The sequence below is a fragment of the Medicago sativa genome, chromosome 5, assembly GCF_051527215.1.
Source record: "Medicago sativa cultivar Bolivia chromosome 5, Bolivia_mono, whole genome shotgun sequence".
Taxonomy (NCBI): Eukaryota; Viridiplantae; Streptophyta; class Magnoliopsida; order Fabales; family Fabaceae; genus Medicago; species Medicago sativa.
The window spans coordinates 50,554,042-50,626,130 of record NC_140753.1 but is presented as its reverse complement, the minus strand read 5'-3'; the positions used below and the strand labels follow the sequence as shown (position 1 = coordinate 50,626,130).

General features: G+C 33.3%; 2 protein-coding genes and 4 long non-coding RNA genes across 6 annotated transcripts; 4 read left to right on the top strand and 2 right to left on the bottom strand.

Annotated features, from left to right (window-relative positions):
* Nucleotides 1-1,520: 1,520 nt before the first annotated feature.
* LOC146922760 (transcription factor bHLH96-like) lies at nt 1,521-4,621 on the top strand. Its single transcript, XM_085715544.1, has 3 exons — nt 1,521-2,153; nt 2,467-2,877; nt 4,260-4,621. Exons 1-3 carry the CDS (start codon nt 1,737-1,739, stop codon nt 4,359-4,361), a joined length of 930 nt encoding a protein of 309 aa, XP_085571670.1. The 5' UTR covers nt 1,521-1,736; the 3' UTR covers nt 4,362-4,621.
* Nucleotides 4,622-30,781: 26,160 nt separating this feature from the next.
* Nucleotides 30,782-31,305, top strand: LOC146922759 (uncharacterized). The gene is made up of 2 exons (XR_015010870.1): nt 30,782-30,966; nt 31,060-31,305. It is a non-coding gene; the product is annotated as an uncharacterized LOC146922759 (long non-coding RNA).
* A 2,982-nt stretch (nt 31,306-34,287) lies between these two features.
* LOC146922758 (uncharacterized) lies at nt 34,288-38,760 on the top strand. Its single transcript, XR_015010869.1, has 6 exons — nt 34,288-34,833; nt 35,030-35,132; nt 35,939-35,974; nt 36,793-37,372; nt 37,845-37,949; nt 38,050-38,760. It is a non-coding gene; the product is annotated as an uncharacterized LOC146922758 (long non-coding RNA).
* A 4,397-nt stretch (nt 38,761-43,157) lies between these two features.
* Nucleotides 43,158-43,751, bottom strand: LOC146922757 (uncharacterized). Its single transcript, XR_015012573.1, has 2 exons — nt 43,575-43,751; nt 43,158-43,469 (listed from the first exon to the last, which is right to left on the bottom strand). It is a non-coding gene; the product is annotated as an uncharacterized LOC146922757 (long non-coding RNA).
* Nucleotides 43,752-53,153: 9,402 nt separating this feature from the next.
* Nucleotides 53,154-54,626, bottom strand: LOC146922756 (RING-H2 finger protein ATL54-like). Its single transcript, XM_085715543.1, has one exon. The coding sequence runs from the start codon at nt 54,455-54,457 to the stop codon at nt 53,399-53,401; it is 1,059 nt and encodes a 352-aa protein (XP_085571669.1). The 5' UTR covers nt 54,458-54,626; the 3' UTR covers nt 53,154-53,398.
* A 16,029-nt stretch (nt 54,627-70,655) lies between these two features.
* Nucleotides 70,656-71,637, top strand: LOC146922755 (uncharacterized). The gene is made up of 2 exons (XR_015012572.1): nt 70,656-71,024; nt 71,235-71,637. It is a non-coding gene; the product is annotated as an uncharacterized LOC146922755 (long non-coding RNA).
* Nucleotides 71,638-72,089: the final 452 nt, after the last annotated feature.

Below are 72,089 nucleotides of genomic sequence, written 5' to 3'. Positions count from 1 at the left end.
AATAGTAAATCAGATGAACGTTGATCAGATCAAAAGGGGTAGAGGAAGATATAGAAAAAAAATATAAGAGAAACTATTATAAAAGATTTAGAGATTAATGATTTGGTTCCAAATATGATTTATGTATGATATAGCATTATGACGTTATTTAATCCATGTAGCCGACCCCACTTAATAGAATAAAGTTTGATCGTTGTCGTTGATTGTATGAGCATCTCTTGATTGTACAATCTCTTTGAGATTTGTTCATAAGGTGATCATAAAAGAGTTACTAGTACCTTTTTATTTTATTTTATCTTAGAAAATTTCTATAATTTCTTTTTCCCCATTATAAAAGATTTAAGGCTAAAATATGGTTTTAGTCCCTGCAAATATGCCTCGTTTTGGTTTTAGTCCCTGTAAAAAAAATTGTTTTTGGCCCCTGCAAAATTTTTTGTTTTTTAGAATAGTCCCTCGGACTATTCTAAAAAACAAAAAATTTTGCAGGGACCAAAAACTACAAAATGGGTTCAGTCATCATGTGTCACGTATGCAAATCATCACAAAAATGGGGTCAGGGACTATTTTAAAAAACAAAAAATTTTGCAGGGACCAAAAACAATTTTTTTTACAGGGACTAAAACTAAAACAAGGCATATTTGCAGGGACTAAAACCATATTTTAGCCAAGATTTAAATATCCTTTTACCAATATAGATTTAAATATCCTTTTGCCCCATTATAAAAGTGTAGCGGATAGTGAGTTTAACTTAGTTGACAGAGATATTGTATATTATATGAATGGGTCAGAATTTGAACCCTGAACACCTAACTTATTCATCTTTAGGAGGTGAATTTATAGTTACTAGGCTATTAGAAAAGAAAAGAAACAATAGACAACAACTGATAAAATAGGGTTAAATATGTTTTTGGTCTCTATAAATATGTTAACTTTTTGTTTTAGTCCCTCTAAAATTTTCCTTCAACTTTTAGTCCCTATAAAATTTTCAATCACTACTTTTGGTCCCTATTTTTAATTTAATTTTTGTATTTTTTATTGAAATTGTGCAAAAATGTGTAAAATATTCTAAAAAAATTCCTAAGAAGAATTAGAATTTTTTAACAAAACACAAATTAAATATGAATTTTTAACCGTAAACAATATAAAAATTCATATTAAATTCATGTTTTGTTCAAAAATTCTGAACCTTTTTTAGAGTGATTCTTATAATATTTTGAATTTTTCTGAAAAATTTTATTAAATAATATAAATTCTACAGATGAGTTTACTTTAAAAGAGGGACCAAAAGTGAAGATTGAAAATTTTATAGGGACTAAAAGTTGAAGGAAAATTTTAGAGGAACTAAAACGAAAAATTGACATATTTATAGGGATCAAAAACATATTTAACCCAATAAAATATCATATAGTATTGTGAGGAATACACAAATCAAAATCAAAAAATATTAAAAAATAGTAAATAAGTTGTTGGGTCCACATATCATTCCTCTCAATAAAAAGGTTACTTTGTTTGCTCTTTTTAGAAACATACCGGTTCTTCATTTCTTCCCCAAAACATACCCTTTCTAGTATTTTATGATCATTAACTTTCTTCTTTCTTTAGCCAATACTGTTATTTATACAGTTTCTAATCATTAGCATCTCTCTCTATCCTTTCTCCTATTCCTATTTATCTTATGCTCAATTTATTCTCTTATATAAATAGTGTTTTCTTTTGTGAGATAAAAAGGTCAAGTAATGGCCTTAGAGGCTATAGTTTTTCCACAATATCCATTGATTTACAGTTGCAAAGACTACTTGTACTCCTTAGTTGAAACCACTCCAAGTGAAGGATCTTGGAGCCACAACTACGGTTGCCAAACAAAAGACGAAGAAGATCTTTTTAAAATCAGCAATATCTTCGATCATAATCTCCTTTCAAATTGGGATTCTTCCCCAGAAACTACCACTCTTCCCACTTCCACTTTTGCATCCACCACAACAACCACAGCCCCTCGTCAGAGCAAACGACGACGCACTGTGAATGCAAAAAATGAGGAGGAAATCGAGAGCCAGAGGATGACTCACATTGCAGTTGAGCGCAATCGAAGAAAACAGATGAATGAGTACCTCGATGTCCTCAAATCCTTGATGCCTCCTTCTTATGCAAAAAGGGTAATTTTATACTTTGTTTATGTGTCAAAATGTTCATGTTTAATGTCTTTGTATCATTGTTTCATAAACACAATTGTTGGAAATCAAGTGCAAGTGATTATGTCCCAGATCGACTAAAAATTGAGGAAACTTTGATGCCTTATAGTTTTGGGTACGAGTGTGGTGTCTCCTAGACTTTTAACGCATCCGGGCTCCCCAGACTCCCCAACAACAATTTTATAACACATGATGTCAATTTTGTACTTTGTAATAGTTAGAACCAAAAAAAATCAAAATTTTCAACCCTAAATTCTACATGTGGTTTAAAAAACAGGGTGATCAAGCGTCAATAGTTGGCGGTGCAATTAACTTCTTGAAGGAGCTAGAACATAATCTACAACTCATGAAGGGACAAAAGAAAATAAACAAAGAAGCTCATGAAAATAGTTTCATTACTTGTTCTTGTTCATCACCACCTTTTACTGAGTTTTTCATGTTTCCTCAATACTCTATGGGTGCACCTCAGAACATCACGTGCTACCCTACCAACCATAATCAGTCACGTGCCATGGCAGATATAGAAGTGACTTTGGTTGATAGTCATACAAATATAAATATAATGTTGAAAAAACGACAAGGACAGGTTATGAAGATGGTTGTTGGGATTCAAAATCTTGGCTTCAACATTCTACACCTTAATGTTTCAAGTGTGGATGATAATGTCCTTGTCTCGGTTAGTGCTAAGGTAAATTGGTTTACATTTTGTTTGATGCTAATTTATGTCTTATTCGCATTCTAAAATATAAAATTCACTGTCAACAAGGGTTAAATCAAGTGATAAAAAGACTTGGACTCGTTAAATAAAGAGAAATGATATTTTGACAACCACTTTTTAACAACTTTTGGACAACTTTCTCTCTCATACTCACATGATGTTGTTATCCTCTCTCTTCCTTTTTCTCTCTCCATTGTTTTTGACCAATAAGAAATGAGAAAGACAAGGTTGTCAACAAAGTTGTCATCAAATGGATGTCAAAATATCATTACTCTTAAATAAATGATGAGTGGTTGTTTAAACTCATGTGCATAGAGAAATATTCGATTGAGAGGGGAAACCTACCATGTCTCCAACAATTTTCTCAACAAAAATTAATCACTATTAAACCGTAGTGAAAACTTCATAAATATAGTATGTGGTAAAAAAAAAAACAGCTGTGCTATACATCCCGACACAATTATTCCCGAAAGCTTCCCGAACAACTAGCAGCCGTTGGATTATTTTTTTTTATAGGAATACATGGGTGGTTGAATAAAGGAAGTGGTGCCCACATATTAATTTCCACCATCGTGAAATGTCGGGACAGCTTTGTATCGGGAACTCTAGCATTTTTCAAAAAAAAATCACTACTATTACTATATAAAATTCAATACTATGCCATTTGGTAAATATTACACGAGTTAAATTCATGTTAACATCAATGTTGATATTTCAATATGATATTAAATAATGAGTTTAATTTTTGTACATTATTAATGTAAAAATATTTATTTACACTGTGAAGAGATCAAAACTATCCATCTGTGATTTTAAAGTAGATAAAAATATAAAAGTCAAATATTCTAAATGATTTTGCAGATAATTGATTGATAGTACTACCTCCGTCCCGGTATAATTGACCTACTTTGGTTTTTCACACAGATTAAGAAAAGTGTATAAATAAAAGGAAAAGTGGAATATATTGTATTGGGAATGATAAAAGTAGTATTATTTAGTGTTATATTGTATTGGGAATGATGAAAGTTGTATTGAAAATTGAAATGAGTCAGTTATTTTGGGACACTTTTTTTTAGAAAATGGGTCAGTTATTCCAGGACGGAGGGAGTATAAAACTTTGATTAGTATTATATTATATGCAGCAAACGATTTGCTGTTTGCATCATGACGGTCGCGTACTTAACAGAGAATAAGGTGAACTAGGGTGACTTTCAAAAAATCAAAACCTCCACGTCAATTTTTAAACCATATTACTTAATTAAATTATATTCAAAATAGTGAAAAACATTTTGGTTACTAATTTATTTTTTTTGACAAATGGTTACTAATTTATATATTGGAATTAATAATAGGTAGAAGAAGGGTGTCAACTACTGAACACAGTGGATGGAATTGCAGCTGCAGTGAATGAGCTATCACGTAGAATTCAGGTGGAAGATGCTGCTTTGACCTGAATTAAACTTGGAAATATTATTATATTACAAGGCTTTGTACACCAAAAAATAGGATCAACAATTGTGTGAAAAGTGAAAACCAAAAAATAGGAAGCTGCTGCTTTGACATGTAATATATCATAATTGGAAACAATTGGGAGCTAGAAACAATTGGGAGGAAAAATAGTTGGAAGGGACAACCACTTTATGTCGTGGAGGCTCCCTACTCTAAATATGTATTTTCTTAATAACAATAAATGTTTATATTGTATTTTTTTTAACATAATAGTCACATCACATAACCTTCTCATACAATAATGGTTAGCACTTAGCAATGCGTTTCGATTTGTGCTCACGTGAACTGATGAGACATGTTGTCGTTAATGCAGTGTTCATGATTCGTTTTTCATTATTTTACGAGCCCTAACTACCTACACTCTCTTACCTACCCATAAACCCTTAAAATACTCAAAAAGAAAAACCATACCACGAGGGAACACTAGGTCTCACAAATTCTCTCCAGTTGACACCCCAGATAAAAATCATATCTCTCACTCCCTCGAGGCAACACAACCCTACACCTAAGAAGGTTTTGCTACGAAATCACACGATCCTGAAAAAGTTGCCAAGAAAAGACAACCGCTTTCAAAAGCACCCACGACCTCCACACATTGGCTAACTTTGCAACCACCTCAGTCTCAGACCATCAAGAACCTCAAAGCCTTGTTTTAGTCAGCTTTTTAATCCCTCCATCCGATCTCCTGTCCAAGTGAATTCATCACTTTCACTTTTTTCAAGTGATGGAAATTCTTCTTGGTTTAAATTTGCATGACTCTCTATCATACTTTTTAGTTTGTCTTTTCCATTGAAACTAATTCTTCGCACAATGTAGAATCGTAAAGTTCTATTGGCCTCTTGGTACATAACTCAAAATATTTTCATGCAAAATCACATTTAAATAAAAAGTATTGTGAGTGTGTAATTTAATTTGAAGAGAACTTTTTCTAACATACCTAAGGATCCAAAAACGCATGGATTACAAATAAATAAACCAATAAAAAATATTGACAACATATACAGCCAAAAATCCTACATGATTGGTGGCTCCAAACAATTATGGAAAACCGTTGTGACCCCAACACACCAATGGAAGTCACCGTCAAGTGTACATGGCCATATAATTTTTCCACAACTTACAAGTATGCAACACAAACACGAACATTACAATCATAATAATAATAATAATCATATCGATAATGTCTTGCATACTTGGGACTTGTTTGAATTGATTTATTTGAGCTTATCTACTTGTATAATTTTGTGAGATTGTTTGGGAGAACTTAAGAAAACAACTTACGTCAATTATCATACGTTTTTTTCAACTTGTTTTCATAAGTTCTCCAATATATCTTATAAAAACAACTTATATCATATAAAAAATAATTAAACATTATTATTTTTTATTTTTTTAAATTATCTTATTCTAACTTGTACATAAGCACTTCTCATTATAAGCGTTTGTGCTATAAGCCGCAAAAAAGTTGTTTATCCAAATAGGCCCTTGTTCATATATAATCATACCATGTTTCACTTCAAATATTTACAAATTTCTGTAGATATATCAATTATACAAAACACTACATACATATAATATTTAAAACCATGTACATACATCAAGTCATGTACACAACACACTCAAATAATTCATAAAGACAAAATCGTACAAAAGACAACTCCGAAACAAAGCACTACATAATGAGGTTAGAAATTACCCTTACCTCGTCAGCCCTCCACTTACAAGAATTTGTCACTCCTTCAAATTTTTCTCATACCTTAAGTCAAGCAATCAACTTAAATAAAATACTGAAGGTGAGAAAAACACAAGAAGGGGGGTTGAATTGTGTTTTGAAAAATTCTTCGTTTCTCCTAAACAACTGAACACACTGATCAGAAGCTAAGTGAGACAGCTTCTGAAGTGATGATCAGAATCTAAATGCAGCGGAATAAAACAGAGAGAGAGAGAAGAAGAACGACACAAAGCAATTATACTGGTTCCTTCCACAATCCGGAAGTAGTCCAGTCCCCCTTGCACTTCCAAGGAGATTTCACTAAGAGTAATATCTGATTACAATTGCTCAAGCACACAAGCAAGAGACTTCCTTTGCTCAAGCACACAAGCTAGAGACTTCCTTTGCTCAAGAACACAATCAAGAGACTTCCTGCTCAAGCACAACTGCTAGAGACTTCCTAACTAAACAAAATTACACAGAAAATTGTTTAAGGTTGAACACTTGATATACAATCAGAGGTGCTCACAATACAAATCAGATACAGACTCAATGGACTTAAGAATTTCTAAGATATGACTTTGAGACACAGAAATTCTAAGTGAATGCAGAACAATTTCAGCAGAGGTTTGGCACTTGTAAAAATGTTGTGAGTCTTTTGTTCAGCATTCTTGCATTACCAAAACTCTAAGTCTTCACTCCTTTATATAGAGGTGTGAAAGAGACGTTGTGAAATTGTCAGCACACCAAAGAGTCGTTGTTGAAGCTTGATCTTTCACCAATGATCTTTTGCCTGATTTGGTTGTTGTCCTATGAAGAACCAATTTGAAATCCATTCCTTATCCAAAGGAACATCTTTGCAGGCGAAGCCGTATCCTGAAGCTGTTTTCTTGTCTTGTAGTGTGGACACAAACAGAGTAGTGGAGAACGTGGTTGTACAATTCGTACAAAGTACAATGTCAACGCTTTCGTCCAAATTGCAAGCACATGCCTTCAAACACCTTTGAAATGACCGTTGCAATGTTTCACTAATTTTCTGCTGTGTTTTCGAATCCAATAGACAGCTTTTGCAATGCAGATTCTTCAATCTTTGAATCTTCTGCAAATCCAGTTGATCTTCAGCTTCTGGTGAAATGACTTCTGATGAGGCAGCTTCTGATGAAGCAACTTCTGCAGCTTCTGATGGTGCAGCTTCTTCAGCTTCTGATGATGCAGCTTCTGATAATGTGGCTTCTGGACCTCTTGTCTTCAGGAGCAGCTTGACTTCAGGAGCGCTTTTACCTTCAGGAGCGCTTTTACTTTCAGGAGCGTATTGCCTTCAGAATCACTTAAGCTTCATTTTCTTTTGCTCTTTATTTGCTCATTCAGAACCAATTAATGATGTAACTTTTTTAACTGTGGTCCTGTACACTTGAACAAATATTAGCTAGTCCAATTTTACAATTTTTAATACCTTGTTATCATCAAAACTCTTTAAGGTTCATTGTTAAACACATTTTGTTCCAACAATCTCCCCCTTTTTGATGATGACAAACAATATTATTTAAAAATTGATCAATTGTTGTTAATCTAATTAACAAGTTGACCTTGGGGTTCTGAGGTTTGTAAGCTCAGAGTCTGAGGTTTGTAAGCTCTAACTCCCCCTGAGTCTGATAGTCTTTAAGGTGAGGTTTGTAAGCTCCCCCTAAGTTCTATCCAGGTTAATTAAATTCATTTTTCGCATAATAATATCAGAGCTAAAAAAAATTGAAAGAATTGACTTATAGATAAGAAGAATGGTTCAATTAATTTTTATTTGAAATTTGATACTCCCCCTTTTTTGATACACCAATAAAAAAGATAGAGATTTTCAAAATTTTCAAATATTAATTAATGGGGCTCAGAGCCTTTAAATACTATCACATATACTCCCCCTTTTGTCATTAGCAAAAAGACATAAACAAAAAGAAGAGATGAGAAAAACATAAGATTAAAGGTTCAGAGCATAATTTAAAGCATTTTAACCATTTTCAAAGATTAAATAAACAGTCATAGCAAGCAAATAATAACACACAAGGTATAATCAGTTAATGATAATCAGAAGCAAGAAGAATTCAGAAGCATATAATATCAGAAGCGAAAGACTAAGTCAGAAGCAGAAATGAACAAGGAATATTAAAAGCCTAAAAGAAACAGAAAAATAAGCTAAAAGTGTGCAACTATGGGTTTGGCTTATTTCTCTAAAACCTTCTTCAGAAGCTCTTGAACATCAGCATACTTCTTGTCCATATCTTTTCTGTAGTTGTCTTCTCTGATCTTGGCTTCTTGCATGTCAGCTTCCAACTTTGATATCTTCAGCTTCTGCTCTATTAGCTCTGTTTCCAGCCTCTCATTTTCTTCTTTGAGCACCTTGTTCTCCTGAGCTAGAGCCAGGTTAGGTGCATCAAACTTTTCCAGAATCTCAGAAGGAATGATCAGATGCAGCTCCTTAGGCAGGAATTCATCAGGTTCTCTGCCTCTGATACTGAGTGGATTCTTCACCCAAGTACCAAGAATTTCCACATCTCCAGCATTCTCTTCAATTCCATTCAACCAATCTTCCAGCTTCTGCTTGGCTTGCTCTTGAGCCTCAATGCAGGAATCATGCAGAGCTGAAATCAGGTTGATGACCCTTTCCTTGATCCTTCTCCATTGCTTCTGATAGCTTATTGTATGACCCAAGTCATTTCTACCTGCTATCAGTCAGAGAACTTCAGAAGCAATATCTTCCCACACATCCTTTAGTACTTGAGAATCCAGGTAAATGGTGGGAGGTGAAGGTTGTTTAGAGGGTTTTGGAGGGGCTAGGGGAACAATTGGTAGGTTTGATGATGATTGGTCATTTGTAGTTGATGATTGGCTGGTTGATGGTTGGTCAGGAGTGGGGTCAACTACCATATCAGAGGCATGATCATATTGATCATCCTCTGAGTCTGTGTCCATATCACATACACCAGTATGGTGGATGATCTTGATGACTTGAACTGGTGAGAAAGATGTGGAAACAGAGGTTAGCTCAGGAACAATGTGTTCAGGAGCGGCAGTTTCAGGTTCAGGTTCAGGAGTGGGTTTAGTAACTGGTTGTTCAGGAACAGAATGTTCAGGAACGGTCTTTTGAGGAGTTGGTTGTTCAGGAACAGATGGTTCAGGAATGATTGGGGGTGATGAAGTTGTAGGTGGTGAAGAGTGAGGGGGTGATGAAGTTGTAGGTGGTGAAGAGGCTTTTTCTGGTGAAGGTGTTTGTTGTGGGGGGTCTTCTGAAACAACTTTATCAGAAGCAGCTGCTTCTGGAGTTGTCTCAGAGGCTTTCTCTGAGGTTGTGTTAAAGCCAGATTGGGGTAGTTCACCTAGATAATGACTTTCTAGGTGATCTAAAAGAGATGTGTCTTCAGAAGGAATAGAAGATGTGGTACAGGATGTGTGAGAAACTTGAGGTACCTTAGATAACATTGTAGAGTTATCTACTGCTTCTGAAGTTTTAGGATTCTGAACTTGCTCTACATTTTCAGCAACAGCTTCATCCACTATTAGAGTCCTCTCTCCTTCCTATTCTTTTTCAAGTTCTTTCATGGCTTTCAGTTCTTGCCTATTTGCCAAATAGTCATCAGAAAGTTCCTTAGCCATTCTCTTCATGGCTGGAGTCATTTCAACCATGGAACTTTTCTTGTCAACAGGAGCCTTCTTCCTTTTCAGCTTTGGCTCAGCCTCTTCTTCTTCTATTTCTTCAAGAGCTTCCTCCAACCTTTCTTTATGAAAAACGGTTTCAGCTTTCCCTCTCTTTCTCTTAGCAACCTTCTGTTGCTTGCCCTTAACAGTAGTTGCTTCTGATGCAGTAGCACTCTTAACCTTCTTCACTTTAGCAGGCACAGCTTCCTCCTGAGTGCTTGTAACTCCCTCCAAGACATACTTAGCAACTGATTGAACTAGGAAATCAGAGTCACTTTCCTTAAAGATGGGAGGAAAGTCCCTGATTATCTCAGTTTCAGCAGTTGTCATCTCTAACCACTTCTCATCTTTAGGGGTTGTCTTGAATATGTGCATAGAATGCAATGTCTTGCTACTGATAGTCTTCTCTGTAGTAGAAACTACGAAGCATTTATCAGAAGCATCCCTTGTCTTTCTCAATAAATCCAGCACTTTCCCTTGATAAAAGATCTCAGAGAGCAATCTTCCATAGGGCACTTGTTTCCTTCCTTTGATTGTGCCTTCATTAATAGCCCAAAAGAGATGATCCATTACATATCTTGGGAAGTTTATCTTTTCCAGATTGGTCATGAAGTAAATTGCTAGCTTCTGTTGGTTGTTGGGTTGATCAGACCCACCTGCTCTTTGAAAGAAGCAATCGTTACTGAATTTCACCAACATTCTGTTGTGAATCTCCATTTCAGAAGGCTTAGCATCTTTGTTACCACCCAGAAGAGTGTTGTAGTAGTTTTGCAGCAGGACATCATCCTTCTTAACTATTTCTTGAAACCTTCCTTCTGCATTCATTCTACAAGCTTTAGCAATTATCTCCTCTGTGATGATTACGGGAATACCCATCACTTCAGACCTTATCTCAAGGCTACTGAAGGAAGTGGGATTCAACTCAATCTCCTTCTTTCTTTTCTTCGACCCAGCTTGTTTACCTGCTACCTTCACAGGCTTTCCATTGACGATTTCAGCCCTTAACCAGAAATCTTTGACCAAGTTCACATACGTTGGCCCATTTAGCATCTTGAAGTATCCGGACAGCTTCTGAGTTTCTACATAACCTTCCATGTCCACTTCGTACTTCTTAAGTGAAGTGAAGTCCACTGGCGATTCTACTTGGACGATTAAGGATTTCCATGGAATATCCATAGTCTTTTCTTTGTAGACTGACCCAGATTCTGTTGCGCCTTGCTTGCTTGAAGTAGATTCTGAAACTTTAGAGCTTGATGATGCCATTTGATAATGATTGAAGAAGATTTAGAGAATTTAGGGTTCTAAGGTATTTGCGCTTACTTCGCAAGAGGTTTGAGAGCAAAATGTGTTTGTTGTGAGTGAGTAGTGTGTGAATTGACAAAGTGTTAAAAGTAAAACGATTGCAATTCAAAAGAGACAAACAAACATAACATTAATGACAAAATTGGGGGCGCGTGAAAAGTACTTTCAAAGCTATTAAATCATCATTGCCCTTTTTGTTATACACCAACACATACAGGCCACGTAAGTAGTTCACAGAGTAACTACCAAGTTAGTGGGTCAGAAGTTACTTTAAAAAATAACTCCCAACGTTTCCACTAATTCAACTATTCAGAAGCAATAAATCCAGCTTCTGGACTTCAGATGCTGACGTCATCATCAGAAGCGAGTTTTCCTCAGAACCTCAATAAAGAGCTTCTGATGGACTACTGCTTCTGAACTAACTTCAGAACCTAAAATCCTATTCAGGAGCAAGCAAACATCTAATCAGACACGTAGTGAATGTTCAAATTTTTCTTTATAAAATCAAATCTTTCAACAGTTAAAGGCTTAGTAAATATATCAGCCCATTGATTTTCAGTATCAATGAATTGTATATCTAAAATTCCTTTTTGAACATAATCTCTGATAAAATGGTGTTTGATTTCAATGTGCTTAGCTCTTGAATGCAAAATTGGATTTTTAGACAAACAAATAGCAGCAGTATTATCACAATAAATGGGAATACTGTTAGCAGTTATTTGATAATCTTCCAACTGATGTTTCATCCAAAGTAGTTGTGTACAACAACTTGCAGCCGAAATGTATTCTGCTTCTGCTGTAGACATAGCAATAGTTGTTTGTCTTTTGCTAGCCCAGGATATAAGATTATCACCCAGAAATTGACAATTGCCACTGGTTGACTTTCTTTCAATCCTATCACCAGCATAATCAGCATCACAGAATCCAATTAACTTATAATCTAAGAATTTCTTATAAAGGAGTCCAAGATTAGTTGTTCCTTTCAAATACCTGAAGATTCTCTTGACAGCAGTCATATGAGATTCTCTAGGATCTGATTGGAATCTTGCACACAAACATACGCTGAATAAAATATCTGGCCTAGATGCAGTGAGGTATAACAAAGAACCAATCATATCTCTATACAGCTTCTGATCTACTTTAGCTCCTTCATCTTCTTTGCTTAAGGTGCACGTAGGGTGCATTGGAGTGTTCATCACTTTACAATCTTCAAGTTTGAACTTCTTCAGAAGCTCCTTTGTGTACTTTGATTGATGAACATAGACTCCATCTTTGCATTGATTGATTTGAATGCCAAGGAAGAACTTCAGCTCTCCCATCATGCTCATTTCAAATTCATCCTGCATTAACTCAGAAAATTCCTTGCAAAGAGATGCATTAGTAGAACCAAATATTATATCATCAACATATATTTGCACAACAAGAATATCTTTCCCAAGGGTCCTTCTGAAGAGTGTAGTATCAACCTGTCCTCTTTTAAAATCATTCTTGATTAAGAAATTACTTAGTCTATCATACCAAGCTCTGGGAGCTTGTTTCAAGCCATATAGTGATTTCTTCAGTTTAAAAACATGGTCAGGATATTTAATATCCTCAAATCCAGGAGGTTGCTTGACATACACTTCTTCTTCTATGACACCATTTAGAAATGCACTCTTGACATCCATTTGATATAATATTATGCCATGATTAACTGCATAGGAAAGAAGTAACCTGATTGCTTCCAATCTTGCAACTGGAGCAAACGTTTCAGTGTAATCAATGCCTTCTTGTTGACTATACCCTTGTGCAACAAGCCTGGCTTTGTTTCTTGTTACTTCACCTTGCTCATTCAGCTTGTTTCTGAATACCCATTTTGTTCCAATAATGTTCTTGTGCTGAGGTTTGGGTACCAGATCCCACACATCATTTCTTTGAAATTGATTCAACTCTTCTTGCATAGCTAGGATCCATCCATCGTCTGAAAGTGCTTCATCAACTGTTGTAGGTTCAATCATTGAGATTAGTCCAATCATTGACTCCACTTGTCTGAAATGTGATCTTGTTCTTCTTGGACTATCTTTGTTTCCAATGATTAGCTCCTCAGGATGTGAAGACTTGTGTTTGAATGTGTTTCTGGGAGGATCTGCTTGATGTGAGCCATCTTGTGCTTCATCAGAAGCAGCTTCATCTTGCGCTTCTGATGTGGGTTCAGCTTCTGGACTATCTTCAGACTCAGCTATCTGATCAGGTTCTGGAGTAGCTTCAGGAACCTGTATCTCTGCAAAACTTTCACCTTGCTTTGAAGTTTTATCTTCAAGCTCCTTGTCATCAAATTTAACGTGCATAGATTCTTCAACACAGAGTGTTTCTGAATTATACACTCTGTATGCCTTTGACCTTTCAGAGTAACCTAAAAAGATTCCTCTTTGGGCCTTGGCATCAAATTTCTTTAGGTAGAGCTTGTTGTTCAGAATGTAACATGTACATCCAAATTGATGAAAGTAAGAGATATTGGGTTTTCTTCCTTTAAAGAGTTCATATGCTGTTTTCTCCAAAATAGGTCTGATATAGATCCTGTTTTGAACATAGCATGCTGTATTTGCTGCTTCTGCCCAAAAATGTTTTGGTAAATTGTTTTCATGAATCATGGTTCTGGCCATTTCTTGTAAAGTTCTGTTCTTTCTCTCTACAACCCCATTTTGCTGTGGTGTTCTAGGAGAAGAGAATTCATGGAAAATTCCATGTTTTTCACAAAAAGCTTCAAATGGCTCATTTTCAAATTCTCCACCATGATCACTTCTGACTTTCAAAATTTTTGATTCTTTTTCAGATTGAATTTGAGTGCAGAAGCTACTGAATACATCACACGCAACATCTTTACTCTTTATGAATTTCACCCAAGTCCATCTGCTGTAATCATCAACAATGACTAATCCATATTTACTTCCATATAAGGATGCAGTACTCACTGGTCCAAATAAATCAATATGGAGTAATTTTAAAGGTCTTGAGGTTGAAACGATGTCTTTGGTTTTAAAAGATGATTTCACAATTTTCCCTCTCTGACATGCACCACAGAGTGCATCTGAATGATAGTCAATGTCTGGTAGCCCTTTCACAAGTTGTAACTCACTAAGCTTAGAGATTAACCTCCAGTTAGCATGTCCCAACCTTCTGTGCCACATCCATTTCTTATCATTCACTGATAGTAGGCAAATCACCTTTTGATCAGCCAGTTCAGAAAAATTGATTTTATAGACATTGTCAACTCTCTTTCCCTTGAACACACTGGATTTGTCTTCCTTGTTGATTACTGTACAGTTGGGTTTTTCAAAAAGCACATCATAACCATTATCACAAAATTGACTAATGCTTAAAAGGTTATGTTAGAGACCATCTACCAACCATACATTATTAATTGAGGTAGAGGAATTACCAATAGTTCCTGTACCTATGATCTTGCCTGTCTGGTTTCCTCCAAACTTCACATTTCCTCCCTCTTTCATTGTTAGGCTGAGGAACATGGACTTGTCTCCTGTCATGTGTCTTGAGCAACCACTGTCTAGGTACCATGATCTTTGCTTTGGCACTGCTCTTAGACATACCTGCATCATTGACATTTTTAGATTTAGGTACCCATTGTCCTATGGGTCCTGGAAGGTTAGTACTTAAGGCTTTACTCTTCACTTCTTGTACTTTGTGTTGTAAGTTGGGTTGCTTCTGATTAACCATCACCTTAGGTTTTGGTACTTCAGAAGCAGTAACTGACTTCTTCTGAAATTTAGACTTCAGAACCCCAGATTTTGGTTTCACCAGACTCTGAGGAATAGGTTCTGATCTTTTCAGGATCCTAACCTTTGAAATCTTGGAATCAGATTTGATCATAGCCTTTGACTTAGAGTTCTTTGGCTTTGAAGTAATCTTAGCCTTAGAACTAGAAGCTTCAGGTTCTGATTGAACAACAGTTTCCAACTCAGCCCCTTCTGGTACAAAGAATGTTTTCAGACCTTCCTTGATGCATTCACAACAAGATTTTAGATTGGTTTTCTCAAGTTTCACTTCTGGAAAACCAATTCCTCTGCCATTGTTCTTGTAAATGCTATAAATCATAGAAGCTACTCTGCTTCTGTCAATGCCAGATATAATAAAATCTTCAAGAGCAATTTCATGATTACTTAAAGGTTTTTCATTACACTTTTCTTGTAGCTTCTGACATAAGAACCTGAGCTGATCTTCATATGTTTTACACATGAAGTCAAAGCCCCTAAGTCCTTGTTCAGAAGCTTTCAGATCCAATAGAGTTGATTTTTGCTGTTGTACCAAATCAGCATATTTTTCTTTTAAATCCTTCAACTCATTGGTTCTTACTTCAAAATGTGTAAGAAGTTCTTTAAGTGACTCAACAAGTTCATCTCTGGGAATTTTGGAATATACCTCGTTTTCATCTTCTGAGTCTGAATCTGATCCAGCTTCTGAAGTTGATGTTGCTACCAACCCAACAGCTACCTTTGCATCTTCATCAGCTTCCTCTTTATCAGATCCAGATTCACTACCCAAATCATCCCAGGTTGCCATTAAACTCTGCTTAATCTGCTTCTTGAATTTGCTTGGTTTGAATTTAGACCTCTTTGACTTGTCCTTTGACTTTTCTCTTTGAAGATCAGGGCATTCAGCAATGAAGTGTCCTGACTTCTTACAGTTGAAGCATCCCTTATGATCTTCTTTCCTTGAGCTTCTGGAGTTACCTCTTCTGGCGAGAAACTTTCTGTTCTTCTTGGCCAGATATTGAAGTCTGTTTGAGAGCATGGCCATTTCAGCAGCATCTGGTTCAGAATCTGAACTTGACTGTTCTTCCTCTTCAGATTCAACCACTTTGAGAGCTTTTGATGACTTGCCTTTGGATGGAAGAGCTATTGATTTACTCTTCTTAGTAGACTCATGTTCATTAAGACTTAACTCATGAACTTTGAGAGAACTAACAAGATCTTCAACACTTAAAGTGTTTAAATCTTTAGCTTCCTCAATGGCAGTCACCTTTGGTCTCCATCTGGCAGGTAAGCTTCTGAGTATCTTGCTTACATGATCAGAAGCAACATAGCTCTTCTTTAGAATCTGTAGCCCAGAAACTAAGGTTTGAAACCTTGAGTACATCTCCTCAATAGTTTCATCATCCTTCATCTTGAATAACTCATACTGATGTACAAGCAGGAGAGCCTTTGCTTCTTTGACCTTCTTGCTCCCTTCATAATTTGAACAGAGAGAAGCAAACATAGCTTTAGCAGTGGATTTGTCACTCATCTTCATGTACTCTGCTTTGGGTATGGCAGTGACAAGAGCTCCTCTGATAATATGATGCTTCTTGTAGAGTTTCCTCAGTTCTGGAGTATGTTTCTTTCTATCCACAGCAGCTCCTTCTTCATCAAGGACTAAATCACCAACACCATCTTCCAGAATATCCCACAATTCTTCATCTAGGCTCATGATGTAACTGTAAAAGTTGGTCTTCCACCAAGAGAACTCTTCAGCATCTCCATTGAACTTTGGAACTTTTCCAACACTGGTTTTCTTACTATCACTATAATCATGTAACACATTTTTATAGCTAGTATCACCAGAACCAGTAGGAGGAGGAATAGACATGTTTTTCTCAGATCTTTGACTGTTGCACGGTTAAGTGTTACACAACAGACCAAGGCTCTAGATACCAATTGAAGGTGAGAAAAACACAAGAAGGGGGGTTGAATTGTGTTTTGAAAAATTCTTCGTTTCTCCTAAACAACTGAACACACTGATCAGAAGCTAAGTGAGACAGCTTCTGAAGTGATGATCAGAATCTAAATGCAGCGGAATAAAACAGAGAGAGAGAAGAAGAACTACACAAAGCAATTATACTGGTTCCTTCCACAATCCGGAAGTAGTCCAGTCCCCCTTGCACTTCCAAGGAGATTTCACTAAGAGTAATATCTGATTACAATTGCTCAAGCACACAAGCAAGAGACTTCCTTTGCTCAAGCACACAAGCTAGAGACTTCCTGCTCAAGCACAACTGCTAGAGACTTCCTAACTAAACAAAATTACACAGAAAATTGTTTAAGGTTGAACACTTGATATACAATCAGAGGTGCTCACAATACAAATCAGATACAGACTCAATGAACTTAAGAATTTCTATGATATGACTTTGAGACACAGAAATTCTAAGTGAATGCAGAACAATTTCAGCAGAGGTTTGGCACTTGTAAAAATGTTGTGAGTCTTTTGTTCAGCGTTCTTGCATTACCAAAACTCTAAGTCTTCACTCCTTTATATAGAGGTGTGAAAGAGACGTTGTGAAATTGCCAGCACACCAAAGAGTCGTTGTTGAAGCTTGATCTTTCACCAATGATCTTTTGCCTGATTTGGTTGTTGTCCTATGAAGAACCAATTTGAAATCCATTCCTTATCCAAAGGAACATATTTGTAGGCGAAGCCGTATCCTGAAGCTGTTTTCTTGTCTTGTAGTGTGGACACAAACAGAGTAGTGGAGAACGTGGTTGTACAATTCGTACAAAGTACAATGTCAACGCTTTCGTCCAAATTGCAAGCACATGCCTTCAAACACCTTTGAAATGACCGTTGCAATGTTTCACTAATTTTCTGCTGTGTTTTCGAATCCAATAGACAGCTTTTGCAATGCAGATTCTTCAATCTTTGAATCTTCTGCAAATCCAGTTGATCTTCAGCTTCTGGTGAAATGACTTCTGATGAGGCAGCTTCTGATGATGCAGCTTCTGATGAAGCAACTTCTGCAGCTTCTGATGGTGCAGCTTCTTCAGCTTCTGATGATGCAGCTTCTGATAATGTGGCTTCTGGACCTCTTGTCTTCAGGAGCACTATTCTTCAGGAGCGCTATTTCTTCAGGAGCAGCTTGACTTCAGGAGCGCTTTTACCTTTAGGAGCGCTTTTACTTTCAGGAGCGTATTGCCTTCAGAATCACTTAAGCTTCATTTTCTTTTGCTCTTTATTTGCTCATTCAGAACCAATTAATGATGTAACTTTTTTAACTGTGGTCCTGTACACTTGAACAAATATTAGCTAGTCCAATTTTACAATTTTTAATACCTTGTTATCATCAAAACTCTTTAAGGTTCATTGTTAAATACATTTTGTTCCAACAAATACAAGTTTCTCAAACAACCTAAAATGAACCCTGGGTTCGGCCACACCATACTTCGGCCCAAGGGTTTTTCTCTCTCCTAACACAACTTCGCCAAAAGTTCTCAAATTAAAATTTGAAACCCTATACCACAATTCTTAAGAAAAGCAAGAATTCTCAAATTCTCTATTCAAAATAACTTAACACTTTAAGAAATCTTCTTTTGTTTTAAAAAGTATCCACTTCAACGAATTTTCTCAAAATGTATATTAAATCAGGTCCTAGGGTTTTATAATGTATATTAAATCAATCTACTTCAAAGAAATTTCTCAAAATTCCATATTTCATTAGAAAATTTTCTATGATGAATTTATAGTCCCCTTCTTTAATCATACAATGTTTTTTAAATTTATAAAAGCGGAAACAATTCAAACATTTGACACACAACAATCTCCCCACCTCTAAAAGGTTGTAAAAAGAGTTAATGGATTCCTTTTCTAACAATTTACTAGTTTTTTTCACTCTCTCCAAATTCTACAACATCATAAAAACTTCACATTTCAATTTTTTCTTCATTCTTTTCTCCCAAAAATGCACGACAAAAATTTAACTCATTAAACACAATCCACTTTGAAATTAACTCGATGAAACTCAAGATCATTATATATATATATATATATATATATATATATATATATATATATATATATATATATATATATATATATATATATATATATGGGAAAAGGTACAAAGTCGTCCTCTCAAACTAAATAAAAGAACACCCAACACCGAAATACACGACACATAAGAGAAACATGACACTTCAACGGTCAAAATAAAAAGGACAACCCACCCTAAGTAACACATGCACTCAACTGAAAAGCTACAACTCTACCCTACAAGAAAGAGATAAAAAGTAATGCATGTGGTTTGGACAACCCAAGATGGACAACAACCCCATACCCACCATTAAACAACAGAAGAACCAACACCACCACAAGACCCTGTCGAGTCCAGCACATGACAGGTTGCACCTTCCACTAATAGATTTAGAATAGGCAAGTAAGGTAGTTTGTGAGGAACCACTTTCAAGCTAAAAGATTCACCATGTCCAACAAATGCTTAGCTGAAGTCGAGCCCCCAAAAAAGGTAAGGTCATTACGATCAAATTAGACGGACGCCACAACAACATGCCAAACAAAAACCAGCCCTAACTACACTCTCTTACCTACCCATAAACCCTTAAAATACTCAAAAAGAAAAACCATACCACGAGGGAGCACTAGGTCTCACAGATTCTCTCCAGTTGACACCCCAGATAAAAAACATATCTCTCACTCCCTCGAGGCAACACAACCCTACACCTAAGAAGGTTTTGCTACGAAATCACACGATCCTGAAAAAGTTGCCAAGAAAAGACAGCCGCTTTCAAAAGCACCCACGACCTCCACACATTGGCTAACGTTGCAACCACCTCAGCCTCAGACCATCAAGAACCTCAAAGCCTTGTTTTAGTCAGCTTTTTAATCCCTCCATCCGATCTCCTGTCCAAGTGAAGTCATCACTTTCACTTTTTTCAAGTGATGGAAATTCTTCTTGGTTTAAATTTGCATGACTCTCTATCATACTTTTTAGTTTGTCTTTTCCATTGAAACTAATTCTTCGCACAATGTAGAATCGTAAAGTTCTATTGGCCTCTTGGTACATAACTCAAAATATTTTCATGCAAAATCACATTTAAATAAAAAGTATTGTGAGTGTGTAATTTAATTTGAAGAGAACTTTTTCTAACATACCTAAGGATCCAAAAACGCATGGATTACAAATAAATAAACCAATAAAAAATATTGACAACATATACAGCCAAAAATCCTAAATGATTGGTGGCTCCAAACAATTATGGAAAACCGCTGTGACCCCAACACACCAATGGAAGTCACCGTCAAGTGTACATGGCCATATAATTTTTCCACAACTTACAAGTATGCAACACAAACACGAACATTACAATCATAATAATAATAATAATAATCATATCGATAATGTCTTGCATACTTGGGACTTGTTTGAATTGATTTATTTGAGCTTATCTACTTGTATAATTTTGTGAGATTGTTTGGGAGAACTTAAGAAACAACTTACGTCAATTATCATAAGTTTTTTTCAACTTGTTTTCATAAGTTCTCCAATATATCTTATAAAAACAACTTATATCATATAAAAAATAATTAAACATTATTATTTTTTTTTATTTTTAAAATTATCTTATTCTAACTTGTACATAAGCACTTCTCATTATAAGCGTTTGTGCTATAAGCCGCAAAAAAGTTGTTTATCCAAATAGGCCCTTGTTCATATATAATCATACCATGTTTCACTTCAAATATTTACAAATTTTTGTAGATATATCAATTATACAAAACACTACATACATATAATATTTAAAACCATGTACATACATCAAGTCATGTACACAACACACTCAAATAATTCATAAAGACAAAATCGTACAAAACACAACTCCGGAACAAACTCAAGATCATTATATATATATATATATATATATATATATATATATATATATATATATATATATATATAAGGGAAAAGGTACAAAGTCGTCCTCTCAAACTAAATAAAAGAACACCCAACTCCGAAATACACGACACATAAGAGAAACATGACACTTCAACGGTCAAAATAAAAAGGACAACCCACCCTAAGTAACACATGCACTCAACTGAAAAGCTACAACTCTACCCTACAAGAAAGAGATAAAAAGTAATGCATGTGGTTTGGACAACCCAAGATGGATGACAGTCAGTCATACACTATTTCTAGAGTATTTTTGGTTAAGTTTTTAGTCTATTTTTATTAGTTTATTATTTAATTTATAGTTTTTAAATATATTATAATTTTTTATTTATTGAGTCAAGTAGTGTATTTTTATCTATTATTGTTGCTAAGTAGCTACTGATCAAACAAGAGTGAAAGATTGCGTGACATACAACGGAGGGCTGGATTGGAAATAACAAGAACATATTGGATGAAAGAGTGGACCAAGGAAGCATATATCATGCTGACATATATTTTTGAGGTATATACATTGGCATCAAAAGATTAAAACAAGCCACACATAATACATTGAAGGAAACGTGGAAATATAAAGTGGGCTTTGACCCATCTTGTTGGTTGACCCGAGGGTTGGAACTTCAGCTTTGTTATAAAAGGCCAATTCACGTTTTGAGCATTACGTTTTGGCAGAGGAGAAGAGCCATCACGCCGAGAGCTTGTTGGATCACAATTTTGGGGAGAAAGAAAACGGCGGACATGAGCATGGAATTGGAAAACAACATCAGCACCTATTGAAAAGAAATTGCGGAGCAAAGCCGGCAACGACGGAACTCTATCGGTTTATTTTCTTTACTATGTTGTTTATGTATTTAATCATGTCTAGCTAATTTTCTATTGATTAGGTCAAGAGATGATTCTGTAGTAGCTCAATGTAACCTGAAACTCTTACGTTTATGAATGTCAATCTAGTTTATTCAGTATATTTTGTTCTTAATGCTTTTATGATTCTGACCCAATATAATTGTTCTAAGAGAATATATGACTATTGACACTAGCGTGTATCTCGGAAATATTTATGCTGTTCTATCTAACGGACAATCTAGGGATGGAGCGTTGTTAGATAATGATAATTGAATTAACGGACTCAATAACCTTTGATGATTATAGGTTCACCTAAGGAATTAGGGAATTATGATTAGATGAGAGGACTTAGGATCAAGGGATTGTCCTAAGTTAATTTGTTAATTCGTCGTTGACTTTGTGACATTCGTAGGGTTAAGAAACAGTTACTAATGAGTGATGTATAGATGAATCGAATGACCTAGTCATCTCTCCTTATTATTTCTCGAACCAATTTTTCCTTAACCATTTTATTTTAACTTGCAAATCAAATCAATTGCCTCAGTGCACCCCCCATTTTACAAACATCCTTAATAATAACGTTACTACCAAGTAGAAGTTGAAACAGTCCCTGTGGATACGAATCTTATAAATTTTATTACTTCGGTATAAGTTAGTACACTTGCTAATTTTCTATCAAGTTTTTGGCGCCGTTGCCGGGGAGTGTTGAATTATTTCAGCTTGGAAATTTCGTTACTGTTTAGGATTTCTGTCATTTACATTTTTTGTCTATATATTAAAAAAATTGAAAAAATATATATTATGATTTATGCTCTTCATATCTCATTGTACTTTGCTGCTAAAAAGTTTATCTAAGTTTTGCAGCTATGATAGACAGGTTAGTAGACATGTTACGCCTTTATGACACAGAGGAGATTGTTACGTTGGAGTATGAAAAACATTTGCTTTCTTGGAAGATAGAACAACGAGACAATCAAATCTCAAGATTAAATGCGAGATGTGATCATGAGGCGAATCATCAGGGTACAGATTGCAAAGGGCTGAAAGAGCTTATCAACATCGATTACAATACTCAGCTTCAAAATATTTTAGATGATCTCTTGATATTAAATCAAGTTTCATTTGAGAAATTTGAAGTTCAGTGTGGTGATCTTGTTGGGAAAGCGAATGAATGTGAGAAGCAGCTGGTTGAGATGGAGACTGAGTGTCATGTTGTGGTGGAAGAAAATGCACAAGTGAGGAGTGGTGGTCTCTACCTGAAGTCTCAACCAATGGGGTTGAAAGAAATCATTCCTTTGCAAAGGCATATCTATTCTTCTTTATGGTGGGAGAGCTCAAATGCTGAAAGTCTAGCAGTTGGATCATGGGGGCATCTGCTTCTTTCTATGAAGTTCATGGAATTCCTACCAAACAAGAGGAAGAAAAAAGATGATATATTCTTTCTTTCATATTTGCCACCCTAACAGTGGCTGAGGCGTCAAACTTAATGACGTAAAAGAAAGCGCTTGGTGGGAGGCAACCCATCCTTTATTTTTTTTAATGTTTTTTATTTTGCAGGTATTTTTATTCAGTAAAAAAAGATGAAGAAAAAAAAACAAACGAAAAAAAAGTGAAAAGATGGACAAAAAAAAAATAATCAAAGTCCACATCAGTTCTTTTTTTTTTCTTTTCAATAACTTGTCAGATGTCAGTCGTGTCAGTTTAATTCCCTTTTTCAGTAACTTTAATTGTTTGCTTGTTTATTATTAATGAATTTTCTTGTTTCTTGACTTTTTCCAGTTTAGTAACAATTGCTTATTCAAGTGGTATTCCAAAAAGTTCATAAGGAGGTAGTGACTTGAAATTCAAAGGCGAAGTGTATGGCAGTTAAAGATAGGTAGTCACAACTCCCAGAAATCTAAACTGTAAGGTTCATGGCCAAATTTTATTTTTTCAATTTACTTATATAGAGTGTTCCATGCTTTTACATTTCTAGAACTTGCATTGTTTCTCTACTGTCGATTGATCTTTGTCATTAGCACATTGAGGCAAAAATGCTTGATCCTGTGAGCCTTTTTGAAGCCTACCCTGATTTTAATTGTTATATTTTATCCTTTTCTTAGCCAAATTGAGCCAGTAGGTTTAGAACTTTTTATTCGGTGACAAACTGCATTACAAGCTTAGAGACTTTTACGACTTGTCCCATATTGTTTTTTCTGAGTTAGGCATTGTAGAATGTTGCTAAATAATAAGTTTGGGTTTGCTATTGGAATTTGCAACCAACTAAGTTTGGGGTGGGGGTACTAGAGAACAAAGAAAGAACATTATCATGAAAAATACACACAAAAATGGTGTATCAAAAAAAGAAAGAATGAAAAAGGGACAAAACATTGAAAATCCGAGTAACTTTAAACTCGATTGTCCCAATAGTTACAAGTGTTCTCTAGTACCTTTACAAGAATTGTTGTTCCAAAGGTGAATGATGGATTGAATTTGTGCTTTAATTTTCGTATGAGTGTCTAACTCAAATTTTGTGTAGCCTACTTATCCAAATATTATCCCACCTTCACCTAAGCCCCGTTATAACACTTTAAGACCTCAAAGTGTGCATTGACATTGATTTAGATTGACGTTTAGAAACTTTTCAAGCGTATGGTAATATGTAGATTGTATGTCGACTGTGTGTGAACCCTTTTCATATTGTTGCGTGGAGTTGTGAATTGGTGGATGCGTACAAGTCAAACTAACTCATCTTTAGCTAGTAAGGTGTTGAACTTTTGGGTACTATCGCTTGATCAGGTAATTGTTATTTTACTGTCGATTGTCAATTTAACAAGTTTGTTCCTTGAGGACAAGTAACAGTTTAAGTTTGGGGTTGTGATGACAGTCAGTCATACACTATTTCTAGAGTATTTTTGGTTAAGTTTTTAGTCTATTTTTATTAGTTTATTATTTAATTTATAGTTTTTAAATATATTATAATTTTTTATTTATTGAGTCAAGTAGTGTATTTTTATCTATTATTGTTGCTAAGTAGCTACTGATCAAACAAGAGTGAAAGATTGCGTGACATACAACGGAGGGCTGACCAAGGAAGCATATATCATGCTGACATATATTTTTGAGGTATATACATTGGCATCAAAAGATTAAAACAAGCCACACATAATACATTGAAGGAAACGTGGAAATATAAAGTGGGCTTTGACACATCTTGTTGGTTGACCCGAGGGTTGGAACTTCAGCTTTGTTATAAAAGGCCAATTCACGTTTTGAGCATTACGTTTTGGCAGAGGAGAAGAGCCATCACGCCGAGAGCTTGTTGGATCACAATTTTGGGGAGAAAGAAAACGGCGGACATGAGCATGGAATTGGAAAACAACATCAGCACCTATTGAAAAGAAATTGCGGAGCAAAGCCGGCAACGACGGAACTCTATCGGTTTATTTTCTTTACTATGTTGTTTATGTATTTAATCATGTCTAGCTAATTTTCTATTGATTAGGTCAAGAGATGATTCTGTAGTAGCTCAATGTAACCTGAAACTCTTACGTTTATGAATGTCAATCTAGTTTATTCAGTATATTTTGTTCTTAATGCTTTTATGATTCTGACCCAATATAATTGTTCTAAGAGAATATATGACTATTGACACTAGCGTGTATCTCAGAAATATTTATGCTGTTCTATCTAACGGACAATCTAGGGATGGAGCGTTGTTAGATAATGATAATTGAATTAACGGACTCAATAGCCTTTGATGATTTTAGGTTCACCTAAGGAATTAGGGAATTATGATTAGATGAGAGGACTTAGGATCAAGGGATTGACCTAAGTTAATTTGTTAATTCGTCGTTGACTTTGTGACATTCGTAGGGTTAAGAAACAGTTACTAATGAGTGATGTATAGATGAATCGAATGACCTAGTCATCTCTCCTTATTATTTCTCGAACCAATTTTTCCTTAACCATTTTATTTTAACTTGCAAATCAAACCAATTGCCTCAGTGCACCCCCCATTTTACAAACATCCTTAATAATAACGTTACTACCAAGTAGAAGTTGAAACAGTCCCTGTGGATACGAATCTTATAAATTTTATTACTTCGGTATAAGTTAGTACACTTGCTAATTTTCTATCAGACAACAACCCCATACCCACCATTAAACAACAGAAGAACCAACACCACCACAAGACCCTGTCGAGTCCAGCACATGACAGGTTGCACCTTCCACTCATAGATTTAGAATAGGCCAGTAAGGTAGTTTGCGAGGAACCACTTTCAAGCTAAAAGATTCACCATGTCCAACAAATGCTTAGCTGAAGTCGAGCCCTCAAAAAAGATAAGGTCATTACGATCAAATTAGACGGACGCCACAACAACATGCCAAACAAAAACCAGCCCTAACTACACTCTCTTACCTGCCCATAAACCCTTAAAATACTCAAAAAGAAAAACCATACCACGAGGGAGCACTAGGTCTCACAGATTCTCTCCAGTTGACACCCCAGATAAAAAACATATCTCTCACTCCCTCGAGGCAACACAACCCTACACCTAAGAAGGTTTTGCTACGAAATCACACGATCCTGAAAAAGTTGCCAAGAAAAGACAGCCGCTTTCAAAAGCACCCACGAGCTCCACACATTGGCTAACGTTGCAACCACCTCAGCCTCAGACCATCAAGAACCTCAAAAACCCTTAGACAGGTTGCATAGGTCGACTTAATCAAAAACTTTCAACTAAAATAAAAAAACCAAGACAAATAGTCGCAACTCTTCCAAGAGGATTAATTACCAAACAAATAGGGCCTTGCTTCACGTAAAATTCCACAACCAAAGTTCACCAACCCAAGACCTGAACATCAACTCTCACACAAACTACTACCCCCACTCCCTCTAACCAAAATGAATCAAACACTGAACTATAACCTGCACCTTCAAAACTTTAGTCTAACACTGAAACTAAAGTTAAGATCCCTCTGCAGTTTACATATTCACCATCAAAACAAGCTCAACCTGAAATTGAGCGTTTAATATAATATGAACCAAACACATGTTATTCTTGAACCTCAGACCCAAACCCTCCTCCGCAAAGTCCACAAAAAGATCATACACCTGTTAATCATCAATTCAAAAATTTCCTTCTCCACCTAGACATAAATCACTCTCGCCTATACATGCAAAAACAATAAAGACAACTGAAACCTTAAGGAAAGAAGCCTTCCATAATAGCGGATCTTTCTAACCTATCTTCATCAGACTTAGATTCTGAAACAGAATATGAGGAAATCACTGATAAGAGTCAAGCATAAGTTATGTTTTCCAAAGTAACCAAGGGCTATGCTAAAGCTAAAACAAAACATGCCTATAGACAACAACACTATGTTCCCCCACCTCCTATCATTACAAAACTTCCTAACTTAGTTCTTGAGAAAACGTGTTCTGACAATCGACATGCTTTTATACTATTTGCGTTTGGCACATTTGTCTTTCTAGCACCATAGGTTGTTGACCTTCTACATAAAGTTCAAATGGTCATGCACAACAATATTATGTCTTCTAGGTCCAAGAATATTCCGTTTAGAAGAATTTATTTTTCCATCTAAAAAAGCCAACTTTTTGCCTGAGCCTTTTACTACATATATAAGAGATTGTTGTTTCCAATTTATACAAAAAATATGATTCTACTATACGTTCATTATATACATAAACAAGTTGTCAGCTGATTATTGATGACATGTCATCTTACGTTATTCTTAGCATGTTTTCAGTCATTTTCAGTAGGTTTTACAAGCAGAATAGAGGAGTATTAGATCAATTGATTTTGATTTCGGGACATTTGTAATGTTTTCTATATTTGAGCCTGTAATTCTGTTCTTCCCTAAACATAGCAATTTTAGGATGTTTTGTTGTAAATTCACGAGGAAATCATGCATATCGGCAAAGCAAGACAAGTCCTTGGGAAGATGAAGAATTAAGATTCAAGAGGCCTCAGAAGACGTTATAGAGGGAGGAATTTTGTTTCCAAGTTCCAAGATATCTTACATAGAAGTAAACACCCAAAAAGGCGAAGAAACAAGCATTTTCGGTAATTGACGCACTCACATATGCCCAAGCACACATAATGGGGCGCCAGGCGCCTAGGAACTTGCACTGGGGCGCAGGACGCATGAAGGTAGGCCTCTGGCGCTTGAACTCTCACTCACATGTGCATGGCGTATGATTCTAGGCGTCTGGCGCTTGTTCTTTGCGGCCTAATGCGTTGTTTTGTGATTTTTTGTGCAAAAAGCCCATGATTTTAGCCCAAGTTCAGGTGCAAACTCTCCCTATAAATACCGCATTCCTCATTCACAATTTCTCTTTCAGAACGAAGCGGTTCAAGAGGAAGGCAAGCACTAAGAGCTTCAAGGGAGGAGTCTCTCTCCTCACTCAAGGTTTTTCTAAGGTATGTTTTTATTTATTTTGTAATTTGATTTTAGTTACCATGGGTAACTAAATCTTTTTAGGCTAGGGTTCTAAGATGAACCTCTATTTGTTTTTGTTCGATAATTATTTAATTTAAAGTATTTTATTCAACTATTTTCTGTTTGCTATTTAATTTTACTATAGTGCATAAGATTTGTCTCCTCTGAAGCATAACCCTAATTTACGCGCTTAGGTAGTGACAAAACCAAATATTGATATTCATATATGATATTTATATATGTCTAACCAAGAAGTAATTAATTAGTAACTATCAAAACAAACCGAAAGTGAGTGTACCTGATGTCAATCAAAAGTAAGTATTTTATATCGTCTCCACGGGGACTAGCGCGATATTCAAGTCATTCAACAATCAATATTGTTTTAAGTGTATGGATTTAAAATGTTTGTTTGTGTAAACCTATAATCTATTTGACATAAAATAAATAGAGAAGAGATAGGGCTATTTCGATTGGGGTCAGAGACATTCAACCAAGCATAACAACTGCAATCTCTCGATCAAATAACGGATTCTAGCTTTTTACACGATATTATCACAATCACTCGACAATATCATTCGTGTCCAAATGATATCGTTATTTCTAAGGGATTGTTTAAATGTCGATTTCCCAAACATTTAACCAATCACAAAGTCGACTAGATCGTTTAATCGACGATTTCCCAACCTATTAAACGACCCAAAAGCATTAAATTCTAGATTAAAAGTGATTATCAAATATTAACATCTATGTCTAGAATGAAAACTTAAGATAGATTGCTATTCTATTTCTTAGATCCAAAATCATTTGTCAATATCATTTTGAATCTCAATAAAACATTAAATACAAGAATAACAACAATATTGAATAAATAAGCTAGAACCATATATTAAAAGATCAAGAGTTTACATAATAGCTTGTTTGAATACCTCAAAACCCACAAGGGTAGATGTAGCTACATATGTCTATGCAAGCTTAGCAAAGGATGAAGAAAAGATGAAGATTTCATGCCTAGATCCATGATGTCTCAACAAATCTTGGGTTGAATCTACTCTTAACTACCTTGCTTTGTGTTTCTCTCTAGAAATGTCATCTCTCTTCCAAAAATGTGAACCTACTGTGGTTGGTTCCTTCTTGTCTTCTTTTGTTGTGCCGTCATCATCTTTCATAAGGAGTGCCAGACCTCCTTCTTTGTAACTCTCGGGTCAACAAAGCCTCTTGGGTCAAAATCCCAGATTGATTTATCAATCAATTTTAGCACACCTTTGTTGCACACATAACAATATTTTTCTCTGTTTCAACTTGTTTAGCACTTCCTTGGCCAATCACATTAATTCATACACCCATGTTTTTGTTTTATTCTCTATACTAACCATATTAATTGACCAATAGTAATACTACACTACTTGAGTTAATAAATAACAAATGATAATTAATTTAAAATGACTCTAAATTAAATGGTAAACTAATAAAAGTAGACTAAAATTTAATTAAAAAGACTCTAAAAATAGTGTATGACTGACTGTCATCAGTACCCTGATAGTAAGTACTTAGGGAGCCGACATACCTAATATTGATGAACATCTGCTGAAATCAGATAGTAACTAGTTAGTAATTAAGAAAACAAGTGACTTCACGACTTAGATCAGCACATTAACTTCGTTCTTCTTGCACCATGGTAAGGTAGACTCTAATAGGGATGCCTGTTTGTAGAACTACCGAGAGGGAAAGTGTGCTATGTACTTCTAAGATTCATAGAGGAAGGAACCTTTATGAACACTAGGAAGTCGTACCTTTAGAAATTTAGGAACTTTAATTTAAGTTTCTGTTTCAATTACCCCTAAGCTAGTAAGACCCCCACGAATCGTCATGTGGATCAGCAGGTGCAACTCGATAGGCAGAGGAAAAGACCAAATCTATGACAGAGTAAGACCCTGCAAGTATGGATCACCATGCGACCAACATGTACAACTTGACAGCTGATTTGGTTATCACGTCCCAGCGAACTCATCACTTAGATAGTCTACTTAGTGTCTGTTTTCTCCACGGTAGAAAAGAAAGAAAAAAACGTACATTTCGAGATAAGCTAGAAAATTGAGCTTTAGAAGATCACGGTGAAATTGGTTGCAAACGTGAAAAAAAGAAGCTTTAACATCAAACCAAACACACTACTAGAATAATTGAACATGATTTGACTGATATTTAATTTCAACAAATAAATAGAGGGCATTCAAAGAAATCTAATCGCCGCTAACATTCTGCAATCAAACAAGTAAACTTTACTCTATTGCAAACAGATTAAATTGCAAAACTCTAAACTATTTATTTAATATTTTGTTCCCAAATAAGTAATGCAAATTGTTTAGATGAAACAGCAATCCATGTGGATATGATACTCTACTTATCACTTTATTACTTGGTAAATGATTTGGTACACTTGCCTCATCCGACCATCAATTATCTACAATACTTATTTATTTATATCTTGATGTTTTCATACAAATTATGCATAAATAACTTTGTTATTATTCATCGATATTATTTACTTTTTGTGATTTTGGTTTTACTATCATGAAAGGTTAACAAAATGATAAAATATTGCTAAAAAATTACTTTGTACGATCAGGAAGTATTTTACGCGAGATCATCACTAAGATAAAGTGATTATTTAAATATGCAAATGAAGCAAACGCAACATATTGGATTGAATAATTGACATTTTACATTATAAAATGATAAAATCATCTGTGTTTGTTACATTGATAAGATAAACAAAATATGTCTCAAATTCTCAACCTTTTTTTTGCTACGGTTCTAATTTTTGCTCTATTTCTTGGTGCAACTAACGGTCAAAGTAAGACATTTTTCATACTTTTGAACTTTTATTTATTTTACACAATTTTTCATATCCTCTTAGTAACATTTGTATTTTTTATTTTCATTTCAGAATTTAATGAGTGTTATGAAGAAAATGATTGTCCAATACAAATGTGTGGCTATCCTTTTTATGTGGACTGTGTTGGGAACAAGTGTACATGTGTTTATAATCCACAATGATTTTGCCAAACTAGACCGGATTAGATCCCTTGTTTTAAAAATTCTACGACTTGTCCTTAATAATTTTTCCAGCACCTAAGAGCATCCACAATGGAGACTCTCATCTTTGAGGTCTTAAATGGGTCCCACATTGACACATCATTTTTTAATAATTTTTTAATAATAGTACCTAATAGGTACTCAACCACTCCAATGGAGACCCTCTAACAAAAGGTCTAATTGGGTCCCACCAATATTATTTATTTAATACACTATCTATTTTAATACACTTTTTAATTATTATTTTAATAAAAAGGTGATGTGGGCACATTTAAGAATGAGATCTTAATTTAGACCTTGTATCTTTTAAGACCCTCACTTTTTTTTTCCACAATGGGGGTACCTATTAGGTACGAGGTCTTAAATGTTTAAGACTCTTCCATTGTGGATGCTCTAATGAATGTGTTCTTTATTTTTCTGTTTCCTAATTTCATTGAAAGTATAATTATGGCTTTGTACTCCAAGAATATGGTAATAAAATAAGTAAAATAAAATTATGGTTTAAAAATATTTCTTCTATTTTAATTTTTGTGGTATTACATTGACCTCCAATTAACGTACATCACATTTTCATTTTGCAAAATGAAAATGGAGCAATACATATGATGAATGGAGCAAAATTAGCACTAACCAATAACAAATTGATCAAACAAAAACAATTAAGATAATATAAAGATTTTTTTTTAAGATAAGATAAAGATGAAAACCAAGGAATGCAACAATATTTGTTTATATAGTTCCGCTCCAATTTGACCTACGTGTTTAGAAGAGATAGAAGCTTTGCTCAAAAAAAAGAAGAGATATATAGAAGCTCTACAATCCACCATCAATGAGCTCTTTACAAGAGTTAAAAAAAATTAGCCTTCAACAATTTATTATTATTATTATTATCTTTGTAATCTAAGCTTGACCTAACCATGAGCTAGAATTGTGATGATGTGGCGCATCTAAAAAAGCTCCACACATTATTTATGTGTTTATGAATCATAAACTCCAATGCATTCATTTTTTTTCACATTAACCTTTGAACTCCTATTTTTTAATTTTTTAATACTATAAGCCATATTTCTTAACTATAATCATTCACTCACTCATGATATATACAACCACTGATATGATCACAATATTTTTTTTCGAATAATAAGATTATTTGTCCTACATTGAAAAATATTGTGTGTATAAATATGTGATTTTGTGTACTGAGTTTTGCCATCATTACTTTCAAGCAATAGTTGGATAGTCCATCTTCAATTTTGTATTGATGTTTTTCCACACACTTTTTCTCTTCATCTCTTGATTATTAAATGGTTTCTATGACATGGTAGGGAGTCAAGTTACTTTTATATTGGTAAAATATTTAAGTTCTAATTTTTTTAATGGGTTAAATATGTTTTTGATCCCTATAAATATGTCAACTTTTCGTTTTAGTCCCTCTTAAAATTTTGTTCAACTTTTAGTCATCCGAAAGTTTTCCATCATCACTTTTGGTCCCTCCTTTAAAATAAACTCATATGTAGAGATCGAAAACATATTTAACCTTTTTTTTAATTGATATGATGTTTGTTAGTATAATTTTCGACTTTCTTTCATATTTTCTCTTATTCCTTAATGTGTATCTGAAAAAGGAAAAAAAAAATTATGCGAACCAGAATAAAATGGTTACAAGTAGAACTTCTAATGTTTTCATTTTCTAAATTTTGTTTTTGGAGTTTCTGACTTTTGACTTTTTTTTTTTAGACCCATATTTTTGTATGGTTTATCTACATTTTTTTAATTTTGATAAACAAGTTCGACTAGTAATCCACCCTAAACTTAAAATGTTGCTAATTCAAAATAACAACCCAAAACTTAGTTTCGAATCATATTAGGTTATTAAAAATATTCTATCTAACTCCAAGATAAGTTATATACATGACGTTAAGGTTCAAATATTGTGACATGACTCATCACTTAGTAACAACAAAAGAAATTATTGCATGGAGGCTCAAAGGGGTTTAGCAAAGGATATTAATAATAATAAAGGTGGCTTGAAAAGGATCAAGGTACCCATAAAAAGTGACTTGTGTGTAATATAATACGACTGATAGTCCATAAAGAACGACCGCAAAATCCGAGCAAAAATAGCATTTAACATGGAACCCTCGAGCAGAAAGAATTAAAGTAGAAAAGTGGAATATATTTGGCTTAACGTCTAACTGGTTATACTATACATAAAAGAGATCATGATTTTGATGAGTATCTTCCACAGTATGCGACAATAGGTATCATGCTCTTGAACTTTATGGGTAAGCTAGTCTTCTACCGTAAATGTTCTGAATCCACTTTTTGAGACTAAAAAAATTTGGAATTTTGAAATGGAAAGGTTATATATATTATTCAAAATTTAAAATTGAAAATAATGATAAGGAGTAGCGAAAATTAAAGCAAGTAATTGTTTCTAACAAGAAATCTTAAAATTATTAGAAAGGGAAATTAAAGAGAAATGAAACTAATGAGTTGTCTTCCATTCAGCGCGTGTTCTTGATGACATGTCAGCTTACGTTATTCTTAGCATGTTTTCAGTCATTTTCATTTAGTTTTAATCCAAACTAAAGGAGTATTAGAACAATTGCTTATGGTTTTCGAGACATTTTGTAACGTTTTCTATTTGAGTCATGCAATTCTAGTTTTTCCTGAAATATAGAAATTCTAGGGTGCTATGATGTAATTCAAGAAGAAATCATGCAAATCGTAACACAAAACATCTTGAAGACTTCTGAAGATCTTGGGAAGACCAAGAATGAAGATTCAAGAGACATCAAAAGATATAACAAAGGAAGGAATTTTGTTCCCAATATTCAAGACATCTTATACGAAAGGAAACACTACTAGAAAACTGTCGTTTAGAGACCGATTTAGACACCAAAATAAATTGGTCACCGTAGAGACCGAAATAACAACTGATTATTGTAAACAATAACCAAAACTTAGTTGGTCTCTAAATCGGTCACAAAATTTATTTAGCCACTGATTTAAAAACCAATTTTGTTAGCTACCCAAATATCCCCTGTCTACACTCTCTCTTAATTTCTTAATTTTTAAAGTAAAAAATATTTATATTATGTAGCCACCGATTTTTTGGTCACAAAAAAGATTATAATTTTTTATTTTATAATTAACTTTGAGCGGGGTATGAAAACCAATTTCCCCCCTTTCATGTTTTCATCAAATCTAAAACCTAAAAATTTCCCTCCTACTTGTTAAAAAAAAAAAAAAAAATTCCCTCCTAAATGAATTTTTTGTACATATATTCTAATTAGAAATTAAAACATTAGTAACAAAAAAAAAAAGAAATTAACCATTAATATTACCTCTATTAATCTTTCACCTCTTTCACTCTTTTCACGTGAACTCAAACAAAAAGAACAATAACCCTAAACACCAAAATTCCCCCTTTTCATCACTTTTCATCATGAAATTGAAACCCAAGATCAATCAAATCGATGCCCATTAGTGAATTTCCAGTTTTTCTATTTCTTATTCTCATCTTATTGTTCTTGTTCTCACCGTACTGTTCACATCCTTGTTTCATCGTACTTTGTTGTTGCTGCTGTTCCAGTTCTTTAAATCACATCTGAATCATCAGGTTTGTTCATCTTCTTTGTTTATTCATGCACAAATGGGTCTTTGTTTCTAATGGGTCGATTAGTATTCTGTGAATGGGTCTTTCATGTTATAGTTTCTATTCTCATCCCTACTTGAACTCAAATGGGTCGATTGTGTATTCTGTGATTGGGTCTTTTTTTGTTTTTTTTTGTTCCTGTTTTTACTCTTGTTTATAGTTTGTGTTTCAGTTTCCTTCCAAAATCAAACCCAACAGTGGGGAAAGGAAAACAACAAGACGAAGAATCGGCGGCGGCTTTGTTGTCTTATGATAACTTAAAGGTACTTCTTCTAATAGCTTATTGATGCTGATTTTTGACAATAGCTTATAATAACTTAAAGGTACTCATCATGTAGATAGTAGTTTTTTGTGTAAAGATACCTATATTAGACAATAGCTTATGGCTTCCTTCACCACATTTTTCTTCAAAGTCAGAGTTAATTATTTGGTAGATGGTTCTTCGCTATAGTTGGATTTTAACAAATATGTGTAGTTTTGACTTTTAGCCATTGCCCATTTGTCTTTTGTGAATTTTCTACTTTTCTTCATATGTTGGTTATTTACTTCATGATACATCCATTTTACTCAGAGCATAATATGCTTCCATAGATTATGATTAAAGTTGTGTGCTCTACGACACCAATTCTCTAACATTTCTCTCATTAAAATATATGTATATTTTTCTTTATATAAACTATATATAACCACCATAACATAGGTCTATTTTGCTCATGCTTTAATAATCTTATAATTGAAGTCTTTTAGACTAATCTGGAAGTTGTCAAATATTGATTTTGTAATGGTTTGTTGAGCATATATGAAATATTTAATATTTTTCTTACTGATATCATGATGTTTTAGTTGGAGCTTCTCACATCATGTAATTTTTATGGAAATTACAATTAGATATGTTGGCCAACTTTACTTCCATATAAGAGGCAACTAGATATCGCAAGAGTAAAATAATTATAGAACCAGAACATTCATGTAATTTTTGCTTTATATTATGGGCTTAATTGCAACTTATTGCTACTAGTTTACTAATTCATGCTCAACTTTACTCACAGCATGTAATTTTTGTGTTCAGGAACAACTAAGGGAAAGGAAACTCTATTTGTAAAAGGTGAGTTTCTTGTTCTTCAACTTTTATATGGTTTTGATTTTAACTTATGAGATGCTAAGTTATTTTGGTTTATATTCATGCTCGACTTTGGCTTATGGACTTTTTTGTTCTTAGATGTGATGTTTGCATCTTCTGTTTTGTCGTGGTTGTTTTTCGATCGCGTGCTTTTGATTTGGAATGTTAGTATGATAGTTGAATTCTGCCCATCATTTGGATTGAAATAAATAAGTTGGGATTGATTGCTTTAGGTTTGTTAGTTTGGCGAATACTACTCATTGTTCTGATTTTCTCCTTCTGAAATTTGGGGACAATATGTTGTTAAATAGTATTTGTAATGACAATATAGCTCTATAGCATAGCGGAATTTGAAAAAATCGCTATTTTTATGCGAGCCGCTGTTGTCAACGCTGAAGTAAGCATAAGTCATATTCATAGTTGCTGCCAGAACAAAAAAAAAAACACGATACAATCAGTAATATATAAAAATAATACTATGACATGCATAATTTTCTAAACCTATAACAAAAATGAAGAAAAAAGGGAGGAATAAGCATAAAAAAATTAATGAAACAGTGTGCAGTAACGTTGTACCATCGTTTTGGTGGCACCATCGCCACTGACATCAATCCTTATACTCACGTCAAGTCATATGCAGTTGGCTGATCCATTCCATCCCTATTTGATGTAGTAAATATGTTATTTACAATGATTTTAGAAGACACAAACCTAAACAATAGACTGTGAATATCCTTTTCTTGTAGTGAGCAGGATGGTAGAATGTGGTTGTTAATTTGAATTTTATATTGTATTCATTGCAGATGGTAGACCAAAGAAAATCTTCTAAGAGTCCTAAGTCCAAAAAACCTCAGAAACGTCCAGCTCACATAACTCCTACTTCTGAACAATCTCAAGTTCCCCTTCCTTCAAAGACACCTAATGTCTTACCTACTTCAAGAACACCTCTTGTCCCACCTACTTCAAAGACACCTCATGGCGCACCTACAGCTAGGACAAGTCTTGCTGCAATTACAACTAGAACAAGCCATGTTGCAGCTACATCTAGGACAACTCATGTCTCACCTACACCTAAGACAAATCATGTCTCACCTACACCTAGGCCTATCCATTCCACCCGATGATAGATGGGCAAGAAAGAACTTTGAAATGAGAGGTGCAGCTGTTATGAAAAATAATTTAAACAAGGCTCGCACCATAATGGATAGGGCGAGTTGGATTAATGAGGACATTTGGGCTAGCTTGTGTAATCATTGGGCAAGTCAACCATATAAAAAGAAGAGGATACAAGCCAAAACTAATCAAGCATCTGATTGTGGAGGGTTGGGAGGGTCCCTTCACACTTGCGGCTCTATCACCGCTTCTCAACATAAGGATAATATGGTAGTAACCTTTCTTTTACTTTATTCCAACTTGATTATTATACTGAAACACTTCAATAGCTGCATTATTTTTTGCATAGTATTCAAATAAATATTGATTTTCCAGGAGATTGTTTCAAAAAGGACATTATTATTTGTTGCATTATGGTCTTTTTTCATGGAGTATCTGATGTCCATTATTGTTGTGTATGACTGTTATGTTGTGAGGGGTCTGTGTATGACTGTTATTTTGTGTGCAGTTGGTGTGTGACTGTTATGTTGTGAGGGGTATGTTGCTGGTTTTAATGTCCTTTGCTATTGTATTTGATTGTTATGGTGTGAGGGGGTCTATTGTTGGTATTAATGTCCTTTTTTAATGCAGTAGTTGATGTCCTTTGTTGTTGTGTTTGACAATTATTGTCTTTTTTCACGGAGTAGATGACTTCCTTTTTGAATAGTGCTAATGCTTTTAATGTCTATCATTTTTTTCGTAGACAAAAAGTGCCGGCATCCCACCTTCTAATGTGGAATTGTTTCGACGCACACACCATCATAAAAAAGATAAGACGTGGGTTGATAAAAGATCTGAACATGTCGATGTAAACTCTCAATTTTAGTTTATGTAGTGCTAATTATGTTGGTTTTATTATGTTTCTAGGTAGTTTGATAGATCAATTATTCTTATCTTTTGGTTAACAGAGAGAATTTACACGCAAGTGGGATGCTTTGACACAAGAAGCATCTTTGCAAGAAATGCCTCCACCAAATTAGCTAGAGGTGTGGTCTGATGTTGCAGGAGTAAAGAAAGGACAAATATATGGTCTAGGAATGGAATCTTCTGTACAAGCAGGACGTCCACATTATCGTGGCTCTGGTTCTTCTTCAACCGAGTGGGTGCAAAGGCATGAGTGTGAAGAAATGAGAAATGAAAGAGACCAACTTCAGAAAGAATTGGCAAAAACAAATAAGGCCATTGAACACCAATTTCAATTGATAAAACAAATTATGGAAACCATGAACTTCCAACCCACCCACCATTCTTTAGACCAAGCCAATGAGGACGACCAAGCTAATGAAAATGAGGTTGATGATGATGAGGTTGATGATGACGAGGTTGATGACGAGTTAGAGTTGGAAGCACAAAATGTTCCTGAATAGATAATTTGATGTGTTTTGTTAATTCCCAAATCTTTTTGGGTTAGTATTTTGGTAAGCCTACCACTTGCAACTTTCTTTTCGTTAGTATTATGTATTTTGTTAAGACTATCAAGTGCAAAGGCTTTTGTGAATAGACAAATCTCCTCTGATCATTAGTATTATATTTTGACTAGTTTGTATATGTAGCATTGAATGGTTAATGTTATATCTTTCATCATGTTACATTGAATCATTTTGATCTTTTGTATGGAATTTGATAAAAATGTGAGTTAAAAAATTACAATATTAAAAAAAAAATTGTAATTCTTGCAGTCACAAAACAGTGACCAGTATAGTATTTAATAAACAATTTAAAAAAAATCAAGATAGAGACCGAAATAGCGACCATGAATAATAATACAATAAAATTATTTCAGTCACAAATTCGATCTCTAAATTCGGTGGCTAATTAAGTGTCAAACCCAGTCACAAAATAAGTCACTAAATTAGCAGCGAAGAAAAGAGTGTCTAAATCGGTGTCTAGATTCCGTCTCTAGATCAGTCTCCAAGAACGTCTCTATATCAGTCTCTAATTCCACTCCGAATTCAGTGGCAAAATCAGTCTCTATGTGTAGTCACAAAAGCAGTCGCGAAATATCAGTCGCTAGACCGGTCACAAAGGATCAGCGACCAGCGTTTTAGCTACTCTTATTTTTGGTCGCTATTTCAGTCACTAAGTCAATCAGTGACCGAATTTGCTGATGTAGCGACTGAATATTCGGTCTCTAAAAGGCTGATTTCTTGTAGTGAAACACGCAAAAGACGAAGAAACATGTGTTTATGCGCATGAAAATCGCTTTGATGCGCCTCGGGCATGTGCCATGCGCCATAGGCATTTGCCATGCACCCTGGGCATGGGTTTTTACACTTATGTGCCCTAACCATGCGTCTCGGGCATGCTGGGAGCGGGTCAAAAATGCTTTTTCCACTTTTTAAATAGAAAAAGCCCAGTTTTCAAACTCAAACCCAAGTGGAAAGTTGCCTATAAATACAACTCCTAATTCATAATTTTTCATTCATAACGAAGCGGTTCAAGAGGAAGGCAAGGACTAGGAGCTTCACGGGAGGTGTCTTTCCTTACTCTAAGTTTCTAGGGTATGTTTTACTTCTTTTGTAATTTGTCTTTAGTTACCATGAGTAGCTAAACCCTATTAGGATAGAGTTTTAAGATGAAACTCTTTTATTTGTGAGATTATTTAATTTAAGTTCGTTATTTAGTTATTTTGTGAGACCTATTTAATTTTATTATAACGTAAGATTTGTTTCTTTTGAACGTGAACCGAACATAAGATAACGATATTTAGGAAGTGACATACATAATATTGTTGCAAACCTACCTGAATAAGGAAGTAACTAATATAACATACCACATAATTAGAGAAATAGTAGTAACTTCGGGGAATTAAATCAGCATATTAAATTTATTCTTCTTTCATCTTTGGTAAGGTAGACGAGATAAGGTTGTTCGTTTATAAAACTATCGAGATGGATAATATGTTGATGTACTTATAAGATTAAATAGACTAGGGAACCATTAGTACCATTGAGAATCGAAGATCCCTAATTTATGGTGATGGAATGCATGTTTCTTTTCCTTTTGTGTGTTTGCTTCTATGTAAGTTTTCTTGGAATGGGAACAGAATTCCTCCCTTTGTAAAGTCTTCTAAGGCCTCTTTAATCTTCATTCTTCATCTTTCCAAGGACTACATAAATCTTTAGATGTCTTTGCTTGGCCGATTTGCATGATTTCTTCGTAAATTACATCAAAAACATCTTAGAATTGCCATGTTTCAGGAAGAACATAATTATAGACTGAAATATAGAAAACATTACAAATGTTCTAATACTACCCTATTTTGGGGGTAAAACCTACTGAAAATGACTGAAAACAATGCTAACGTAAGATGACTTGTCATCATGTGGTCATGTCCAAACCCAACAAAACTTTATAGGAAACAAACATAATAGCCTTTTGGCATAGTTTTGCGATATAAACGATATTTATATATCATTGTGGGTTTTTGTGTTGAATTGTGATGGTAAATTTAGGTAAGTGCACCAAATCGTATCAAGTAATAAAGTAGTAAGTTAATCGACTCTACAGGGATTGTCATTCAACTTAGTAATTTGCAAATAAAAGAAGAGATTGATGGTGGTTGCAGGGTTTTAATTGTCCTGCCCAATGCAATATTAGGTTTTTGTGATTCATGAGTGTAATAGTGATTATGGAATCCTTGAATCCCCCATTCGTCTTTGTTGGAAATTAAATCCATCAATCATTAATTTATTACTTTCCTCGTGTTTGGATTTAAGAAAATATAACATAACCCCGAGATGAATTTGTGGACGTTTATCCCCTCAACTCATCCATTTACAATTGTAGGGTCCCCAAAAGATGAGTTATAGTCCTAAATTCATACTTAGATTCAATTATTTTAGAAATTAGAAAATTCACTACTGTCTTCTTCCAATGTGATCGGGGTTGTCAACCATATGGCTCCATCTAAGATACGGTATAAAAAGAGACATACGGATTAAATCAAGACTTTAGATTATAAACTGAATAAAAAAATTATTAATATAATACAACAAATAAGAAGGGATTCATCATGGAACCCTAATCAAATAGGTTTAGTTGCTTATGACAATCGACACCAATACAAAAAAAATAGAAAAACATACCCTAGAGAGAACAAGAGGAGGATGGAGAATATTTTCCTTTAAGCTCTTGATGCTTGACCCTTGCTTTGTACAGCTAGTTTTCTGAATCAATAAAAGAGTGTGGAAAGGTCTTTATTTATAGAGCATGACTAATTACAGGTTAACAAAGTGAAATTAGTGGTTTTCCACCAAAAACGGCTTGGAAAACAAACAAACAAGTTTTCTCGTGTCCATGCGCGGGGAGCATGTTTTGGTGTACAGGGGCACATATGGCAGCAAGGATTGTTGTCCCATGCGCAGGGGCGCATGAGGTAGCCACATATGTGCGTTTTATGCAGTTTTTGACCGTTTTTCAAGTATTTTTCTGTCTCTCAATGCCTTGGAACTTCAAATAAATTTTCTTAACTTCGTATTGTCTTAAAATGTCTTCTAAGAACCATTGAACTTCAATCTTCATATCCTCGATCCTTCACGCGATGTCTTGTTTTGACGTTTTACATGCTTTCTCACTATAAAGACTATAAACACCTTTGGAGTTGCATGATTTAGGATAGAAGTGAATTACAATGATTCGAATGAAAACAATACAAAAAATTCCTCAAACCATTGACAACTCCTCTAATTGACTTCTAATTTGCCTTCAAATGCAAAGAAAATAACTAAAAAATATAGCTAAAAACATCATATGTTATTCCATCATCAAATTGCTTGTAAAAAAATTTGATAAGTGCTATGGAAGATAACAGTAATTAGGAACTTATCACTTGTTCATAACTATTAGTTAGAAAAGATGAAATTCTTAGTGCAAGAAATCATTGACCTTAAATTGGGTATTCCGGTCGTATTGGTTTTTCCTATTGAGATTTGTATGGTTACTTTTTTCGCTTTTGAGTGGTTTTGTGGATCGTCAACAACGATGATTAGGGATTCTACTGAATGCACGAGTGGTAACTTATAAAAGGACCACTCTTCAACATTTTGTAACATGCTATCACACTTTACAATTTGTAACTTAACAATTTTCGTTGTTCTTGAACTTTAGTTTTTGTTCATGTTCTTTCAATTTTTCTTAGTTATTAAGTAAACTTTCCTTTTATTTATGTTTGATGCATTTATATTTATTTTATTTTTTTGAACAATGAGCATGTGTGAGTAGATTCACTAAGTCTTGGGATTGTGGAAAGAAAATCCAATGATAGATTTTCCAAATTCAAATTCTTTATTATTGCTATGAATTTCAAATCCTTCTAACTTTATCTTATTGCTTATAAGAAAAACTTTTAAGTATGAAATTATAATATTATGATTGTTCAATCTTAGATATTAAATTTTGTCAAAAAAAAAAAAAAAATCTTAGATATTAAAATAAGGACCAAAAGGAAAGGTTTGATTTCGAAAAATAAGATTGGATAATTTTAAGACTGTGATTCATAATCCCATACTTTATCTCAAGAATTGAAAGGTTTGGGTTGTTTTCATACATACATACATACATACATACATACATATATATATATATATATATATATATATATATATATATATATATATATATATATATATATATATATATATATATATAAGATAAAACAAGGGATTGGAAAAATGAAAATAGTTTAATTTCTCGTGACATGTTATAGGGTAATCAAGATTAACCTGTTTTGTCAACAATTCGTCCATTTAAATAGGATGTATTGTTGGTTAAAAAATAATTATGCATCTATGAAAGAGGACATAGGTTACAATAACTTACCCCATATTTAAAACTTTTATTTCATACCAAAATCAACCTCAAAGTTTCAATCCTTTTAGCTAATCATCTTAGAAAAATAAATTGGAGATAAACACTAGACCTTGTGTGATTGATATTTTACTATACGGTAAAACATGCGCTTGCAATTTATCTTCGACCCAAAAGGGCTAACTAATCTAGGGCAAAAAAATCAATGTCCACTTGTAGAGACCTCATTTAAATTCATGTATAAGTTATCCCACATAAAATAGTACTAGGAGGGATTCAAAAAAAAATTTACAACCTTATTCCATTTTATTGTTTAATTATAGAATACAAACCATAAGTGTGTGTGAAATTATGAAAAAAACTAAATAATATCTCTAATATCATGCGCCAGTAGAATAACCAGATATACTTTATGGCATCATTCTAACACATTTGCATTGGTCAACACATCTCACAATTTCAGGATAACGGCACATACTTCTTGGACAATCGGTATCAATAAAACAATATTTAATATTTCCTGTAATGAAGGGGAAAAAAAGAATACAAGAGTGTTACTAAATTTAGATAAATGATTATGTAGAAATAAAGAAAGAAATTTAAAAAGGGTAAAATAATGGCTTACTGTAACCGTTCGTTGATACAAGATATAGGAAAATAAAGAGAAGTATAGAATAAATAAACTTGAGAATTGCAACCATATTTTCCCCCTATGAATATACCAGAAAGAATATAATTTGATCCCTTTATTATATATAAAGCTCATGCTTTTCTTACATCAATTAAACAATTTTTATTACTTAATGTGTTATGAAAAAAATACCTTTTAAATATAATAACAATATTAAATGTCTCTTAAGTATATCAATATTATATTATATGTTTGCCCCTTCATCATACGTAACAAAGAGGTCACATTAAAAAATTATGATCCATAGTGATTCCATTTTTTTACTAACATTTTCATTTATTTTTTAACTTTTGATGATAGAAAGGAAAAATTTACAAAAAATAAAGCACCATTAAGTGACAACATATTTACGCTAAAAGTGAACGTATTATTGGGGTGTCAAAGTTAACTGCCTTTTTTAAGCAATGCAGGGAAAGCGTCGGGTGATAGCTATGGCACCCCATAACTATCACCTATCAACTACGAATACTCTAAGATAGATAGAAGTACAAACTTGAGAGGGGGCTAGAACAATACCGAAGATACACACAAGGTGTAAATCATTCTCTGCCTAATCAAAATCTTCCCAATGAAAAATCAATGGGATAAATCCTTGGAGAAGGGAAAAAGAGTGCATAGTAATCCAACAAAGATTTAAACATCAAGCACGCAAAATATAAACACATGTAAACCTATATGGAAATCATCCTTAATAGCCTTTGGAGTACTATCCCACCAAATAGCAACAAAGGTATTAATATTGAATAGCCAATTTACATTGAGAAGACTAAGCTTTATCACAAGTAACAAGAATGTTTATAAAAAAAACAGTATCTAAGTGCACACCAATATTTCCTTCCAACCATCTCCAAATGTTAGAGGTCTAATGATGATAAGTCATCTTACGTTATTTTTAGTATGTTTCTCAATCATTTTGGTAGCAAATTGAGTGAATAAAGAGGAGTTTTAGAGAAGTTTCTCATGGTTTAACGAGAATTTTGTAAGATTTTCATATCGAGTCATGTAATTCTAGCTCTTCCAAAACCAAACAATTCATAGGTGTTTTTGAAGTATTTTATTGTAAAATCGTGTGTTCTGGACTGGCCAAAAGGCCAATCCAGCTCCGGTCGGGTCCGACCCGAGTACATTAAGAAGGAGACACCATACCATGGACACACCCTAAAATTAACCAGATCACAGTACAAGCCGATGGTGGCTCATGGGGTCCGGGAGTTACGCAGACCGAGAGTATCTCACCCTAGGCCGAGAGTTGCCCACGTCCGTACCTAAAGGTACGATTGTCAGAATACGTTTTGCAAGTCAATCCCGAACTAACCACTATTTATACCCCAGATATTAGCTTTGGCTTAGGTATGACACTTTTTACCCAAAATTGTGATTGATACCTCTTGAACCCCCCACTAACTTGGGCATCGGAGCACCTGAAGGTACACAACCCCTACTCTCACCAGGGGCTGGCAAATAACCACAACAAATTCATCACTTCACATCAATAGAACCTGGAAGACAGTGGATAAACGCCGGCTCAACCCCAGCAAATGGTGGATCTAAGAAGCTAAACCATCCATTTATGTCCAAACAGATCAGTGATGACTTCACTAGGAATGACAACATTCCCCAACTAACTTTTCAGTTCAATATGGTGAGCACCATATCTATTCACTGAAACACCAGCAGAATCGACGGAGCAGTCGACTCCTCCTCCTCCGTTTCAGAGATTTCACGACGTACGCTTCATCCCACACTTTCACCAATTGCCATGGAGCAACCCACCGTATGCAGGGTTCCAATAACATCCGCCACCAAACGTGCTACCACATAGAGTTAGGGTAGAATAACCCAACTTGGGAGGAATCAACCACCTCCAGAGAGCATTGCACCAAGTGAGGCCACCCATAATGTCGAGACACCCACGAATCCACACATGACGCGTCAAAACATCGGAGTCCAAGCAAGTCCTACGATGTAGGATCAAGAAACAAGTGCCCAGACAAACGTTATGAATGCTGGAACTGCTCAAACATATAACCTTTTGAAAAGTCTTATGACTACAGTTCAACTACAGTCGTAGATGATGGAGACACAAGGCAAAAGGTTGGCTCATCAGTAAAGGAACACCTTCTACTCCCCACTGATAGGAACTACCGTTTGAGTAAGAAGCAACACGTTCATAGCCTATCCGTCAGGGTACGCCTTCTCTGTCCCACTAAGAGGAGCCTCAATGTCGCCATGTCCCACCGAGTGGAGCCTCAATGTCACCAACTCCAATCCAAAGTCAAAGACGACAAGGAGCAAAACAAGAAAAGGGGGAGACAAGATAAGCACATGAGCCACTCCTCACAACGAGATCATTATGAAAGGCATCGTTGTGAAGCCTCACCCCTTAAGGAGCAACGCATGGAGAGATCCATCAAGATAAGCTCTCAAGACAACAAGCTTATGTTCAAAAATGTTTTCACCAGCAAGAACAATAATTACCCTTTCCTAAAGGACCTCCAGAAGCTGCTAAGTATCAGGTCATATGAAAGAACTATAGATCCAAGTGATCAGGTCCAAATTGTTGAGACTCTCCTATGCTTCAGGGGAGCCTGCGGGCCCGCGAAGTGTAAGTTGTTTGTTCTGAATTTGCAGAAAGGGGCCATGGCATGGTTCAAAAACCTAAAGCCCCATTCTATTAGCTCTTGGATCAAGCTTTGCAGGAAGTTGAAAGCCCACTTTACCGCTTTTAGGAATCATCCAAAGTTCGTCGATAACAAAGGCGATATCAGGAGGAACCCCACAGAACTTCTGAGGGACTACATCGAAAGGTTCAACAAAGAGGTCGTCTAGGTTTAGGAGGCGAATAAGGAATTAAAGATGTACCTCTTGAGAATAGGCTTGCTCCCCAAATTAAAGTTTGTAGAGCATATCTGGTTTGAAAGTAAAGAATTATGCATATAGCTCAAGGATACCATTAAAAAGCTGATCCAAAAGGGTAAGCTAAACTAGTTCATACGCGACAAAGCATAAGGATCATGGAAACATGACAAGTCGCCTTCCCTAAGGAAGAAGTCAATTAGCAGCACATAAACAACCTATAAGAAGACGAGAGAAGAGGAAAACCATAGGAACTTCCTAGTAGCTCTCACTATATCTAGAGGCATGTTTTATAGAAGTTCTGTAGGGAGAGAGGATCACAAGTTGGAGGCCACATAAACAAATAACCATGGAATTCCCATGCTAGCCTCGTGGATATACTAGCAGGCCCAAAAACGGGTACGGTGAAACGCTGCATCGTAAGTCCTCTTGCTCATCCCACCTATATGTGGAGAGCATGCTCGCCCTTGGAGTCATACCTACGACCGAGGGAAAGGTAAAAAAAACTTTACACCTAGAGGCGTAAACTAAACAGGTAACCCTTGACCCCTAGCTACGTGATGGCATCGTATTAGACCCCCCCCCCCCCCCCGCGCATGTGGAAGAAAGGAGGCAATTTTAATCTTGTGAGGTTTCTTGAGAAATGGAGGCTAGATAACCAACTCCATCAAGAGGAAATTGAAAGAGATGGTGGCATCGACTGAATGCAACATAGTGTGTGACGTCTTAATGAAAGAAAGGGCATCCATCTTATTTTATGATGTGGATGTGCTTGGAAGAATCTCAAACCATCATATGCCTCTCATGGTCCGAGCAATCATGGTAAGCTTCGAGGTACGTCAAATACTAATTGACTAATGGGCCTTGTGCGATATCAGGTTCAGTAACCTTTTGAGGACAATTAGCCTATTTGAAGATGACCTAACTTCCTTTGGAAGGTGTGACTTTACTGGATTCAACGATTCTATCGCCAAGCCATGGGGATTCACATCCCTAAGAGTAACGTTCAGCGAGAACAAAGCAAGGAAGACCGTTAAATGCCAATTCTTTGTTATCGACTCCCTATCCTCCCTACAACAACACAATCAGCGAGACTACCCTCGTGGAGCTAGGAGTTGTTTCGTCAATGGTCCATCTCAAAATTATGTATCACAACGAACACGACAATGTAATGAACGTCCTAGTAGACGTGGAAGCTAGCAAGGAATGCTAATTAGCAAGGCTTAAAGAGTTTAAAGCATAAAGTGAAGGAAATGAGCAGAGAAACTCCATCAAAGTACCAAACTTAAAGTTAACAGTGTCAGATTTCAGCAGGACAGAACGTCACCCGTGGGGAAAGGGAAGGTTCAGAACTCCCTTGGTAAAATGGAAACATGGGAGATAACTGAAGGAGGGGTATCTTGTGACAGCAAGGACCCAACAACAAAATATAAAAGTAACAGGGAAGCAAGGAAAGAACGCGTAGAACCAGTGGCAGACGATACTCCCAGAACGGGATCACAGCTTCCCCCTGAAGGGCCGGATAAGGTTTCATATTGAAACTGCTCGAGATTGATGGATTTTCCCCCAAGAGGCAAATTACCACTTTTGAATGGTCGGTACTAGGAAAACTTCAACAGGCTTGTAAAGTCCAATATATGATGTACTCCCTCCGGTCACATTTATAAGCAAAAAACAACTTTTTAGATACATTCAATAATTAATGTATCTAACCCATAAATATGACCAGATAGATTAATTATTCAATGTACCTAAAATGTCATTTTTTGCTTATAAATGTGACCGGAGGGAGTAGTCATTTACACGATGGAGGAAAAGCTCATAACTTACCTTGTAACGTTGTCCTATTTAATGAAATCAAAATAATGTGGCAAAATGCACTCCTGAGCAAGTATCATACTTTTCAGTTTGTATCTTGTCTCGTGATAAACAAATTTCCGAAGATTTGTTCCCTCACAAAGGTAAAATCATAAAGGGAATAGGATTGAGCTTTGCTGCCTCGACAACCGTCGATACTCATTTTTACCCTTAAGTATCTTGGTTCTCATTTGTTCTAAAATGTATCATTTAATTCCAATTCTAACATGGTAATTCTACTCCAAACATAGTAACAACAACAACATCTTCTCTTCCTCAAATTCAACACAACAACATTCATCAAATCAATCCACAAAAACATCAAAGTAACAATCATGCAATAACTTCCATAATTTCACCAATTTTAACATAGCATTCACACCCAGGCTCAGATTTTGACCCCAAAACACACCCAATCTCTCCTAAGATTACCCTGTCATTTAAAACCCAATTTTCACACAATTAACCCGTTAACATCAACTTTTCTTATGATTAATTCACTATTCAACACCTAGACAGCTATCTCCTCAATTTTAAACTTACTCTCACAAACTACATACACTAACAAGTAACAACTTTCACCAACACCAATTATGATCATTTCACTCCATAAATTTCTATCATCACAACACCACATAAAAATGTTCATAATAACCTTAAATTGGGAATAATAAGACACCAAAAAAGTGAGGGTTTTAAGAACTCTCTTCCTTCCTTCTACAAAAATCAATCTCAAGATGAAGAGTTTCTCCCCCTTACCTTAAAGTTTTGCAGCAACGGTGGGTTCCACAACCGAGTCTCTCTTCAAACTCCTCTTTATGCCTCCTTTGCCTCCCCTCTCTCAATACAAGGAAAAAAAATAGGCTTAAAGAGTAGTTTTATATAGTGCAAAGGCTTTGTTCGCACAAAAACACACGACTGAATATTTGCCTTGCAAACTCATTATATATATGGACCATTTTTAATTATTCTAAAAATAAAGAAAAAGCAAATAAAATATGTTCACAATAAAATCTTATGTAACTGTCATTGCATGTAATTCTATAGGACCACCGCCAACCTGACACGACTTCCATATTTGCTAACATCCTTTCATAGGTATCACACCAAAAAAAAAAAAAAAAAAAACAAAAAACAAAAAAAGTGTGTGAGAAAGATGAGTCGTGAAGAAAAAACAAAAACAAGACTTGTTGGAAGATGGTGCATTCTATTTTACCTATATAGAAGTTCAACTTAACTTGCTGGATTTTAAAAATTAAAGGAATACTGTAAATTCATCTCAATTCGTGTGAAGGCCTCTCCTAACATTGCGTTATTGTTTTGGAAATGACTTTTCACTACTTATACATTTTGAGGTTTAGTTTTAAATAAAGTTATGTTATTTGAATGTTAAAATATAGACATTGTATATTTTATCTCTCTTTTACTTTTTGTTTCTTACAACAAACACATTTCAAAATATATAAAAAAAATAAAAAAAAAATTGGCATGACGTCGTCCTTTACATAAAAAAATAATAATTATGTCTAAGTGTCATTTTCCATTTAATTGTGTGGAAAATGAGATGTGTATGCAGTGGCGGATCTCTTTGGTGGCCGGCGGGGGCCACGGCATCCCCCAGTATTTCGTTATATAGTATATTATCAGTAATAATATCTGTAAAATTTCGCGGTTGCAGTGGAACGGGGGTGACATAAGTTGTTGAAGGTTGTTGAAGGTCGCGGGTTCAACACTCCATGCTCTTCTTTTTACACATTTCTCTTCTTCTCTTCTTTTTTAGATACTCTATTAGAAAAAAAAAAGGGTGCCATTTCTCTTCTTTTTTAGATACTAAAAAAAAACGGGTGCTTCTTTTTACACATTTCTCTTCTTTTTTAGATACTGTATTAAAAAAAAAAGGGTGCCATTTCTCTTCTTTTTTAGATACTAAAAAAAAAACGGGTGCTTTTGTGCTTTTGAGGGGATTCGATCACATGTTCCCTTGTTGTTTCCAGGCCATCTAAACCACCAGGCCAGTTATCAATAATTGTTAATTTTTGAAACCATATATTATATATTCCACAAAAGTTTGGCACCCCCAACAATTTACCTCAAGATCCGCCACTGTGTGTATGTGACGATTTAGTTGATGGCATGACATTGTATTTTTTTTTACTAGAAAAATCGTTTTTTTTTTTTTGAGTAAAGAAAAATCGTTTCTTAACAACTCTATTTCATGTCATCAAACTATTTATTAATTTATACACAAGCATTTTTTTTATAAGAAAAGGAGAAGATTTTATTAAGAAGAGAAAAGAGAAAAAGGAAAAATAAAGAAAATAACATTTCCACTATAATAACCATGGTTATCAAAACCGAACCGGACCGGCTGGTTCAACCAGTTGAACCGTGAACCGGACCATTGTCCGGTTCGGTTGGCACCATAAACCGCTAGTTTATAAAACCGGATGGCAGACCGGGAAACCGGTTGAAAACCGGCAGAAAACCGGAAAACCGGCGGTTTGATCGATTCTACAAGTCAAACCGGTTTTCCCTTTAACATCTTAAAAAATTCGAAACGTATATACAGATAGAAGAAACAGAAAGAAGAAGAAGAAGATAATTTGAAGAAACAAGAGATGTAGTGAGGTAATAGCAACTAGCAAGATAATGGTGAGATGCGCCGCACATACTGGAACAAAAGAAGACAGTGTTGTCAATACAAACCAAAGAATTCTGCTCTTTACCCAAATGCTTTTGCTCACTCACAAAGTAAAAGTCCATAATGCCCCTACGCATGTTAACTCACGTGGCGTGAGTTAACTTACGCTAGTTATAAGGTGAACGTGACTTAAGTCACGCTAGTTATAAGATGAACGTGACTTAACTATCGCAATTTTTATTCTAATTTACTTTATTTGAATTTATTAATTCAATACGCAATCGTAAAATAAATGCGACAATGAACAAAAATAAAGAAACAAAAATAATAAATATAAAATATCATTTTATTAATATAATTCTTATTACATTTACAATGGGGTAAAACTAAAACTGTGAAAAAATGAAAACCACCAGAAAACTTATCTTCCTGGGGTAAAACTAAAAATAAACCACAAGAAAATCAACCTTCCTGGGGTAAAACTAAATCTGCACATTTAGTTTTACCCAATGTGGTTTTTTGTCCAAGAAAGCTTCTCACTACTTATATTTTCCCCAGCATTCCCACTACTTATCATTCTTTCTCTTTTTACACCAAAATAAAGAAGGAAAAAAAGAAGGAAAGGAAGAAGATTAATAGGGGGAGAGAGTGAGAATGAGAGATGGTGTGAGGAAATGGGGAAGTTTAGGGTGTATTTATAGGGGGAGATTGTAACAGGTTATATCTACCATAAATAGGGTCAAAAAACGTGTAAAATAATTAAAAATGCATTGAACAAAGTCAAAAAAACGTGTTCTTGAGCCCAGGATTAACACTAGCGTGAGTTAACTCACGCCCAAGATTTACACTAGCGTGAGTTAACTCACGCTAGTTAGGCCGGTGGTCACAACTCAATAACACGTTTGTTGGACTTTGGTCGGGTTATTCAACCATGGTTTTATTGTGTTTTACACGTTTTTTTTTACTGTTTTTGACTGAATTTAGTGCATATAAAACCTATGCACTAAATAATTTTCAATTAGGCCTTCATTTTTTTTTGTTACATTTAAGGCCTATATTCTAAATTAATTTATTAACTTTATTCTAAATTATTTTGTTTACATTTAAGGCCTATAATCTCAAATGCTTATATTCCAAAGAGAATATTAAAAAAAAAAACAAAGAAAGAAGAGAATTAGAGGGAGAGAGTGGGAGGAGATAATGTGAGGAATATGGGAAGTATGTGAGGGTATTTATAGGTAGAAATGTGAACCTAGGTTGTATCTAACATAAATGTGGTCAAAAAAACGTGTGAAAGTGGTAAAAAAAAACGTGTTTCTTTAATGTTGAAAAGCTAACCAAAGTTGGAAAAACGTTTGTTCTTCACCGGCCAACTAGCGTGAGTTAACTTGCGCTAGTGCTAAGTGATGTGTGACTTAAGTCACGTTCATATTACACTAACGCATGTTGAGTCACGTAGCGTGACTTAACATACGTACAAGATACACTAACGCATGTTTTACTTTGGGAATGAGCAGAACCGTTTGGGTAAAGAGCAGAATTCCAAACCAAATTAGGGTTGCGGCTTTTATATTAGTTGTTTTGGGCCTAACCAAGCTACATGACCCACTAGTTTCCTTATCCGTTGCCATTTATTTCTTGACTACTATTTTTTTTTTTTTGAAAGATTTCTTGACTACTATTTTGTTTATGTATATATATGTAAATTAAAACATATACGTAGCAATTCATATAAATTGTAATTATAAGTATTAATTTATATTACCTCTTAAAAAAATTATTAATTTATTCCCAAATAGTATTACTTTATATAAATAATTTGTAAAAAAAATAATATGAATATTATATTATTTTTGTATATTTTTTAATTATATAAAATTTAAAATGTATATTTACTTAATACCGGTCCGACCCCGGTTCAACCCTAAAACCTCAAACCCATTAGTACGCCGGTTCAAAGACCGGTCCGGTTCTGATTACCTTGATAATAACAATTGTTGTATCATCAACTCAATTTTCACATAAGTATTTCACTTGTCAAATCATCAAAACTCAAACCGAAATGCATAGGTAGGGAAAATATGAAACGCTTTGAAAACAGGACGTCAAATTCATGGATTTAAAAATTGAGAAACCAAAATTTTAAATGAGACAAAATATACCGTCTAAAATTGCATTTAAGCATATTTTTATTATTGATATATCTCACACTGCACAATATTTTCACCTCTAATAGATTCACAATTCTAACATGCAAGAGTTGAGTTTAGATTAGTGGAACCTCTCATATATTTAATAATAAATCCCAAGTTTTGAACCACTATTCTTGAAGTTGCATAGAATTCACAATTCTTGAAATTGCTATAGTGTTTCATCTATAAAGACATGAAAAAAAAAAAAAAAACTATGATGTTGTGCTCCAAACTGCAGTCGCATATCTTTTTTTAAAACCCTTTCTTTGGTGTAGAGGGAAAAACTTTTTCATAGCTATTGGCCTTACATGTAAACGCTCTTCAATTGGGGAACGACGTGTTGGTTTACTATTTTTTTTAGTAATAAGCTTCCAAGGACTAATTTGATGATAGCTTCCAGGTTCAGTTGAATTAGAACCCATCTCAATTTGTATCTCATCATTCGTAACCGTTGGATCATCGATTATTTGCTCCTTGTAATTCGATTCATCACTTGATTCCGCAGTTGTTTCAACCGTAGTTTCAAATGCCACATTGATAACAATATTGTTGCTTGAGGCATCTTCTTGATCATTCCTAGGATTCTCCAAATGAGTCTCTTGATTTCTTCCCAAAATGTTATTTTCTTGTTCCGAATTCGGTATTGTTACTTCAGGAGTAACATTGTTGGAGACAATACCAGCTCGACAAAGAGGGCAATTAGTATGAGATCTCAACCAAGTATCAATACAAGAAATGTGAAAAGCATGGCTACATTTTGGCAATAGTCTTAATGTTTCATCTTCATGAAACTCATTCAAACAAACCGAACATTCTGTTCCTTCAATTAACCCTTCATTTTTTCTATACTTGCAAACCGTAATCGAGTTTATAATCGATTGTTGCAAACCAACCGTTGCAATGAGCCAGACTGGGTGATCGCGATTGTGATCGCGATCAACTTGGTTTTCATTGAGAAACTCTTCTGAATTCTCGGTTTGAGAACGAACCGAGTTATTGATTCTCCAACCACACATCTCATTATAGCATTTTACTTTGATCACATAGAAACCAATGATGATAAAAATCAATGAAAATAGTGAAATGAGGATTATGAAGTAAGAGGAAACGTGGTTAACTTGTGTTGTGTGTTCTAGTGGTGGGGGTGTGAAATAGTAATTGGTATTAGTGTAGCAATTTGAAGGACATGAAGGGTCACAAAAGCCGTAACAATCGAAGGTTTGGTTTGTGGTAGGTTCTGTTGGGAAAAGCTTTCTTTGGATCCTAGCCATTGAAGTGTTGTTTTAAGAGAAACTCAATTGAAGAGAAAGGAAATGAAGAAATTGGGTTGTTGCTTAGAAGAGTGAAGTTGATTTTGTTTGAATTAGAAGAGAATGAATAGTTTTTTATTAGTTTCGATGTCTTTTTCTAAGATTTAGTGGAAAATTATGTGTTTGTTGTGTTTGGTAATTGACAATGAGGTTGAAAGTACCCTTATAACTCCTTTGGTTTATGGTTGGTTTGTTTATTAAACAAGCAACAAATTATAGTAGTTTAAGTTTCTTCTAGAAAAAAATTTAAATTAGGTCAGGTGATTTGTCCTATTCGTCTTTTTCAAATCAAGGAATATATTAACCTAACATGCATTGTAGTCTCGGTAGTAGACTCAACCAATCATACATTGAAACAAAGAAAAACAAAAATTAAAAAGATGGTGTGAATATTTCAATAAAAAATAACTTTAAAATGTAATGTCCTCCATGCATCTCAAATTATAAGTGATTTTGACAACAATAAAATGTCTCGTCAAAGTCTTTTTACAATACTAATGAAATATTCATGTAATTGTTTTATTATTCTTAATTATTTATTACTCTATTATTTCAATTTTTCAATTTGTCTTTCACATATCATTAATAAACGATAATTTTGAAAAATTACTTGTAATTTCTCTTTCTCATACAAAATTATTTACATTTCTTAATTTATGTGAAATGACAAAAACAACTTATAATTTAGGACAGATAAGTATCTTATTGTATATATTTTTAGGCTGACTCAACTTAAATGACCTCTTTGACTTTTAGTAGGAGTCATCATTGTAACTCTCCTTAATTATAAGCATGAATAGTGTTATAAACACTCTTTTTAACACTTACTCTTTTATTATGTGAAACTCATATGAGTCTCATACTTTAGAAATAGCTTCACATAAAATGGTGAGGCTCACATGAACTTTACCTAATAAGAAAGTAAATATTAAAGAGAAGGTTAGATAAAATGTGTTCCTGCCATTTCTCTTATAAGCAAACAAATTCCAATTGCATTTTTTGCATGAAGAAAAAAAAATGCATTGATTAACTTATCCCTAATTAAATTGCCATCTCCTTACACTATTAAGGAATTAAATAATGAAAGACTTTTCTTTTTTAACGATGATATTAAATGTGGAAAACTTAGTTGACATTGGATAAGCCCAGCAAATGAATATGTATTTTTTGTGGTTATATTTCTCACCCTTCTCTCTTCTCACACGCCCTTCAATTTTTCGAAAATATTCATTTTTAAAGGTTTGCTGATTATATAATCTGAAACTGCCAAGAGTTCAACAAACTACATAAAATGTTTTTGTGCCTTTGAAGATTTAACAACATTTTATTATATATAATTATATCAAAGACAAGGAGGCTATACTAACAGAAACATATATAATTATATATATGCTGTTTAATTCTTTAATGATTGACATTTCAACTAATCATCACAATGGTCTATGCTACAATCATCAAGTCCAAGGCTATCAACTTCAATCTTGATTCTATCTTCAACCTTCTTATCATCAGTAACATAGTCTTCAGAATCAAAGGTTTCCACAATGACCACGTCATCATCTCCTATTATTTCATTAAATGCCACCCGACTGAGTTCATTATAAACAATCATCATATGGATATATCTATAATCTTCAGGATGTGCATTATCTCGACAGTGTGGTGCCCATAGTACAGAAGTGAGAGGAATCGGACAATCATTTTTCAAATATAAAATCCTAAAATGTTTTTCATTCACATGTATTAGGTACATGATTCGGTTTCTCAGTGAAGGTGCACCGAGTAAAAGTTCTCATGCACCCTACAACCATGATAAACAAACACTTTGGTATGGAGTGAGAAAATTCCCACTTCAGATTATATAATCTCAAATGCTTATATTCATTTCAGTTTATATAATTTGAAATGTCTTAGTACCATAATTGAGTGCATAATTACATGCAGTAAACCAAGAACAATCTGAAATGCCAGACCTAAAGCAAATCATGTTTTGGTATAAGAGATGTATATGATTGGCATTCCTCAGCAACACTATCATCCTCGGATTGCATCCTCTTTTAGTGAGTGTGAATTTCATCCAAACGAATGAAGGTATTGAGTTTGATCTTCTTGAAAATTATACACGTATACGACAATCCATATGTGATCCAAATTAAGCAACCACATTTGAATTTATATGTACCACAGCCACTGCCCAATCTGCTTTGTCTGCCAGAAAATACAAAATGATGCTTGATATATTTATAACTAACTTAGAACATAATAGTTTTCCTTTGAACTCATGCTTGTCTGAAACTCTAACATGTTGTGAACGGATGCCATATATATATATATATATATATATATATATATATATATATATATATATATATATATTAGATTAACTGATATGGTAGGCTTTAATTTCATTTTATATTGTAGTCAACACTTATCACCACAAAATAACAAAACAATAAATGTCTTTTAATTGATTGATTTTTTTTTTTTTTGTTCTTCTCCCATTTCTTTTTTTTTTCACGAAAAAGAAATCTCTATTATATATATTTGCACTATTTTATTTTGATAGTACACATGGCATCCTTACATTGAAAGGTGCATTTAATGTTTTGTGTAATTGGTACATATTATGTGATTTGTGCAAGACTTGTGTAATTAACATGATTATGCAAGTTGACTAAAAGACTTATAATGACAAAAAAATAAATGGAATATTTTATTCAAATTATTTTTGCTATTTAATGTGTTACTAATTTCATTACTAACTTAATGGCATAATTGATGTGACTTACTTGCTTCTTTTTTCCTATAAATATTGTTTGTCCGTCTCAAACATCTTCACATCATTTAGAATTCATACTAAAATTTTAAAATTATTCTCAAAATCTCTCTTTTGTTTTATTGAAACACTTTTCTTCTTAACATATTTTTTTCATCACTCTAATTTCAAAAATTGATTCAATTTATGATATTACTCCACTACATGTTGTATATATCCATGTATTTTGTTCAAATTCACATATTCATCCTATGATACCCTCGAGTTCTAACGGCTTATGACAAGATATGTACCAATTACATGTTGGTACATAATTCTTAATTATCATCCAATCAAATTATAATCAACACATCATCATATTAAGTTAGCCAGTCTTGAGTTTTTTTTTCCTATATATAGTCAATTTGTCTTTCATCATTTGTATATGCATCTTCCTTTCGTACAAATTGTTTATAATATCATTTATTTGAAATGCAAATATTTCTACCTCCTGACCAATTCAATTTTATTGATTTCATTATTATTAAATTGATTTAGGCACTTTTTTTTTCCTTCCGAATTTTGATTCCCTTTTATAGGTTTAGCTGTCGGCTATGTTAATTTTAGAGTTTTCATCCCCATATATATTTACACCTTTTGAAAAAGTTTGCTTCACGTTTTAATGAATTTCATTATTTTTCTATTAATTTGAAGCGACATAATTGAAAGACGTTTTGAATCAGATTTCTTCATTCCAAAACTATTTTTTTTTGCCACTATTAATAATGTGAGATATGTGAAAGGCATGTCAATGTTTTGTTCTTCCAACATTGAAGTTGTGCATATAAAAGAGAATTCTTCCTTAAAAAAAAAAACAGAGAATTCTCAAGTATTTTTGGGTAACATATTAGTTGATAGTTCTCAAGATATTATATTTTTATCTTACATTTTTGTGGTGCAAACTATTCATGTATGTTGTAGAACAAGACTGACCCCTGCGAAAATGTAGAAAATTTATTTTAGTTATTTTTTTTTCAATGAATTTTAACTAAACCTCACTATTTTCTTTATTATTTTCATTTGCTCCTATTCAAAAGAACTGATTTAATTTATTAAGTTTTTTCGTTTCTATTGTCAATCACTCATTTTCACTAAACATGGCGTTGATATATATTATTTCACATAAATTATTTTAACATCAAATCTCATCCATTCATTTCATTTGATAAATTAGTTCACATGCATCAAATACTCTTTATCACCTAATCAAGCATTCCATTTTTATCTCCCCATATTTATTTATTTCTGCCATCAACACATACTCAAACTTCTTTGTTAATTTTTTTACAAATTGCATGATAAAACACATACTTATGGTTGTTTGAGTCACTCATCAACATCGATAATATTTATTTGCCTTTATTTCATACCCATATTTTTTTATTTATTTTAAAATTATATTAAAAAAAAGACAACAATCTCGGCTAAACTATCAATATCTCTATCCGTATCCTTATCTACATCTACAATCTACATCTACATCTACAATATAAACAAGTGAAACCATTTTCATTCAAAAGTACATGTGGCATGTTATAGTCTCATTCTAATTAATGTCAGGCTAATTAATGCTAGAAAAATTCAAATTTCCATCACATGCTTAGCACCAGGTATTTCAGTCTCAACACATACTTCCATATACTGCCTCTATTTTAAGAAATCATTCGATTTATTATTATGATCAAAATGATATCTAGAAATTTAGTTGCCTGATATCAAATCAAACAAGAAACTGCCCATAAAAAAATCAAACAAGAAACTATCAACTGTCAATTAATGAAATTAAATTCAAATTATTCAACACTTATAACAGTCCTAAAAAAGAATGTTGACAATTGGTCTAATTCAAGACTATCATTGAATTGTTTCTCACCTATTAAAATCAAATTAAAACCAAAATAAAATAGTGAAAGGTAATGATTCTTTTTGTCACAAAAAGGAAATAAAATAGCTCAGATCTTTATCTCCCATCCTATTCTCATCACTATTACTATTTTTCAAAAATGGTTTTGAGAACGGTAAGAAGATCAAGAACACCTTTAGTTCCTACAATTTCCTCAAATTTTATTGTTGATTGCATCAGACCGTTCCCCTTCATCATGGTTTGTGACCATGGTTTAGGATTTTATTGCTAATAGTTGGATTTTTAGCTGTACAGGAGAAAATAAGAGGGAGAATGTTAGTTATCAAATAATTTGTTGAGAAATTGATTTTGAAGCTGAAGAAAGGCATAAACGAAAGGGATCTTTAATCTTCTCTCATGATTTATATTTTGTTCCAATTCTCTCATGATTTATATTTTGTTCCAAATAATTGCCTACTATATATCATTTTTGAAAATGCTTCATTTGAGACATTATTTTCATCATATAACGATATGATCTTATTCATTAAATTTCTTTTGCTATTAATGTAACATATTTATTTTCCCATATATTTGTTTGCGGATGACCATATTGCTACTCAATGTTCCTCAAATTTACAAAGAACTTATCGGATTTATAACTAAAGTATATCTCAGTTTAATCGACTTTAATTCCTTCCAGTTTGGTTGTGTTTCTTCTAATTGGGAGGAAACTCAACATTATTGAAATTTCTTTTATCGGTTTTGTTTACAATGTGTTCATTATTTTGCAGAGACCTTTATAATATTGAGAACAGAGTAGTTTCCTATCTATATATTCAGTTCAAGGTCGCACATCCTATATTAACTTCAGGGCCAAACTTTAGTTTTTTTGGTAATTTGTCATTTACTCATTTTATACCACGAATCATATGTAATAAGTGTGTATTTTAGTCTTTTTAAGGCTTTTGTTTATTTTTCTTCTTTGAGTTGTTTGGATTAGTGTTACATTATAAGAATTTTGAATTAGGGTTTCATTTTTCTTTGTTGCAGCTTCTCTTCTGGATTCTTAAGTTTCTTTTTTGACATATTCTAGATTCTTACGTTGCAAAAGTTTTTCTAAATTTTATTACTATGATTATTTCTGAATTTTGCTAAAAAAAAAATCTAAATTTTTATTGCAACTTTATTTCTGAATTATGTGTTCTCACGGAATTTCATATATTTTATTTTTAGTATTAAATAAATACAAACATTTGAAGAAAAAAAATTCCTCTTTTATTTTTTTTGAGGGAATTCCTCTTTTATTTAAATGCAGTTTTGGTCGAACCAAACCGTACACCATCGATTCAGTTTGGTTCGTTTTCACTTTCAAAAAATGATAAAACTCAAACCTCATTTGACTTTGAAGAGCATGTAAATGGTAATTTAAAAAAATCATTATAACAATCAATATTTTGAATAAAACACGTTTACTCAATAATATAAGTATTGTACTACCTCTCATACAAACAAAGTTGTAAAGAGTGTATATACACATTAATCAAAATATATCTATTTTAAAAGGGGCACTAGCCAACAAATGTGTTTTTTTTTTGGGTTAATATGTGTTTACCCCCCTGTAATTTGGGCGAGTTTCGGTTTTCCCCCCTGTAAAAAATTTTGTTTGAATTACACCCTTGTAAAAAAAATTTTTTCCAGAAAACACCCCTCCCCCCTCCAACTCAGCAGATTCGCTGACGTGGCGCTGACAGGACACTGACTTGGCTTTTTTTTTTCATTTTTTATTTTTTTTAAAATGCCACGTCATATTTTTTTAAAAAAATATTTAAAAATAAATTTTAAAAAACAAAAAAATCCAAAAAATAATAAAAAAATTTAAGTTTTTTTTCCAAAAATTTAAAAAATTGAAAAATAATTTTAGAAAAATCCAAAAAAACATAAAAATATTCAGTTTTTTTCCAAAAAATTTTAAAAATCGAAAAATAATTTTTTGAAAAAATAAAAAATTCCAAAAAATCATAAAAATATTCAGTTTTTTTTACAAAATTTTAAAAATCCAAAAAATTCAGAAAAAATATTAAGATTTTTTCCGAAATATAAAAAAGCAGAAAAATAGTCATATTTTTTTTTCCAAAAAATTTAAAAATCGAAAAAAATTAGATTTTTTTTCAAAAATTTTTAAAATTAGAAAAATAGTCAGATTTTTTATTCGAAAATTTTATACCACAATTTTAATAAAATATTGGGAAAAAAATCATTTCATTCCACAAATTTTATTTGCCTAATGATTCTAACAAAAATCCGTTTTGGGGCTATAATAAGAATTTTTATTCTCAAATAATATCAGAGGGTTTTGTCATCGTCGTGGAAAGATTTTATAAGATTTATGATATATGAATTCTACCTCCTCTAATGAAGAGCTTAATTATAGGAAAAATGGAATTTCCACGACTTTTATAAAAACCTCTAAATTTGTATTCAGATTTTTAAAAATTAATTTTTTTCCAGAATATTTTTTAAAAAATCTGACCTTTTTTTCTAGTTTTGAAAATTTACTTTTTTTGTATTTTGAAAATTAAATTCCAGAATTTTTAAAAATCTTTTTAATTTTAAAAAAATCTGATTATATTTTCTGATTTTTTTCTAATTTTTTAAATTTCCAAAAAAATCTTAATAGTTTTTTTTATAATTTTTAAATTATTGAAAAAAAAATTTCGATTTGACGTGGAAAATTTTTTAAAATTATTTTTCAATTTTTAAATTTTTTATTATTTTTTTTATTTTTGAAAATTATTTTTTGATTTTTTACATTTTTGGAAAAAAAAACTGAATATTTTTATGTTTTTTTTTATTTTTCTAAAATTATTTTTCGATTTTTTAAATTTTTGGAAAAAAAACTTAAATTTTTTTATTATTTTTTGGATTTTTTTGTTTTTAAAAATTTATTTTTAAATATTTTTAAAAAAAAATATGACGTGGCATTTTAAAAAAATAAAAAATGAAAAAAAAACCCAAGTCAGCGCCCTGTCAGCGCCACGTCAGCGAATCTGCTGAGTTGGAGGGGGGAGGGGTGTTTTCCGGAAAAAAAAATTTTTACAAGGGTGTAATTCAAACAAAATTTTTTACAGGGGGGAAAACCGAAACTCGCCCAAATTACAGGGGGGTAAACACATATTAACCCTTTTTTTTTAATGTTAATTTTAAACCGAACCTCCACTAGATAGAACTAGAAAATTAGGTGTAGAACATATACAGTGGCTAGACCTATGGGTTTTTAGATGCAATATTGCACATGTTAAAGCAACTGAAAGTAATAACTTCTTATTGAAAACAACTATTATTTATTAAAAAGAACTACACATTTAATATAAAATGCACAACAATTATTTATTACTAAGACCCATTTAATATTTTTTGAACTGTTGAGTTTGAGAGATTTTTTATTTTTTTAGTTGAATGGGGTTCAATTATGAACCAGCTGCATCACTTTATAAATGCATAAATAAAAGGAAACAAGAACAAAAGGAGTTGGGGGATGGACCAAATCATTCTCAATAAAGCTAAGCAAAAAGCTGAGGGGCAAACACCAAACCAAGAAAAAAGTAAATAACAAGAAAATAAAAAGTAAAGAAAACCAAAAGAAAAATAAAAGGAACGAACTAAGAGAAAGTCCTTGAGTTATTCTGGTAACATATATACTCCTAGAGTTTGAAAGATTAAATCTTATTAAGTATTAATTATAAGAGCAAGTGACATGTACATAGAGACTCATTTAAGCAACCAAAAGGAGAGGTCCATTGTGGATGCTCTAACAATCGATTAACTTATTGATGAAAATTTTTGGTCGAAAATAATACAAAATAAATGCTTGCTGAAATTATCAATTTTTAAATATTATTGTTATTATTATTATTATTATATTATTATTAATAATAATAAATATTGATTTTTAATGTTTATTAGATATACTAATTAAATGTATCAATTAAGTTTGGTAACTAATTTTATATTTGATATTTTTTCGAGTTATCATGAAATTGGTATAAAGCTTACATCACCGCTTAGCAGTGACTAATCTTAGTTGGAAAACCTGTGGGATACATAAGACGAGTTCTCACATCTCAGCCGAATATTTTCCATACACATGAGGCAGAAATTGAACTGCTATCCACATACTTACAAGGCTCTAATCTATTATCAATTTGACCATTTTTTCCTTGGGTCATAGCTTACATGTTAATTCCAGGTGTTCGTACAACCGGTTCATCCTTCAATATTCCATTGAAAATCAATGAAGCATTGATACATGGATTTGAAAAGAAAATACGAGACCTTAAAATTGATATGAAGGCAGCAGAGAGAATCAAACACGAGACCTTAAAAAGTAGTCACAAGCCAAAACAAGTGGGTTAGATCAAACTTATTCATTGTGTTCCCTTATTGACTTTGTTTATCCAAATAATTTGGAAAATATATAGATCTCCAAAAAAATCAAGAGCGAGGGATACTTGCTCAAACTTTGGACCCATTTGAGCACTTTAACAATATTATTCTATCGATGTTTCCAGAAAACGAGAAGGAAAATATTAGCTTTGATTTGATTTGTCAATCTGACCAAAATAAAAAGCTACAAAGCAAATGGTATTCAATTGAGTTCTTGAATGATATTAACAGTTGCATATTTCAAACCACAAATTAAGATTTAAAGTTGGATGTCCAATAATATTGATCAGGAACATATACCAAGGTATTGTGTTTCAAAATGAGAAACCCCACATCTTCATCCAAAACCTTAAGACAATATGTATATTACTCATCTCATTTATATGTTCATAAATATCAAATCTTGCTGGCAATATAGAATTTTTACTCACACATGACAAATTAGCATTTCTCCCTTAAACGTGAGACTCTCTATGTCTATGATATGATGAAATAGTCAAATAAGGCCAGAGGCACAACATGGTAAAAAAGGTGGCTTGGTGGTGGTTTCATAGAGATGTGTTTTTTTTTCTCATTTATTTTATGAGAAGAGAGAAATTAAATTGGAAAAATTATTCGAACTAGAAAGAAATGACAAGGAAAACGAGTGAGTTGTGGGTAGTTTTATGAGTTTGTTGAAGGAGTTGGAGTAATTATTCTACCAAAAATATTAGACTCATTAAAAATGTCACATCAATTTAAAATGTATAATAAACATGTATTTTTCAACTCAGCATAACACATAAACGTTTTTCCTTTGTCATATCCCACTAAAGACTAAAAGTGAAGGAACTTAAAATAATAGAGGTTAAATAAAAAAAAGTTATCGCCTTGACAAATAAAAATTGCATGAAAGCGAACGACTTCCAAAATATAATATTTAACATAAAAAATTAAACAAATGACATTCAAAAGCTAACAAAACAAATCATCATAATTTCGGGACTGCAAGTGTAACCTACATTGGGTTGTATCTTTGCATTAGGCTAAAAGAAACTAGACAAATGATATCGACACCACAATTTCTCCCAAATTATTTAGGCACACGTTTGTGAGTCATCTCACTTATATCTTATTCAATATCTACTATTCCTTTTATTGTAGAACTTTAACTCTTATTTTACACGATAACATATCTCCCTCAAGTGTGACATTCTCTGTGTCCGTAATTACGTGACATAGCAAAATAAGGTCAAATCGATGTACAACATGATCAAAAAGGTAGATTAATGGTAATTTACTAAAAGTGTGTTTTTGTTCCTTTATTTCATGAGAAGAGATCAAAGAAATTAGAAGATGAAAAATAAATTTGAGATTGAGAGAACTGATACCGGTTAAAAAAAATAAGAATTGTGCATTTTGTCCATGAGGTTATAAAGAACGAAGTAAGTTGCAAGTGATTTTATGAAATTGTTGAAGGAGTTGAAGATTTTTGTATAATTAATTTACCAAAAAGTTAGATTGCGTTAAAAAAACTAATTTACCAAAAAGTTAGATTCGGGTAAAAACACGCAACAACATATAAAGAATTTACTAAGCACATATTTTGTTAACTCAGCATAACACTTAAGTGTTTATCTATGGTTAAATTCCACCAAAGATCAAAGGATAAGGAATTTAATATCTTAGAGATTGATTAAAAAATATTGCATGAAAGTGAACAACACCCAAAAACATAAATTTGATATAAAAATTTAATAATTGGCATCCCAAAACTAACGAAACCGTTTATCGTAATGTTGATAGTTCTAAGGGTGTCTACAGTAGGTTGGACTATCACATTAGGTTAAGTGAAACCACACAATTGTGATTGACATCACATCATTATCCAAAACCTTAAGGCATTAGGTGTATTGGGCATCTTACTTATATGTTTCTCAACGTCTACTTTGGCATCCAATAATGTGGAACTTTAAGTCACAATTTACACATGAACATATATCTCTAAAGTGTGAGACTCAATGAGTCTGTAATTTGTTGATAGTCAAATAAGGTTAGGCGAAGGCACAACATGGTTAAAAAAAAATGGATTAATGGTGTTTTTGTGGAGGGAAGTTTGTGTTCCCATCTTTCATGAAACGAGAGAAATTAATTTAGCAACAATAAAATTAAATTAGAATATGAAAAGAAATTTGAACATGAAAGAAATGATAAGGGAAAAAATAGTGTGTGTTTTGTCCATGGAAGTATCGGAAATATAGCGAGTTACTGACAATTTTATGGGTCAGTTAAAAAGTGTTGGAAATTTAAGAGTAAATATTTCACCAAAAAATAGACTCGGTTAAAAAAAAGCCACATCTTTATAAAATGTTTAATAATCATGTACTTTTTCAATTCAGCATAACACATTTGTATTTTTCCATTCGCATGTTCGTTCACCCAAAGACCAAATATGGAGGTATTTGATATAATATTGATTGGATAAAAAAATTGTATGAAAGCAAATGACATCCAAAAACTTATACTTGATATAAAAAGTTAAACAAATGAAATTCAAAAACTAAAAAAAACAAATTTAATGTTTAGAGTTCTGAGGGAGTCTACAATGGGTTGGACCATCACATTTGACTATGAGAAACTCCACAAGTGATATTGACAGCACATCTTCGCATAAAATCTTAAGACATTAGGTATATTGTTCTTCTCGCTTATACGTTACTCAATGTATATTATTGCACACAAGTTTAACTCACTATAATGTTTAGAGTTCTGAGGGAGTCTACAATGGGCTGGACCATCACATTTGACTGTGAGAAACTCCACAAGTGAGATTGACATCACATCTTTGCGTAAAATCTTAAGACATTAGGTATATTGTTCTTCTTGCTTATATGTTACTCAATGTATATTATTGCACACAAGTTTAACTCACATATGAAACATAAACATCTCTCCCTTAAGTGTGAGACTATTATGTATGTGATTTGGTGAGATATCACATAAGGTCAGGGACACGACATGGTAAAAAAAAGTGGGTTGGCGGCAGTTTCATAGAGGGGTGTTTGTTTCTTTCTTTCATGAGAAGAGATAAAGTAAATTATAAAAGAAAACAAGATTAAAAATGAATTTGAACTTGATAGAAATGAAAAGAGAAAAAAAATAAGGAGTGTGCGTTTTATTCGTGAGAGCATAGGAAACATAATGAATTGCTGGTGATTTTATGGATTTGTTGAAGAAGTTGAATATTACTGGGCAATTATGCTACCAAAATATTAGATTTATTGAAAATATGTACATCTATTTAAAACGTCTAACGAATATGTATTTCGCCAACTCATCATACATATACATTTTTCCATTGCAAGATCCCATGAAATACCATAAGTGAAGGAATTTGAAATGGCAAAGGTTATTTTTTTTTGTGCATGAAAGCTAATCACATTCAAAAACTAAAATTTAAGATGAAAAATTAAACAAATGACACTCAAAAAATAACGAAACAAATCATCACATTAGGCTAGGATCCTACAATGGATTGTATTATCACATTAAGCTAAGATCAATCACAGAAGTGAGATTCACATCCTATCTTCTTTCAAAGTCTTAAGGCATTATGTATATGAGTCATTTCACTTATATGTTTCTCACATCTACTCTTGCATACAATACGGAATTTTAACTCACACTTGAGACATTAACATCTCTCCATTAAGTGTTAGGATCTTTGTGTCTGTAGTCCACCACCAAGAACAACTCTCGATCCCCCACAACGTCGAACCCGGATGTGATACCACCGTTAGGCTTTCTGTGGGAGCCTACGTTGATCTAGATCGACGATTTGGATAAAGAGAAACCACACAAGTGATAATGATACAACCAAAACTCCATCTAAAATTTTAAGTAACACCTGATACATCACAATATTCCCTCCATTAAATATAACGACATTCTAGCCCGTGCTTGGCACGGGTGTCCATGCTAGTTTTTGAGCAAAATGTGTGAACAAATATACCAATTTTAAAAGACATTTATTGTGTTGTTATTTTGTGGTGATAAGTATTTACTACAATAGAAAATGAAATTAAAGCCTACCATATCAATTTTTTATTGAAGAAGTCAAAATAGAATTTATTAAAATCACAATGAGTCCTGACCAACACAAGGAGTGTTAGGTTAGGAGTTGTAAAGTAGCAACATACAAAGGATATATGGGGAGCACCCAATTGTAAACCCATATACACCCGTGCATCAAAGACAAAATCTAAAAAACTCATAGGAAACACCACCTAACAAAGTGCTTTCTTCTAAATCAATAAAAGGAAACACCAAAAACAAAGCTAACACCAAAAGCAAAGACAACCCTTCACACAACAACATAAACAAAAGTTGTACCAAATCCCTCAAACATCATCATAAGCTGCCACAAAATCCGAATCTAGATTATTCAGGACTATCCCGTCCATACCACCACGCAAAAACCACACCTCCACAAACCCCCAACCATCACGCAAGACAGCTATCTCTACCATATCAATTAATCTAAGCCATTAATCAATATCGGAATTAAAGATCAAGATTTGGAGTAAATTATTACACTTACTGAGTCAAAATATCCTCCATCTATTATATCGTCATTAACAGGCACGGATGCAAGTAGACCCCTTTGGGGTCAGCTGACCCCACTTTTTGTCAATTTTTTTAACCAATAATACCATATTTTTATATGTTTGACCCCACTATAATTTTTTTTTTTTTTGGAATAAAACCCCACTTTAATTTTTTAGGTTGCTCACACATGACTCAATTTATACACTTGAGACAAGCAATATAAACTATTATATTATATTTGTTAAAAATAGTAGTACTGCTTTTACTTTATACAATGAAAAAAATATTAAAAGAAAATTGGTGGTAACAAACTCACTAATAAAAAGAATAATAAAAAGAAGATGAAAAGTTAAGTGTCTTTCGTATTGTTTATTCAATGGTGTACTTTCAAGAATGATGGTGGAAACTAAAAAACATATTGCTTATTCAATGGTGCACTTACTTTTGAAGTTAACATTACTTTTATCCGTGGCTACTGCAACTGTTGAAATGAGTTTCTCTGCTATGAATTTTGTGAAGAGTCAAATGCGCAATCGTATGGGAGATGAGTTTTTAAGTGATTGTTTGGTAACATACATTGAAAGTGATATATTTGATAGTGTTGAAAATGAAAAAATCTTAAACACTTTCAAAATATGACGCCACAAAGAGGGCAATTGTAATTCTTCGTGTCATTAGTTTTTTGATATACAATAATATACTTTTTGTAATCTTCATTGTTTTGCTTAATGGTAACGACTTCATCATTTTAGTGGTTATGATTTTTTATATTTTTGTATAAATATTTATGATAAACGAGCTTGACCCCACTATCTGAAATTTATGGATCCGTCCCTGATCATTAAATGTATTCCTAGATTATTTACAATCATGTATCACCTAATTATTACAAAGCATCTCATTATTAATCACAAAGTCATATTTATCCTAAGAATTCTATTAATCCAATGAATAAATAGACGCCCATATATCCATTTATTATCACTAACATGATGGTTTAAAGTTTATCTCGTTCATCTATCATCTTCTAGTGAAACACACACACTCAGTCATGCTTAAGGATCATTTGTTGTCTCAACAAAGTCAAATAATGCATTTCTATTCTCTCTTGTTTGATTGTTCAAGTGAGGGAGTAAAAGTGAGTTTTTCTTGTTGTTATGTTGTTGTGGTCGTTAAAGAGGGAAAGAGAAATTGGAAATTCGGATTCTTAAGGAGTGTCTTTTCTCTATTTATATGGATGCCTATAGATGTTAAATGACCAACATGTCCTCTTTATCTAGTTCTAATTATTTATGAACTACTAATAATTCTTTAATACACTTAAAATTTAATTCTTTAATACACTTAAAATTACTTAATAATTAGCACTAAATGATATATTAAGTTTTAGGATAGTACAGGAGGGACCTAATCTAACACAGGTTATTGAGAGATTAGCATGTGTACATCGTATTTCTCTTCATCTTCCTTGGTAATGATCAAGAAAATTGTGACTTGCAACAGTGAGTAAGGGAGTAGCATTCATCGTAATTTTAATAAGCCCTCTTCTCATGACGTACAAACATATTTTCCAGATTCATTCGTTTGAAGGTAGTCTTGGGTGGATTTGGTATACGTAGTAAAGTTCCCGATGAAGATGGTGGTACAAAAGATATCAAAGTTTTTCAGAATGGTGTGAGAGCAAGGACAAAAGGAGTGGCGTGATTCATTGTATTTGTCTCTCTATAAATTAGCAAATGATTTGTATCAACGATAATGGTTGGAGAGCTTTAATTTAAAGTAAAATTTTCAGTGTGAGGCCAAATATGAAACAATTCAAAAATAGACGATAGTGGAAGATCAATAATATGATTAGGAAGTTTTTCAAACTTAGAGAGGTAAGAATTTAGAATACCCTTTTGTGTGAGTTCAAATAGTGCTTCATTAAGATCGTAATAAAAAGAGGTTGTGGTTCATTTGTTTGAAATGAGTGGAATCTATGAATACTTAAGATTGCAAAATTTTGAATTTGTATTCTAGACAAAGATGTGAAACCAATGAAACCGAACTCATTTTATCATTTTTGTGATTTGAACTTAAAATTTTGTGAGACATTAAGGTTTAAATAAATATTAAAGGTTCGGTCACTAAGATATTAGGGCTAGAAAATTGGGTAACAACTCAGTGAAGGAACTCGATAACTAAATTTTAAATTAGCAGCTAAAGGTTGGAGTTAAAATGAATCGCATGCCGGACTCTTTTATCATTATCAAATATGTGTATCTATTTTTTTTTCATTGTTTTTATCACCAAAAAATCAACAATAATTTGTATTCAATTGTGTAATATAGTTGGTGAATTGATAAGTAATTTTATGATCCTTTCAAAAAATGATCCTTGTCTTTGACATCTGGTTTTTAATATTTTATAACTTGCAATTATTCAATACAATTGTTAAAATCTCTATCATCCAAAAAGAAAGAAAAAAACTCCTTTTCAATCATGAAAGGTTAAAAAATGATGAAAAATTGTTTAAAAATAATGAATACTTGTGATTAGCAAATTCTATAGGTGACCTCCTTCTTAAGTGCGCTAAAGAGACAAACACAATATATTTATTTATTTATTTAAGAGATGTTTAATAATGATTGCAAGGTTAATAGGGGATTTTTTTTTAAAACTGTGGAAAAGGGTTTTTAATTGTATTTAGCAGAAAATTAACTTTATACATTATAAAATTATCAAATCATATTCTCTTTATTACATAAAAATTGGAAACAATATGGCTACAATTTTCAAGATTGTTTATGCAATAATTCTATTTCTTTCCCTATTTTTTGTTGCAATGAACGTTGATGGTAAATCATTTTTTATCCATTTCAAATTCCCCTTTACTTTGCTAGACACACACAATCTTATGTACAATTTTATATCCTATTTTTTGTTGCAATGAACGTTGATGGTAAATTATTTTTTATCCTTTTCAAATTCCCCTTTACTTTGCTAGACACACACAATCTTATGTTACAATTTTATTAACATGGTCTTATTCCCTTTGATAATTACAGCATATGTGGAATGTGAGACGGATGCTGATTGTCCAGAAATTATGTGCAAGTGGCCTTATATTGTGCAATGTTATCAAAATGTATGTATATGTGTTCATCATACAAACCCATATATTTGAGTACCAGATCTGGACTGCACAAAAACCCAAAGAAACAATAAGGTCTTGCATAAACAAAATATCTATTTAGCATCCCTTTTGTGAGAGTATTCTTTTTTTTGGTTACACTTTTGTGAGAGTATTCCATAAGTAGTCATTTAATTTTTTTATGGTACCTATGCTGAGTTTTTTTTGTTTATTTTCTTTTTCAAATTTCACCGAACTTGTATTTATCGATTTGTAATTAATGTGATGTTAATAAAATAAAATAAAATAAGACAACAAAGAATATTATAATTTTTTGAGATGTTATTGTGAATTCTTACGAAATACATGTATGATTTGGAATTCTTACTATTTAGTCGGAATGCTACGAAACTATACATGCAACTCTGTAAAATACATATAGTGGGTCCGCAAAGTTTTGTAGCATTCCAAATAAGCATCAATTTTATTTTGATTTTTTGACTGAAAGGCAGAAATCACAATTGATGGTCTGACCCAACGGTAGTTACGTGTATCTAACCCAGCAGTAGTTAACTGTAGCTGACCCAGTGGGAGTTAACTGTTGCAGGTTTACTCATCTGTAGTTAACTACCGCCATGGGTATTTGCATCATTTAGATGTGTGTTTAGGAAATTTTTGATGTGAGAAAAGCAGTTTTTGAAAAACAATGGAACTATCATCCATCTTCCAACGTTATTGCTTTTTTTTTTTTTTTGTAGGGAAAAGAACAAATTGCTTAAGGAGTAATGGA

Excerpts from the sequence above, each read along its gene's own strand:
- LOC146922760 (XM_085715544.1), top strand. The coding sequence starts at position 1,737 with ATGGCCTTAGAGGCTATAGTTTTTCCACAATATCCATTGATTTACAGT. Across the intron at positions 2,154-2,466 it reads CTCCTTCTTATGCAAAAAGG|GGTGATCAAGCGTCAATAGT; the intron begins GTAATTTTATAC and ends TTTAAAAAACAG. Across the intron at positions 2,878-4,259 it reads TTGTCTCGGTTAGTGCTAAG|GTAGAAGAAGGGTGTCAACT; the intron begins GTAAATTGGTTT and ends AATTAATAATAG.
- LOC146922756 (XM_085715543.1), bottom strand. The coding sequence starts at position 54,457 with ATGGCTAGGATCCAAAGAAAGCTTTTCCCAACAGAACCTACCACAAAC.